This window comes from Rhinichthys klamathensis, unplaced genomic scaffold (assembly GCF_029890125.1).
Source record: "Rhinichthys klamathensis goyatoka isolate OS25496 unplaced genomic scaffold, OSU_Roscu_1.1 h1tg000236l_1, whole genome shotgun sequence".
Taxonomy (NCBI): domain Eukaryota; kingdom Metazoa; phylum Chordata; class Actinopteri; order Cypriniformes; family Leuciscidae; genus Rhinichthys; species Rhinichthys klamathensis.
Window position 1 is genome coordinate 2,713,886 of NW_026606759.1, and position 72,089 is coordinate 2,785,974.

The 72,089-nt window shown below is 39.3% G+C and overlaps 3 protein-coding genes across 5 annotated transcripts; all 3 read left to right on the forward strand.

The window, feature by feature from the left end:
* The first annotated feature begins 11,352 nt into the window (after positions 1-11,352).
* LOC130099742 (uncharacterized) lies at positions 11,353-14,458 on the forward strand. Its single transcript, XM_056265541.1, has 10 exons — positions 11,353-11,534; positions 11,631-11,934; positions 12,014-12,096; positions 12,191-12,243; positions 12,393-12,444; positions 12,678-12,751; positions 12,833-12,925; positions 13,010-13,323; positions 13,819-13,991; positions 14,155-14,458. The coding sequence occupies exons 2-9, from the start codon at positions 11,646-11,648 to the stop codon at positions 13,917-13,919; spliced, it is 1,059 nt and encodes a 352-aa protein (XP_056121516.1). The 5' UTR covers positions 11,353-11,534; positions 11,631-11,645; the 3' UTR covers positions 13,920-13,991; positions 14,155-14,458.
* A 16,628-nt stretch (positions 14,459-31,086) lies between these two features.
* On the forward strand, positions 31,087-33,309 carry LOC130099789 (uncharacterized). The gene is made up of 6 exons (XM_056265596.1): positions 31,087-31,234; positions 31,459-31,530; positions 32,071-32,454; positions 32,760-32,858; positions 33,063-33,144; positions 33,225-33,309. Exons 1-6 carry the CDS (start codon positions 31,147-31,149, stop codon positions 33,307-33,309), a joined length of 810 nt encoding a protein of 269 aa, XP_056121571.1. The 5' UTR covers positions 31,087-31,146.
* Positions 33,091-40,683, forward strand: LOC130099743 (uncharacterized). 3 transcript variants are annotated; one of them, XM_056265544.1, is made up of 8 exons: positions 33,091-33,295; positions 33,390-33,497; positions 33,772-33,794; positions 33,896-34,005; positions 34,335-34,713; positions 34,988-35,050; positions 40,254-40,308; positions 40,485-40,683. In XM_056265544.1, the coding sequence occupies exons 3-8, from the start codon at positions 33,786-33,788 to the stop codon at positions 40,607-40,609; spliced, it is 741 nt and encodes a 246-aa protein (XP_056121519.1). In that variant the 5' UTR covers positions 33,091-33,295; positions 33,390-33,497; positions 33,772-33,785; the 3' UTR covers positions 40,610-40,683. The 3 variants fall into 3 exon arrangements, with proteins under 3 accessions (XP_056121519.1, XP_056121520.1, XP_056121517.1); XM_056265545.1 differs by having other exon boundaries at positions 40,489-40,683; XM_056265542.1 differs by having other exon boundaries at positions 40,254-40,346; positions 40,485-40,682.
* Positions 40,684-72,089: the final 31,406 nt, after the last annotated feature.

Genomic DNA, 72,089 nt, shown 5'->3' on the forward strand with positions numbered 1-72,089 from the left:
TTTGCTTTAGTTGGGATGCTGATGCTAAAACATTAGTGTTTATTTTGGCTGCTTGAGCTATGTTTTTGCAAGTCACACTTGTGCACACACACAGTTTGTGAATGATTGCGGTTATATGGATTATGGTGACAAAATAATCATATCTCGATTCTGATTGGCTGCAGGGTGTCCATTAAAAAGAACACTGACTGTTTACCGTTCGAAATTAATAAATAAATGTGCTGGCTACATCAACTGAGTAACCATAGCAACAGGCAGTCAGGGTTCTACGAGCTGAGTCTTTCTGCTTCCCGTAGTGACGCTTCTGCTGTGTTTGCATACTTTTCCACAGCTGAAGTGGAATAAATGCATTATTTGCCAAATACACAGATATTTTGATTCAATACATGCACTGCTTAAAGGGTTAGTTCACCCAAAAATGAAAATTATGTCATTAATGACTCATCCTCATGTCGTTCCAAGCCCGTCAGACCTCCGTTCATCTTCGGAACACAGTTTAAGATATTTTAGATTTAGTCCGAGAGTTTTCTGTCCCTCCATTGAAAATGTATACACGTTATACTGTCCTTGTCCAGAAAGGAAATAAAGACATCATCAAAGTAGTCCATGTGACATCAGTGGGTTAGTTAGAATGTTTTGAAGCATCGAAAATACATTTTGGTCCAAAAATAACAAAAACTACGACTTTATTCAGCATTGTATTGTCTTCCGGTTCTGTTGTGGATCCGCGTTCAGTGACGCTGATGACATAAGACGCTGCTGACGTGTGTCTGGTGTGTCCGTGTATTCGGGTTCAAATAAATATGGCTGGGCAAAAATATGCAAGTCTTCCTTTGTGTCGAAATAGTTAGACATGTTTGCGAAGATTGTTTTGTTTACAGCATGCGTTTCCCTTTAGACTGTAAACGAAGCTCGGGCGCACTGAGGGTGAGTCATTAATGACATAATTTTCATTTTTGGGTGAACTAACCCTTTAATACAGCGTCTGTTTGTACAAGAATAAAGTTCAACATAAGCCTAAATACCAATGAAGTGGAGTCTACATTGTATCAGTTTTATTTCGGTAAACATGACAATATAACATTGCGACTACATGAAAAGAGCTTTCACTGTTATAAAAAAAAGATTTGTGAGCATTAGTGGAACTGAAGGTGTGAGAATAAACACGTGATCGTTGTCATGCGGTGGATTCGGCCAATCGTGGATCAGTTGTGTCGTCATCAGAGCCTGTGAATCGCTCTGGAGAAACTGCTCTAGCTGAGTCCTGCTCTCGAATCGCTCTCGCCGTACTCTGATACCATGCGTCACAGTCACGGGGCGTCGCTGTCTGAAGTCGGACACAAGTTCTAACCGTCATGCACTGCTAAAGTCAGCCGCTGATCGGTCTGCACAGCGCTGTCCAACAAGCCAAAAGTAAATGGGATGAAAAGGAGGAGAGAATTTAAAGCGGATGAAGAGGGAGGAGAGAATGTAAAGAGGATGAAGAGAATGTAAAGATGATGTACAGAGGATGAAGAGAATGTAAATATAATGTAAAGGAGGAGAGAATGTAAAGATGATGTACAGAGGATGAAGAGAATGTAAAGATGATGTAAAGGAGGAGAGAATGTAAAGATTATGTAAAGAGGGAGGAGAGAATGTAAAAAGGATGTAAAGAGGGAGGAGAGAATGTAAAGGGGATGGAAAGAGGGAGGAGAGCTTTATGATTATTGAACTTGTTGGACAGCGCTGTGCAGACTGATCAGCGGCTGACTTTAGCAGTGCATGACGGTTAGAACTTGTGTCCGACTTCAGACAGCGACGCCCCGTGACTTTGACGCATGGTATCAGAGTCCGGTGAGAGCGATTCAAGAGCCAGTCCTTCCGGAAAAACGCAGAGTTTTTTTGTGATTGTTGCGGGCAAAAATCCTTGATTACGCGGCCCGTTTTCTTTAAAAATGCGATGGAATATGCGGGATATTTATGCAATTTTTTTGCAGGAACTTGCAAAAATTGCGGGAACTTGCAAAAACAGGACGAAAAAGAGAAAAAAAAGTGATTCCCCCAACACCCTGTTCTCACCAGGCTACTACCTTAATGTAAAGAGTCCTTTCTTATTACTTCCTATGGTAAGCAAGCATATATATCATAGAAAGTGCTGGAAATATTTAATTTCTCATCTTGTTTTATTTCACACTGTAACGAGTGGAAATAAGGTGTGGCCCCTTTAAGAGTTGCGCGCTCCCTGTAACTGTCTGCAGTATTATATTGTATGTGCCATGTGCCTCGAACACCCCATGTGTGCGGGTAATTTCTGTTTGATGCTACTTCTTTTATCTTATTTTGTTTATTAAGTAACGATGTGGACGGTAGAACGCATGACAGACAGTTACGAGTTCGATTTTTGGGAATAAAGTGCGAGTTGTGAGATGCCAATTGCCTCCGTGAGTCTGGCCTCTGCAATAACTTCAGCTGTGAGCTATCCCTTTTTTTCTTCCCGACACAACGCGTTACAAGACCTTAATAAACACATCAAACTCACAAAACATTGATGAGTCAAACAAGTTCTGTAGCTTTACTAGAGGAATATGCTACAACTTCTGTAAAAATGAATAAATGAAATATTAAAAAATAAAGTGTGCTCCTGTTTTACAGCTTTTCGATGATGTTCACGTCGCGTAATTACTTCACTTCATAACGTTCCCATGGCAACAGGGGGAAGTGGCTGCTCTTGTGTGAAGCAAACGCAACATTTTCCAAATTTCTGCTAAGATATATGTGACTTTTTTGCGACGAAAATGCTGGGATTATGAAATCATGCAAGCCCCGCATATTTTGCGCGGAAATCAGCAATTTATACGGCGAAATTGCGGATTATTTGAAAAAATGCGACCCCCGCATAAATATGCGGACTTTGGCTGATTATGCATTGAATTCAGCGATCGCATAATCACGTTTTTCTGGAGGGACTGAAGAGCAGGACTCAGCTAGAGCAGTTTCTCCAGAGCGATTCACAGGCTCTGATGACGACACAACTGATCCACGATTGGCCGAATCCACCGCATGACAACGATCACGTGTTTATTCTCACACCTTCAGTTCCACTAATGCTCACAAATCTTTTTTTTATAACAGTGAAAGCTCTTTTCATGTAGTCGCAATGTTATATTGTCATGTTTATCAAAATAAAACTGAGACAATGTAGCTTCGGGATGACCTGGGACAGTGTGACCTTGGCTGGAGCAGCGTAGCTGTCAGCAGAAGGGCAAGTTCTGAGCTTACTTAGGAGCCCATTGTGTTTCTTTTCAAGATGTGTGTGCAGGACTTTGACATCCTGAGTGAAAGGAATGATCTGTGGTGTGTTCCACTTGGCTTCTTTCAATGTAGTTATATCACCAGCAGAAATGTACTCATTCCACCTTGCCTGGTGTATTCTCCTGAAGTCTCGGGCACAATCAGCACGATCATGATCTCCATACATCATGGCATTGCTCTCAACAATGCTACAGATCTTGATTAAAAAATGCCCAAGTTTGAGAGCTAAAGGAATGCGATAGGAGTTTTTCTCTTCATCGTAGCCAGATACAACTTTAACAGCTGCTATGACATGTTTGAAGTTTGCTGGTATGATGAAGTCTACCATTGATCTCAGTGGGGTAATCTTCCTTGCTTCAAGAAGAAGTCTGCCCACTTCTCATCTTCTGTCTGATGTAGTCATGTTTGGTCACATCAGACCCCATCCTGTTGAACATGTGCTCCCCCAGCTGCATGATGCATCTGTCAGTATGAACTACACGTGAAAATTCATCATAGTTCATAAAGGACAGTATTTTCTTGAAACCTTTGCTCACTTCTAAGCCGACTGGTGTGTTTAAAGCACACACAGATCAAACTCATTTCCTGCCCTGGGCATCATCCTCTTTAGGTTTCAGGGGACATTTATTGATATGTTTCCAAAGGCTACGCTTGTTGTAAAGCCCTTGGCAGTAAATGCAGTGAATAAATTCGTTGGCTCTTTGTCTATTTTTTGGACGGTAGCAGGCAATCATCTCCCCATGTCCTTGTCTCACCACATCTGTGTTGTGGGCAAAGTTGCCCCTTTTTCTAAGGAGGTTTAACTGGACTTGTCTTTCTTTGGAATGTTTTGGAAATGCTACTGCCTTTACAACCCCCACTTTGTTGCGATGGACAAATTCAAGGTGTCTTGCCATTTTTTAATATGGCTTAGAGCAATAAAGGCAATACTGCTTCTTTTTGTACGCCTTGTGTTCCTCCTTTGGTGATGGCATTAACTGAATAAAAGTCTTATCACCAGACAAGGTGTTTGTCTCTTTAGATTGGCATTTCATCTTTTTTGGTGATGGTGCTGTCATAAATTGATCAGATGAACTACCTGCCTCGTTGGGAGATGTTGGATGTATGAAAGCACTTTTGACCATGTCATGTCCAGAAGCACTACCATCCGATTCATCTGAGCTGATTTTTGGTATGTAGTCAACATCGCTGTAGTCTGTGTCACAGACGGCACTGCCTGAATACTGAATGAGAGAATTTAACACTTACTCAAGGCAGTGGTTGCTGTAACATTACGTTTCATCGTATTGCGGATACTATTATGCAAGCAAAGTCATAATTATGCAAAAAAATGTAGCATATAAAGTATCACATGGCAAGTCACATACCTGTCTTTTTCTTGATGGCCTTAAAGAGGATATCTGGAAGAGGATGAATACAAACAAATATAAATAATATACAATTTCATATAATCTATTGTTAGTTCTACCAGTGCACTCCGACTATCCCAATAATTCAGCAAATTAATCTACCCACCTCCCTTAATGAGAGTGTCTCAGACACCTGTGATGACACAGCACAAGGTGAAGATAAGGGTGGAGCAGGCGAGGATAAGGATGATGAAGGCTGCGCATAAGAAGGCGATGAAGACTGCCCAGCCGAGGATGATGAAGGCTGCCTAGGCGAGAATGATGATGAAGGCTGCCCAGGCGAGAATGATGATGAAGGCTGCCCAGGCGAGGCTGAAGGTGACGTGGGTGGCGCAGGAGGTGGCGACGCTGATGAGGACAGGGCAGGGTTGAAAGTCCAGATGTGAGTTTCAGTGCAGCTTCAAGGTCTCGACACGATCCCAGCCAAGGAATAAGAGTCTTATCTAGACAAACCAGTGGCCATTTTATATATAAAAAAAACATTTATATACTTTTTAACCACAAATGCTGGTCTTGCACGAGCTGTGATGCGACACACATTACATAATCACGTTGAAAGATCACTTGGAAAGTAGGCAGAAGTACCGACCTAGTGTCTACAAAGCATACAGGCAAAGACTAAGTCAAACATCATTCAAATGTTGGAGGAGAAAACGAGAGTTTTTGTGGTGCATCGAGCAAGTGCAAAACAAGTATTTGTGGTTAAAAAGTATATAAATGTTTATTTTGTTATTAAATGGCCACTGGTTTGTCTAGATAAGACTCTTATTCCTCGGCTGGGATCGTCTCGAGACTTGAAGCTGCACTGAAACTCACATTTGGACCTTTAGACTGTTGGACCCCATTGAAGTCACTATATGGAGAAAAATCTCCTCATTTTCCTGGAATGTTTTCCTCAAAAACCTTTATTTATTTTCCACTAAAGAAAGAAAGACTACTCTTTTAACTAACAGAAGTTGGTAGTAAGGCACTACATTTACTCCATCTAATACCATAGATAAGTAATTTCTTGTTTTTATTTATTAATTGTGTAATTCTTGATGTGTCCGAGCATTATATAGTTTGTTTTTAAATAAATGACAAATTTCAGCATTAGAATAATCTCTATAGCCTATTGGTATCATCTGCAACGTTTTAAGTAATTTACATGGTTATACAAATAAAATCTAAAAAATAACCTGCAGGGAACGTTCTGGGAAGGTTATGAAAATAAAACCTAAAAATAACAGGGAACGTTCTGGCAACGTTCTCTTTAGGTTATAACCCGCAGGGAACATTCCCAGAAAACATCTTTGTTTGACCGGTTGTAAACACGTGCGGCAAACATGCCTAGAATTTGGCTTAAATAACCTCTGATGATGACGTTCTCCGTAGGTTATAAAAATAAACCCCAAAAATATTATATTTTATTATTATTATAATTTTTTTTGATAAATTGTGCAGTATTATATTGAGAGAGCACTTCTTGTTAAACAGTTTATTTTTGTGAGGAAGAAAATACTTAGGCTATAGTATGTCTACTAGTTGTGAAGTTGTGTAACAGTTTTAGCATTTTAATATGCACTACAAAGAGTATGTATATTTTTTATTATTATTTATTCATTTTTGGTACATTTCTTAAGTAGCATCATTTATTTTTAAACTAATTTGTTGGCCAGTTGTGGTCTGTGCGATATTAAGTATAAACCATCTATTATGTTTTATTGTTCTACTATAGTAATGATAATATTTAGAATAATATATTGAATTTAATAGGTGTCTCTCACATTGTCCCACAGCAACATTAAAATAGTGTAGATTAGTGTTCAATGTTTTATAATAATAATTAATTCTATTAAGTGTCCATTTCATTCATTTAACATATTTAATACTGGGGGCATCCAAGTTATTTGACATAGGCTGCGTCCGAAACCGCATACTCAATGAGTAGGTACTTAATTTCAATGAGTACTTACTTAACGAGCGCTAAAAGAGTAGGTACTTTATAGCCAAATCTCGTTGAGTATGAATGCGATCCGGACATCATCCGCCATGTTGACGTTATCATGTGACCTACGACGCGTTATCACAAGCGCAACAACTTAAAATATGAAGGACATGTTTAATTCATCTATCTGTAAATATCTTGATATTGATGAAACTTGCTCATTTTGTGGTAGTATTGTTGAAGAAACAGCTGCCAATTTATTTTGTGCATACATTTAGGGTTGATTTAAGTTGTTATATTTTAAACCCGACTAATGTGACCCACAGTTTTATCCTTATGACGATATTTTTTTCTTAAGAAACCCCAAAATCGTCATCTCTCGTTGTTAATTTCTTTATTTTATACCCAAAAAGTTTCTCCTTTAAGTTTTCCTCTTTTCTTGATGAATTTACCTCTCGTTTCATCCCTCAGACAACAACAAAACAATTTTTAATGTATTATGAAGAACTACCGTATTTAAAGATATTTAGCCTTGTTATTGTTCTTTTTTCCTGTGTATAAATATCATATTATGATGTACACAAACCAATGATCTTTATGTTTTCTGTTTTGTCATTATGATTGTTCATTGTTAGATACAATGGTATCTTTCCATGATCTTTTTCTTTATGTAATAAGTTTAAATTATATGAGTGACTGGTGCACTAACACTTCGTAACATCATCTCGACAGCACAACCTAGAACAGTTTTCCTCGGCGTTTGTAATGTCTGCACAAGGAGACGGGCCGATGCTCGAAGATCTCCTGTGGAGAAAACTGTTGATTTTATACTCGAAAAATGTAAGTATCGCTCCTTAAAAATATTAATATTAGCCTACCTCAGAATGAATTGCATTGTTAGCCCACCCCAAAACTTAAACAAAATAATATTAAATGCTGACCAATACTTAATTATATTACTTTTTTTATATACTAAAAATTATATAATTTAATAAAACAAGCAAAATGTAATTTGTTTTGTCATATGAGTTATTTGAATACACGCGAACATCTCAATTGTAAGTCAAGCAATGAATTAATTAAATAAATATATTTCATATACTGACAACAATAAGAAACATGAATAAATGAGTAAGATCAAATAAAAGTAACCATCACACAAAAAAACAAATGCATATACAATTCAACAACACATGAAACAAATCTTTATTCAAACTACAAGCATGTATTTACAGGCGCTGAGCCCCACATACTGCCATCTCAACACAGCGGTTCCCATTCTGCGGCTTTACTCTGATGAATTCACCAGAGGTGACCGTGCCTTCGTGCCGGAGCTTGTGCTACGCTTCACAGTCTGAGGCGATAAGGGCCGGTGGAGTGATGGAGGGACTCATCCATGGCACCGTTTCCAGGATTCAGCTCTGGGCTCCTCATCCTCAGTGCTCACACCAGTCTGAATAAAAACGTGTTTAGTTACTTTATAGATTTGTTTATTTACCTTATTTACAGCACATTTGTCTAATGTCAACAGTGTTGACAAAAGTGAATTAACGTTATCCTATAATAATGCCACACATACATCACTCAGATGTCTTTTTCATGTTGTGATGTGCTCATCTGCAATATGTCAATGCTTACAATATTTTCCTTTCAGATGTAAATAGACATTTTAAATAAGCATGTTTAAGATGTATATGGTTATGTAAATCCACTTTAGAGACGTTACGTGTGCTTAGAGCTCCCCTGTTAGCTAGCTATACAAAACATGTTTCTCCAGCAAAATCACAACTATACTATACTCTCTAACTACTTTACACCTTCAACAGTTAAAACGTTTACTCTGTAGTAGTTTAACACGAACCGTGTTTACTCACATTTGAAAAATCCCGCGTCGCTGATCTCCGCGATTGTTGATAATGACGTATGCTCTCGCGTGGCCTCCTGGGATAGATGAGTATCCATCGGTTGAGCACTCAAAAATCAGGGCTGAAGCAGTAAGGCATCCGGGAACTTCTCGCCTACTCTTTTATGAATACTGATGTTTCGAACATACTGCTTCCTTCACGTACTGTTTTCGCCTACTATAAAGTAGGAAAGTAGGCATATTCGAACGCACTTAACTCCGAATCTCGCGATAATTAGTACGTCACCCAGGTAATTCTTGCCTACTCTTTTATGATTCGTACATACTTTTCGCTCGCCTACTCTTTTTCCCATACTATATAGTAGGGAAGTATGCGGTTTCGGACGCAGCCATAAGTGTCATAATGTGGGTCTTGTGTCCTGTCATGTTTAGTGGTTCCCTGTCTTGTCATTAGTTTTCCCAGGTGTTTCCCATTTACCACGCCCCCTTGTTATCCTGTTAGCTCGTTGGTACTTGATTATTTAAGCCCTGTGTTTCTGCCCTGTCTTTGTGAGTTGTTATATGTTTCAGGATTAACGTGAGTGTTGGTTTCCCAGTGTAAAGATTCTTGTTCCACGTTCTGTGTCTCTGTTTGAATTATAGTTTGTTTAAATAAAGCGTGTAAACTGCGTTTGGATCCAGCCTCCTATCTGCCTTCACCGCACCACGTTACAGAACAACTCACCAAGACATGGATCCAGCAGTTGTCAGCAACCAGGCCCTCATAAGTTTCCTTGCCTCGATATTTCAGGAAGGCCAGTCCATCGAGAGGTACATGAGGGACTTTATGTCGTGCTGTCGTCTGGGGGCTTTAGACGACCTTGAGCTCATGGAACTGTTTTGGAGCGGGTTGGACGAGGACATTGCCGAGTTGATGCCGGATTACTGTACCAGCTGGACCCTGGAGGGGTTTGTCAACCTGGCCCTCTTCAGGAGCGGTTCATCATTTACTGTTGGCGTGGAGGAGAAGAAGCGGCGAGAGACCGCGCTTCACTTCAGCTCAGCCGAACCCGCGCTCCTAAAGCCCGCGCTTCACGTCTGCTCAGCCGAACCCGCGCTGCATGTCTGCTCCGCCAAACCCACTCTTCGTGTCGGACCCCTCGAGCCCGTATTCCGCACTGGTCCTGTTGATTTTGCTAATCCAGAAACCGCAGAAACCGCCAGCCGAACCGGAGTTTGAACGCGTGCCAGCCGGCGCGAACGAGTCAAGTGCCGCCGAGTCAAGTGAGTCGAGTGCCGCCGAGTCAAGTGAGTCAAGTGAGTCGAGTGCCGCCGAGTCAAGTGAGTCGAGTGCCGCCGAGTCAAGTGAGTCGAGTGCCGCCGAGTCAAGTGAGTCAAGTGCCGCCGAGTCAAGTTCCAAGTCAAGTGAGTCAAGTTCCAAGTCAAGTTCCAAGTCAAGTGAATCCAGCCAAGTGAAAGTTTCAAGCCCAGTGAAGCGCCGTCGCAGAAGGAGGAGGAGGACTCGTTTGGCTCGCCAGGCTCCGGAGGGCGTTCCCAGATGCCTCGCCCTGCCGGCCCCGCCTCTGCGCCTCGCCCTGCCTGCGCCCTTCAAGCTCCGGGTGGGCTTTCCTGAACCCGTGGATTTCCCCAAGTATTTTTTGGGGGGGGGCCAAGGGTCCGGTGAGGAGACCATGAGGGCTGCGCCGCCATGGTCGTCTGCAGGGGCTTCACCTCCATGGCCGCCATCACGTCCTGCTCCGCCCTGGCCGCCATCACGTCCTGCTCCGCCCTGGCCTTCGCCTCATCCTGCTCCGCCCTGGTCACCGGCCCAGTCTGGTCCGCCCACGCTCTGCGGCCCAGGCCCGCCTTGCCTAGTTCCTGGTCCCGTTCCCCTGCACGGGCCTGGCCCTCCATCCCTCCCCCTAGACCGCCTGTGCTTCACCGCCCTCCTGAACTTTTTTGGGGTTTTTTTTGTTTTGTTGGGCGTCAGGAGCCGCCCTTAAGGGGGTGGTTATGTCATAATGTGGGTCTTGTGTCCTGTCATGTTTAGTGGTTCCCTGTCTTGTCATTAGTTTTCCCAGGTGTTTCCCATTTACCACGCCCCCTTGTTATCCTGTTAGCTCGTTGGTACTTGATTATTTAAGCCCTGTGTTTCTGCCCTGTCTTTGTGAGTTGTTATATGTTTCAGGATTAACGTGAGTGTTGGTTTCCCAGTGTAAAGATTCTTGTTCCACGTTCTGTGTCTCTGTTTGAATTATAGTTTGTTTAAATAAAGCGTGTAAACTGTGTTTGGATCCAGCCTCCTATCTGCCTTCACGCACCACGTTACACATAGGCCTATTTGAACTTTTTTTTTTTAAAGTAACACAATAGTTACTTTCTCTGGTAATTAGTTACTTTTATAAGGATATTACGGTGGCCGAGAGGTGCAAAACAAATCACAATTATAAAAACAAAATAACAATTAAAAAAACACAACGACAATTCAGAAAACACAATAACAATTCAGAAAACACAATAACAATTCAGAAAACACAACATTTCAAAGAAAACGGAAAAGGTAGGTACATTTTGAGAATGGCAAACTTATCGCTGATTGGACGAGACACCTGTCAATCAAGCGATTACTGAAAGTACCGAGGTTAGAAAAGCAATTCGTTTTTGAACGTGTGGTGTGAATATGTATTGTCCTTACTGTGGATTAAAATATGGCGTCCTTCCAAATTTCTGCAATTCATGTGGAAAAAATCTCGAGGTTTTAAAAGAGACACGACAGAAAACGCCCATGCCAAAGAACGTGAGAGGTATGGCTAGATAGCATAGCTAGAACGTGTCTTGGTCTTGACTTGGATTTATAATACCAAGAAAGAATTTGAATATTAAGCAGTTAGTGTGTGAACAGCATTGATGTTTAGTTTCTTGCATAGATACAGGTGTAGGCTCAACACCTGCGCCCAATTTGCAACAGTTTTTGGAATACCGAAACCTGAAATCGAAGGAAAGAACGAACTTTTCCTTGGGAAAGAAAGGAGGAAGCAAACACGAGCAGAAGAAAGTACAGGTACAGTATAATTTTAAAATGGGTGTTAAGCGATTGTTTGTGAATGGCACTTTTGCTAAAGTGATACAGTTGTTTTTTGTTTTTGTTTTCTTACAGATTAATATCGGTATAATGTGTCTACAGAGTGGCTACTTAAAACCACAACGTGGGAAAACACTCCCCTTATTCATGGACCCACAAATAACTGCGAATGGTCTCCTCATGATGGCTGAAAAAAAAATGAAAGACTTCAATAAAGACATGGAGGAAGGACCCTACATACTTCTGTACCCCGATGGCTCTGAAGTCATTAATATTCCAGGGACACAAAGGCCCTTTACACTAAAATATTACAAAACAGAAATTGGAAAGCAATATTCAAGGATAAACTTGTTTATTTGCAGACAGAAAGACTTTATAGGTTAGTTAGCTAAAATTCATGCTTCAACTGTTTAAGCATAGTTAATTACCATGGTTTTGCTTTGTTCTGTGTCTTGCAGAACAGGTTCTCAGTTCAGAATCTGACTCCGAAGTTGTCATAAAAACCCGGAAAACTGATGAATCTAGCCTGGCTGACACACTGGTAAGATTAATATTCAATTGTTGAAAACTAAAAAAAACATTTTTTACGTTTTTATCAACTACATATATTGTTGTAATTATTATCATTCTTTCAGCCAATAATACCTCAGCATACAAGCACGCCACAAGACAGCATGAACAGTAAAATGTAAGATGTTTTCAATCTTGTCATGGCTCATGTTCGCTATAAAAGCAGAAGGAATTGGATATTGTGCATCTAATCTAAAGGGCTGTAAAACATCTGATTACATCTGTTCACAGTTTATATCTAATCCTTGTTGTTTGTGTGCTGTTTAGTGATTCTACCGTGGAACCGTCTCAAGGAAGTGGACAAGGACATGTAGAAGAGGTTAGTAGTAACCGTGGTTTGAACCCATTATTCAGACTAAAATTACCTGTAAATTGTTTTTCGGAGCTTATAGTTGTCTATTGTTGTGCTTTTAATAAGCCACTACACAAAAAATAATAGAAACTGCCAGCCACAATCCAATTAGAATCTGTTGTGTGATGCCTTGTATAAAATGACTCTAAGATACAGTTATATCATGATAGCTGTTGATGAAGCCTGATTTCTGTTTTAAGATAATGCTCTCAGACTCAGAGGATGACCGTCCAGGTACTTCCGCCCATGTTGCGACGCAGAACTGGTGTTACAGGTTTGTTTGGTTTATTAAATCTTTTGTCATGGAATTTGTACATTTTTACATTTGTGCATAATGATGATCTCTTATTTGTAGAAAATACATGGAGGTGTATGCGCCTGTGACTACTGAAGAAGACGATGAGCTTTTAATCACAGCACACGGTCTTGACCTCCCAGTACCAATAGAGTAAGCTAAAAAATATGTTGATTGGAGAATGTAAGTCTACAAATGCTGATTACATTGATAAAAAATACTTTTTACTCTCTTTAGGGAACAAAACAGTGTAACAGCTCCTGATATTATTTCAAATCTGGCCCTTGTTATTGATCGAAAAAGTGTCAGCAGATTCAACATAACGAGATCCAATGTGTGGGATGGGGCAGTCAGAGGATTTAAACGCGTCTCATACTCGGAATTCAATGACATGTTTGTGAAGTTCTCTGATGATGCTGGCTTGTTGGAAGAGGGTCTTGATACAGGGGGACCAAGAAGGGAACTTCTCACTTTACTAATGAGCTGCCTGCAGAATCGGCCCATTTTTGATGGACCTCCCAATAGACGCTACCTGGTATACAATTCAGTTGGTGAGTATTTAAGTTTTGTTTTGTAAAGGAGTTCAATAAAAATAATTGTGTGTGTTACAGACATTTTTCACTGTAACTGTTTTATTTAGTGTGTGATTTCGCTTTACTTTCTATGACAGCTGTTAGGGAGGATGAGTATTTCTTGGCAGGGAAAATGATTGCAGTGTCAATAGTGCATGGTGGACCAGGGCCCCATTTTCTTTCTAAAGACCTGGTAAACCACATTGTAGGCCAGCCCTCTTTCAGCGCCACTTTAGAAGATGTCACAGATGAGGGTGTAGTGAACGTGCTGCGAGAGCTATGGTAATAGACATGTTTTAGGTGATTAGTAAGGTTACTTAAATATGTATGACCCTAGAAATGATCAGTAGCAAGTGTAAAACAATTCTGCTTTTACGTATTTATTAAGTGGTGAATTATTTCACTTTCAATTCCGATGTGAAAAAAAAATCTTGGACATGAAAACCAATGTACTGTTGTTGATTTTGTTTTAAGATTCAGATTGCAACTACTTTGGAGTCACTACAAGAACTAATCTTGAAAAACAGCACGCTGCTCCAAAGTGCTGGGTGTTTTCGATGCGTGAAGAGCATTGAGGAGAAACACACAATTGTGGAAGAATACGTCAGGTGGTATGTGATAGACAGAAACCACAGTGTTATTAAAAGGTAAAATTGTAAAAAAAAAAAAAAATCATACACATTACAACATACCTATAGTCTTTCACAATGTTACTTTATTTCACTAAATTATTTACTGTTTATAGCATGAATATTACATTTTCTACAAGCCTGTGACTAAAACAGCCTAAACTCTTGACTGCTTTTATAGATTTAAAGATGGACTTGCCACACTGCTGTTTCTGACAGCACTTAAGCAGCATCCAAGTGTTTTGGCTTCTTACCTCTGCCACACTGACAAGAAGCTGACAGCGACCGATTTGGAAAGCCTCTTCAAAGCAGAACTCAGCCCAGTGGGTAGTAACCAGAGGCAAGAGGAATCCAAGATGCTTTGCTTTTGGTCAGACTATCTCCTAGACTGTAAAGGTTTGTTATTTGTAGTTTAACAAACAATGTTCTGTTTTCGGTTAATTTCAGAAATCTTTAGATCAATAGTTCACCCAAAAATAAAAATGTCAAAAAAAGTTCTCCTGCTCACTCATCTTGCAAGTTAGGGGTGGGGGAGAAATTAAATTATGAATAGTGTCTTCCAAAAATATAATAAGGGTTGTAATGAAATACGTTTATAATACTTCTGTCCCTTTTTTGAAGTTAAAGCTAGTAGATCTACTGTCGTTGTATGGACAAGAGCAAGCAATTTGTGTTCTGCTTTAGAAAGCAAGTCAAAGTAATTTTCAGGTTATTTAAAGGATTAGTTCACCTCAAAATGAAAACTTACCAATAATTTACTCACCCCAATGCCATCCAAGATATCCATGTCTGTCTTTCCTCAGTGGAAGAGAAAACAAGTTTTTTGAGGAAAACATTTCTGGATTTTTCTTAGAATAATGGACTTTAATGGCAACCAACGTTTTGAAGTCCAAATCAATGCAGTTTCAAAGATCTTTGTAGTGCTTCAGCGGCTGTGCACGATCCAGCTGAGGAGGAGGGGCTTATCTAGCGAAACGATAGGTCATTTTCTAAAAAATATATATACTTTTTAAATAAAATTGTTCGGATTGAGCTGATCTGCAACGCGCCGGGAACTACGTCATCACGTTGAAAGGTCATGCTCAAAAAAACTTCTAGGTTTTAAAAGATTTAAACACCCAGGATACGCACACAAGGACCATTTTTAGCAATAATATGACACAAAGACATAAATGTCATTCAACATTCAATACAATTTGAACTATCCTCCTTCGCACGGTCGCTTTGAAAGGAAAGAAAGACATGGATATCTTGGATAGCATTGGAGTGAGTAAATTATTAGGAAATTTTCATTGAGCTGAACTAATCCTTTAATTATGGAAAGAGTAACTTGACATTTCTTGCTTTTTTCAAAGTTCCATTTTTTTTTTTCATTTTGTCTTTGTAGAACATCAAACTGAAGTGCCACTGGAGAATGTGCTGATGTTTGCTACTGGCCTGACATCCCTTCCACCAGCTGGAATTACACCACAACCATGCATTGTGTTTCTTGCCAATTCACCGTTCCCAATGGCAAATACATGCTCAAACACACTTAAATTACCACTCTTAGACACATACAGTCATTTTCACACTCGCATGGATTTTGGAATACAGAATTCTCCAGGTTTTGGATGTTTTTAGAGGGTTAGTTCATTATGACACAAGGGACAGTTGAAACCAAAGAGTACAACCTAGGGTTAACTTATTTAAAAAGGAAACAATTCAAAACAGAATGTGACATTGCAAGAATTGTGAACTGAGAATATGGTACATGTAAATTGATCAAAGTTCACTTAAAGGGTTAATTCACCCAAACGGATATTTCTGTCATTTATTACTCGTTACATAAACGAGAACCAACCAGGAGTGAGGGAGAACACAGGGTATAAATACACTTAGAACGGATAATGAGAACAAGACACAGCTGGGGCAAATGAACTGATAATGACAGGTAGACAGGTGAAGGAACTGAGAACTAACGAGGAGCGGGAAAAGTGACACAGGATTAAACCAAATACACAGAGACGGGGGGAAACTCAGGACACACATGTAACAAATAGGTAACCAGTGCAGAGATGATAAAATCGGTGTTATATGATCATATTTTCTTGACCTAGTAAGAACTCTAGCTGCTGCATTTTGCACTAACTGTAGCTTGTTTATTGAGGATGCAGAACAACCAGCTAATAAGGCATTACAGTAATCTAGTCTCGAGGTCATGAATGCATGGACTAACTTTTCTGCATCAGAAACAGATAGCATGTTACGTAATTTAGCAATGTTTCTAAGGTGGAAAAAGGCAGTTCTTGTAACATATGAAATATGATTTTCGAAAGACAATTTGCGGTCTAGTATAACACCCAGGTCTTTTACTGTAGTCGATAAGGTAACAGGACATCCTTCTAAATTAAAGTTGTATTGTAAGAGATTTTGTGGGTAGTCTTTTGGACCAATAAGTAATACCTCCGTTTTATCTGGATTTAATAGCAGAAAATTACACGTCATCCAGCATTTTATATCTTTAAGACATTCTGTCAATTTAGATAAGTTAGTGTTTTCATCTGGTCGTGATGAAATGTATAATTGAGTGTCATCAGCATAGCAGTGGAAATTAATTCCATGTTTTCTTATAATATTACCAAGTGGCAGCATATATATTGAGAATAGCAGAGGGCCTAACACCGATCCTTGCGGCACTCCATAGTCTACTGACGTTATCTTCGATTTTTCCCCATTTAAACAGACAAAATGGTAACGGTCCGATAAGTACGATCTGAACCAGCTTAATGCCTGTCCCTGAACACCAGTGTAGTTTTGTAGTCGATCCAAGAGTATTTTATTTTCTATAGTGTCATTACATTGCCTTGCCTTATCTAGCCAAGGTGTAACCAATTGTAACAACTCGTACTGCACAAATGATTTTGTATTTTTGGTTTCACACCATTAAAGTTCTTAATGCAATGAATATTGTATTAATTTTATGTTACAAAAAGCTATTGTGTAATAAATATGAATGTGAGTATTATAATCAAATGTTTTATTAAATTCAGGTAACATCGTAAATAATGATTTTCTCGGGCTTAAAATTCATACAGATTTCCATTTATATGGCATTAAATTTCATCCTAGGTGGTAATAAAATTTAACTTGAAGAAACCTGGGGGTACCCTGCCAGATGATTTTGCCGTTTTCTCCTCTGCCTCTTTTTATTTGATTGCTTTGCCATCCTGCTGTCTTAACACTAATAAAGATTGACTGGTTAACCCTCTGGGGACCAGAAACGCGCCGGCGCGTTTTGCTGTTTTTTTTTTCACATAGCAGCAACATAGACTTAAAATACTCCGTCATTTATGGTCATATAAATAAAATCAATACATGATTATAAACTATAGAGGGTCTTCTTTTTTTGTGTACACTCACATTAACATCAAAACCGTGTGTTTTATTTTAAATAAATAAAATAAACAGGGTGCGCTTTCAGCTCACTCTGTCTCCGCAAAAATCTTTCTGAAACATGTCTGGAAAATGAACGGAAACTCCAATAATACTTATCACACAAACATGAAACATACCTCTAAAGAACGCTTTAAATTTCTACTTTTAAATAAAACAATTCACATTTAACCCTGTGGGGTCCAAGGTGTTTTTGGGGTCCTTGAGATGTTTTGACATACTCTGACATTTGTGCTTTTTTCAGTTGCTTATAAACATATTACTGGCAAAGGTGTAATTACACTCTATTTAGCACACACAGGGCTACCATAATGTGTTATCAACATGTATGTACATTTTTGTATTTTTGAGAGAATATTGTTTATGCGTGGTTATTGAAAAAACTAAAACTTAAAGTTTCTGAAATAATGCCACAAAACACATACTAAATATCTGTCCACAAGACTTTTGACTAATGGATGTTGTCGCTAGGCTTGGGAATCGGTTCCAGGTTCCGGTTTGGAACCGGTTCCAAACGTTCCGATCCATCGGAATCGTACACGTCCACACGTTAACGATTCCACTAACGATTCCGAATGTTCCGTTCCATCCATTCACGCGTCGCGGCATGACGTTACAGTATGCGACTGGATTTTTAAATCCCCCAAAAGCACGATGGCTACGAGACGATCGAGAGTGTGGCTTCATTTTAAATGCAGACCGGGGGAAGCAAATCTGGGTATCAGCTCCAATGACGGCATCAAAACAATGAAAGCATGGCGAAGCGGCTCTCCACGGCTCTGCTTTCGTCGGCGAAAAAGTTAAGAAACTCGACGCTATAAGCCCTCAGTACCGAGCCAAGCAGTTCGCATGTGACTTGTAGGCTATGCGGTGTGTTTCCCACACAAATACTCATTCGCGGCCACAAAATCAACTCCGGCTGCCACATATTGCGTTTCGTTCATTTTTTTATGCTATTTAAAACACGCAGCGTATTCTTTCCGTTGTATTTCCTTTCCCCGCTCTCCCTCCGTCTCTCTATCACTCACGCGTCTCTCTCACATACACGAGCACACACACACACACACACACCGCGCCGGACTGGACTAAGCGAAGCGAACTCCGCGAGCGACGAGAGAGAGACAGAGTGTGACTTTTATTTAAACTTATATAATATAATTTATTTTACTGGACAGTTTAAAGCTCATAACCATATGTTGTTGTTACTTGAAGAGTGCAGTGTCATGTGGCATCATGCAGTAGGCCTATTTGTCCTGAAAAGGCTACTCACTAAATGTCTGTAATTTAAGGTCATTTCTATTTTATTTGTATACATTTTAATCATTAACTTTAAAAGCACACTCTTTTTATGACTAAAATAACAGTAAAGGGTAAAAAAAAGGAAGTCCCAAAAATTAAAACGGAAAACGGAATTTGGGAAAAATAAAACGGAATTTGGGAAAAAATAAAACTGATTTCATAGGGCCCTAGATATTGCACACTTGGTTTTTCATTCTCTAAAACCACTTTAAATTAGACATTCAAAGCCAACAACTCTTAAAGCCACCCTGTAAGTGTTCAGCAAATGGTACAGGAATCGATATGGGAATCGATAAGGAATCGCATCGATAAGCAGACTCGACAATGGCATCGATATCGATAATTTCTTAACGATGCTCATCCCTAGTTGTCGCCTAGAGTTTTTTCTTCAAAATGATCTGAAAATCATCCTGCCTTATCATTCACATAAAACAATAGATTGGTTTAAATTTAAAAATGACACTTTTTGTTTGGAAAGGCAATATGCGCAGGGGTGCAATATGCGCATAATGGGGCTGCATACTAATGACCCTTTCATTCAGGTGTGTCACTGAGCCACAAGAATGCAATGACAATATATATATATATTGGAACGTAATCATCACGTTAATAGGGGCGCGGCTCATTGCAGGCGACCCGGTAGCAGGTGTTTGCGTTTGTTTGTTGTCCGTAAGCCTATATTGTTTACGTCTTTATGTTTAAACTACAACGTTTTATTTATTTATTTTTATTTTTGTTTATGTATGGGCGTTCTGCCGTGTTTATCGGGCCCTTCAATGGAGATATTTTTTTTCCTACTTCTGACAATCGTGTTGAACATCGCTCAGGGTTTGTTTGTGAAACCCGACAGGATCCAATACACAAGAGACTTTCTCCTGGGACTTAAATTAAGCAATTATGTGGTGGACCTAGATGTAACTCGACTAGTAAGTCGCAGGGAGTTTGATTGTTTCGACTTTTCAGTCGGTGACAATGCTCAGATACAAAGCTTTAGGCGTCCGGTTACACCAGGTAAACAAACCAGGAAGAGAGGGAAACGGGGCGGAGTGCGGCATCGACTAAGAAAACTACTGGAAAGGAAACGTCTACCTCTACCAACGATATTGCTGGCTAATGTCCAGTCCTTAAGGAATAAGACTGATGAACTTCAAACGTGTGTGGCCTCTTTGCGCGAGTTCAGGGACACTTGTGTGACGGCCTTCACTGAGACGTGGCTGACTGACTCTGACCTGGATTCTACCGTGAACATTGATGGTTATGGGGTTCCGATCCGTTTGGACCGTGACCCGGAGATGACGGGTAAGCGCCACGGCGGGGGTGTTTGTCTGTACATCAATCCGAAGTGGTGCAACGGTGCCACTGTGCGCGAGCGGATTTGTTTACCGGACATCGAGCTGTTGTCGGTGTCTGTTAGACCTTTTTATCTGCCTAGGCAATTCCCCCAAATATTTCTGACAGTAGTGTACATTCACCCAAGAGCAGATATAAAATCCGCTTCTGATGTCATCTTTTCAGTAGCTCAAAAACTACAATCTATTTCTCCTGATGCCCCGTGCTTCTTTCTTGGTGATTTTAATCATGTCGACTGTAAAAAGACGCTGAGCAGTTTTACGCAGTATGTCACCTGTCCCACTCGGGGGAACAGAGTATTGGATCTCTGCTACGGCTCTATCAAGGGCGCATATAAGTCTGTTGCAGGTCCTCCTTTAGGATTTTCCGACCATAACGTGGTGCATCTTTTGCCCACATACAGACCTGTGCTACATAGAGACAAAGTGCAGGTACGTGTGGTACAGGTGTGGAATGAGGAGAGTACTATGGCCCTACAGGGCTGTTTTGACTGCACCGATTGGTCTGTTTTTCAAGACTCATCCAACAACATTGATGAACTGACTGATGCAGTATGCAGTTACATCTCTTTCTGTGTGGACAGTGTGATCCCAACTAAGACAGTTGTTTCCTATCCTAATAATAAGCCCTGGATATCTAAAGAACTGAAACATCTGTTGAGGGAAAAGAGGACTGTTTTTAATAGTGGTGACAAAAGTGCATATGCTGAAATCAGGAAGGTGGTGCGAGCTGAAATAGTAAAGGCTAAACTTCAGTATAAAAAGAAAATTGAGTCTAAATTCAGTGAGTCTGATCTCAGATCTGTGTGGGATGGAATGAAATTAATGACAGGTCTGCATAAAGGCTCTAGCACTGTGTCATTAAATGGTTTTGATTCTGATGAGCAGTTAGCAAATGAATTAAATAGTTTTTATATGCGATTCTCTAATAGTGATTTTAGCGAAAATATCGGTCACATGGGTGATAATTTGGTCAGTGATTGTATTTTTGATTTTGATATTGATGTAGGTGAGGTCAAATCATTATTTAAACAAACTAATGTTAGGAAAAGTCCTGGCCCTGATAACATCAGTGGTAGAGTCCTTAAGTCTTGTGCTGGTCAGTTAAGTGAGATTTTTAAAGTAATTTTCACTCTATCGCTTCAGACGCAAAAAGTGCCTAAGATTTGGAAACACTCTACTATTATTCCTGTAGCTAAGTGTAAGAACCCCAAGGTATTAAATGACTTTCGACCTGTAGCTCTCACCTCGTTGGTGATGAAGAGCTTTGAGAAGTTGATTAAGCAGGAGTTACTGAAGCAGGTAGAGGAGCAGTTAGACCCTCTCCAGTTTGCTTACTGGGCTGGCAGAGGTGTTGAGGATGCAATACTTACATTGTTAAATTCGCTTTATCAACATCTGGAATCCTCTAAAACTCATGCGAGGCTCCTTTTTATTGACTTTTCCTCAGCATTTAATACTATCCAGCCCTTCTTGTTGGCTGAGAAACTTCAATCTCTTTTTAACTTGAATTTTAATTTAATTGGCTGGATACTGGATTTTCTGTCAAACAGGTCGCAGTGTGTTAGGGTAAATGGTGTCTTATCCTCAAAAGCCCTTACCTCCACAGGCTCTCCTCAGGGCTGTGTTCTTTCACCTTTGCTTTTTATTTTATACACTAATGACTGTAGGAGTAAGTATGAGAATAGGCACTGTGTGAAATTTGCAGATGATACTGTTATAGTGAGTCTTTTGAATAATGAGGAGGATGGGCATGGTCCTGTAGTGGATGATTTCATTGCGTGGTGTGAAAACTTTTATTTGTCTATCAACGTTTCCAAGACAAAGGATATGATCATCGATTTTCGAAGAGTACAGCACAGTGTTTCACAAACTGTTATTCAGAAGATGAATGTTGAGACTGTAGATGAATACAAATATTTAGGAACCATCATTGACAACAAACTATCCTTTGAGAGCAACACAATTGCTGCCTGTAAAAAGGCCCAACAGAGACTTTTCTTCTTGAGGAAGATGAAGTCATTCAGCGTGTGTAGGACTCTTATGATCATGTTTTATCAGTGTTTTATTCAATCAGTCTTGACATTTTGTATTGTGGTGTGGTACAATAGCCTTTCAATGATTAACAAGCAAAAGTTAGCTAGGCTGGTAAATGTTGCGTCTAAGGTGGTTGGGGTACAGCTACCACAGCTGCAACATATATATGATGATCGGGTTCGTGGTAAGGCTAACCAAATTTTAAATTGCTTTGATCACCCACTTTATGGGGAGTTTAATTTGCTCCCCTCAGGTCGCCATTTTAGGCTACCCATGTTACGAACCAGGCGTGCCAGGGATTCCTTTATTCCTGTGGCTATTAGGAACCTGAACTCACTTAGGTGATATCTTATGATTTTTATTTATTTATTTATTTATGTCGTTATTCATTATGATATACTGATCTGTGTATTGCATTGCTTTTTTTGTCATTGGTTCGAGGAAGGAGTGTCTCCATTGACTGATGTGTTGGTGTGTGTTTTGTGTATTATGCTGCTGGCATCTGGTGGTGCTTTTATTCTGTGTTTGTTTTTTAGATCCTGCTGCACACTAAATTTCCTTTCTAAGGATAAATAAAGTAGAACTGTAGAACTGATATATATATATATATATATATATATATATATATATATATATATATGCCTATATAATACAAAATTGGTTCACAGTTCCAATTATTTATTTATTTTTCAAATTGTGCTTGCAAATTGTATAATATCAAATGTAAAAATTTCTAGTAATTCTGCAGTTAATTATCATACTTGTCAGAGATCAGCCAGGTTCCATCACCACACAATCACAGAGATCACTATCACCTGAGTATTAATCATCACACACCTGCACGTCATCAGATCCTCTTCACAGTCTGTATATAAGCACTCGTCAACCAAAGTCACATTGTCTGGTCTCGTTTATAGATGTTCAGACTCACTTCAAGACAACCTAACCTGCTATCCAGCATTCTCTCCTTGAACTCCAGCGATCTTTCCCTGGTCTCCAGCGAGCTCTCCCTGATCTCCGGTGATCTCTCCGTTCCTTTCCTCAGGCTCCTGCTATCTCCTAACGATCCCCAGCGATCTCTCCGTCCCTCTCCTAAAGCATCAGAGATCCTTCGATTACCATCTTATCATTCATCGTCACCAGTGAGGACAGTCTATTGGTATATCCATCATCCACCTTCCAGCACTGTCATCTATTTCTCTGACAATTGTGACTTATCATCTGTTATACCAATAAACCTGTTTATCATTCATTCACCTGTTTACTCTGGAGTCTGTTCCGTAACAATACTGTTTTTACAGAAAGTTTGGGAATGTATCCCAAATGTGTCACTAATAAAACACAATACAAATAATTTTAAGAGGAGGCTTATATTGAGCTTTTAAGATTTACCTAAGATTTATTTATATGTAGCCTACATATATTTTTGCTATTTTAATAAAAAGGTTACAATTACAACAATTAAAATTTTAACTATATTTCAAATGTAATCTTTCTTTGTATTATATACTAAAGTATACATTTTATCATACATATTTCACAGTTGCGGATTAATTAGTTTGAATATAGCTTACAATCGAACAAACACTATAATAACATCTTAGCAAACAAGCTTATTTGATGTGGCAGTATTTTACAGTAAAAACGACATCTTGTCTTTCATATGTAACATACCGTTTTTATGATTAGGACATATAAATGTTAATTTGCAGTTTAATACGTTGCTTATACAAAAATATTTTATTTCAACATATTTCAGTCGATTTTTACTCATCTCAGTATTGGAATATAGTTAGGTAAAAGCTGTTCATTCATTCACACACAAAAACGCGATTCAAACAGTCTTTTTGTTTACAGACACTATTCCATATCGCGATTAGCACAAAGCACTTGAAAATAAAGAATGTACCTTCTCAGCTGGATCCGTTGCTCCTCCAAATGAAACTACCTGTAGGCTACTTCTGAGGTAATTTTTTCCAGGATTATTATTAAGATAGTACTATTATTCCTCACAGCGTCGTAAATCTGAGTCTCTTTCGGTGGTTATCCAGCTGATGTGGGCGTGGATCGCCTCAGAGCGTTTGTGTTTGAATAGAGCGCGCGCTCCGTGGGCGTGGTCAAATTAACTTTAATGAGCTGAGACGAGAACGACTATCATCTCTCTCTTTTCGTACAGATTACGTAAAATGAGAAAACATTTTTTTAATATAAATTTTCATTTAAAAGAAGATAATTCAGGCTTCATGCCTGTGTGCCTGTATACCTGTTTGACTGAGTATTTGCAGAGTTACAGTTCATTTTTCGGACGCGTTTCAGAATGGACTTCACTGACCGAGAGAACGCAGAACGCGCATCATGTTTATTTTTCTTTATTAGGCGAAAAGCACAACACTTTGTTTTTATTATGAGGTTCCACAAAAAAAATACAAACTTAACAGGGTCGAATGATGTACAACACTTATATGTAAGATCAAAATTAACAGAGTAATTTGAGTCTCTTTTGCACTGATAAGGAAAAAAGTGAACTGGTATCGCCGGCGAGACCGCCGACCCCAGAGAGTTAAAACAAATATTCTCCTGCAATGTAATCTGTCAAAAACTAAAGAGAAGTACAGTTTCTCCTGTCTCAGCTCATTATCGTTAATTTGTTCACACCCACTCGCAGAGCGCCCTATTCATAAGATAATGTGTTGAGGCCATATGCAAAATAGAAACGCCCCCAGGCAAATGCCTTAAAAGCAGCAAGTTTCATAATAAGATTCACTCACTTTCCTGCGCATTTGGAAGATGTCACGCTACACGGCGTGGAAGCTCTTCAGCTCGTCCTGGACAGTGACGAAGAGTTCACATTTTCCTCAGAAGAAGAGCGGGACTCCGACGATGAGCGTTTGTATTTTGAAGAGCGACTTGATCCAGCCATGGATACAATTTCGGATGAGTAAGTCTTTTAGTTGAACTTACATTAGTTGACAAGCTATTTTATATAAACATGTATATATTCTACTGGTTGGACTATTTCCAGACTTGCCATCCAGTAGCCTATTCAGAGTATTGAAATTTAAAATATATCTTAATAGGCAGGTTTTACTTACATTTAAATTGTCTAGCCTATAGGCTAAATGCTGTATGATATGTAAAATGATATTTAAAAAATATTATCTATGTTTAGATTATATTTTGACTGCTATAGTGTTTATGCTGCCTCATTATCATCAACTAAGCGTGTGCTTGTGTAACCGAATGAATGAGATGAGTGGTGTTGATTGACGGTTGTGAGCACCAATCAGAGAGGAGTATCCACTATTTAAGAGATGGTTGGTTATGGCCTGGGATGCGTCACGTCCGGTTCCCCCCCTTCTGTTGTTGACAGTAGCTGCCTGTAGCCGGTCTTTCCTCTCCGGCTTCCCTCGGCTTGTTGCGATGGGTGCATTCGCTGGCTGCTCGCCTTTCAGTGTCCCTGTAGTCCAGCTGAACAGCGGATTGCATGATTTTGAGTATCCGTGCCTGTGAAAGGATAAACGCATTATGTGAACGCATCATCCCCTTCCGGATTTTCCCTCTCTTACTTCCCTCTCACCTTAACAGTGATGCTCCAAGTTGCCTCTTTTTTTAAATGTGACTTATTCTGCTGCTTTAAATTAAATTTTGTATTAATAAAACTTTTGTACAATTTACTTATCCAAGTCTCTGCCTACCTTTTATTAGGGACATGAACCTGAGTGACCTAAGAATAATAATTTGAGTGTTGTCTATTTCCCGGGGCGCAATTCCCCGGGTGGCGTAGTCGAAATTCTTTACCTGTAATACCAGCGCGACGCCACAATCTGGCGTAGTCGGCAGGACCTCTATTGTGTAGTGCAGAGACGTGGGTTTTGTTGGTTTGTTTTTGGATATTTTGTTTTTCTTTTTCTTTCTTCTTTGTAGAAACCAGACAGCAGCAGTTTCTTTCGTGGGTTTATGACGTAGACCTGTGAAATTCGGATTTGTATTGGTAAGTGATGTTGCGTGATTCGTAATCATGGACGATGAATTACAATATACTGATCAGGCATTTTTTGGTTGATCATCTGGAGGGAGAAGCAGGGGAAGAGATTCGTTATCGGTCGAGGGACGAGGGGGAGTATCCGGAGAAAATTATTCAGGCATTGCGTGATCAATTCATGGGGCAGGTAGCGGACTGTGCGCTTCGTTTTCCATCAGTACTGGCAGATTCCTTTTTAATGAGAAGTGCGCAGTCACCATCTTGACAGTCGTCGGAAAAATAGTTCTCGCTGAACTGTGGGGCCACAGCTTGATTGGGGAAAGACAGGCTCGGTTGTTCTGATGGGTTCAGAGTTATGTCCCTATCTTGTCATATGGATAGGTGGATTTTAAGTACCATGTGTGGTCGACATTAGCTCTATGGTATCTACTGTTACTGAGAGCTGTATTCATAAACTTTTGAACTATGAGGGCTGGAAAGACGGCAGTCGTGTCATTGGGTGGGTCATTGTTGGAAATGTGTGCTTAGGTAATGTTCACAGGCCATTGACAATTAGCACGTTCCACATGAACACCACGGAGCTGCAACGGCCCACTCTCTTTGACGCGTGCCCCAACGTGTTCCATGTGAAGGAGAGGTTCAGTGACACCCAGGCCACCAGTGAGCCTCAAGCGTATCCTGAGGACCAGCCTATCCATGAAACCAACCACCTTGGATGCATGGTGTTCAGGCGGACCAGGGATGACAACCAGGTAGCTCCCTCCATTCAAGATACAACGTTCATGGAGATAATGGATGAAGGACTACAAAAAGACTCAAACAACAGTTGGGTGGCGCCATTACCCTTCAAGAGCCCACGCCCATGGCTCCCTGACAACAGGTCACAGGCTCTGAGGCGTCTCATGTCTCTCAAGCGTAACTTTGAGAAAGGGAGAGTAATAAATGACAGAAATATCCGTTTGGGTGAATTAACCCTTTAAGTGAACTGCGTTCTCTCTGTCAGTGAACCCTTCAGTGGATATAATGTGAAGCAATGGGGTCCACCTCCTTCAAGTCCCAAAATGTGCATACATCCTTCACAAAAGTAATCCATCCGGCTCCAGGGGGATAAACGAAGGCCTTATGAGGGTAATCCGTGCGGTTTTGTCGTAAAAATATACATATTTAAAACTTTATAAATGAAAATATCTGACTTCCGGCAACGATCGACGCGCGTTCACGGGTGATGGAAGTCGGCGTACGAGGTAGGACGTCGCGTAGGAACCGTCGTGACGTAGAACGAACGTGCCTGGGCAGCCAGAGAGCAGAGCAAAACAAAACTCCACTAAGTTCACCCGTGAACGCGCGTCGATCGTTGCCGGAAGTCAGATATTTTCATTTATAAAGTTTTAAATATGTATATTTTTACGACAAAACCGCACGGATTACCCTCAGAAGGCCTTCGTTTATCCCCCTGGAGCCGGATGGATTACTTTTGTGAAGGATGTATGCACATTTTGGGACTTGAAGGAGGTGGACCCCATTGCTTCACATTATATCCACTGAAGGGTCTAAGACATTTTCTAAAATAACTGAAAATGTGTTCGTCTGAAACAAGATTGACATATGCATCTCGAACGGCTTGAGGGTGAGTAATGCATGTGTTAAATATCATTTTTGGCCGAACTATCCCTTTAACTCGCTGTCATCAACTACAAAGCCACAGTCCCTTGATCCATACCTGAAAGTTAAATTTTTTGTAAATGTATTTAGTATACACTTTATACAATGTGATTTTTGTAATGGTGTATTTTAAACAAGCTTATTAAATCACTGTTATAAAATGCAATTTGTATAGATTTTTGATTTGCTGACCTGTGTGGTAGATGATACAGTTAATTTGGTACCCCTCCAGGGCACATTGCAAGTCTAGAGGGCCTAATCCTGTGCTTATTCCAAAGTTTTACACATTCATCCAAGTCCGCCTGCAGAACATTTTGGAAGCAGAACTGAAGCAGGAACTGGTGTTCGTTGCTGCCATTGAAGTGTCCTTCATTTCTAAGGTCCCCAAAGAGTTCTATCCAGAACTGAGCCCTAGAACACAAAAAGTCCAGATACATCAATGACATCAAATTTGTTCTAAAATCATTTTGCGTGTTATTGTGATTTATTTTTAATTGAAATTTTACTATGTACTAGTTGCAATAGTATAACTAACGCATCACTTTACTGACGTTTCATCAATGCTCAAGAATATGAAACAACAACCTGATCTCACAGAATTCCGTGAAATGAACACGGACCCTTAACTCAAAATCCGTGGCAGTTTCACGGAATTGCCGAAAATTCCGTGATTTGCCCACGGAAATGATGCCTATGTAAGTCAATGACAGGCAGCATCCGTGGTCCACACACGGACAGTTACAACACACGCGCTCCCCCAAATTGACGTCGTTTTATAATTTGGAAAGGTATCGCTTTAAATATTCTGAGTTTACCTAAAGTACTTTACTTTAAATATTTAGTTTTAAGGTGATTTTAACTTGATATTGCATTGTTCTGTCGTCGTTTGATCGGATAACGTCTGGTCACCCTGAATTCCGTGACCGTAGGCTACCACGGAATATTCAGTGGTCGCCACAGATTGTTTTCACCTTCACTGCTCGAGATTGCCTATTGCTGATTTTGACACTTTCAGTAGGCTATTCAAGTTGTCTGTGTTTGTGATGCATGTAGCCTAATTAAACTGTGAACCTCTTATCTCCCCTGACCAGTTTCTATAGCCTTTTGCTTATTGACAAATTCTGTGATGGCACCACGGATTCTTCCGTGACGGGACCACGGAATATTCAGTGGTCGCCACAGATTGTTTCACCTTCACTGGACTGGACGATATAGCCTATTGCTGATTTTGACACTTTAGGCTATTCAAGCTGTCTGTGTTTGCAATGAAATGTAGCCTCATTAAACTGTGAACATATTATCTCCCCCGATCAGTTTGTAACAGTTTTTACTTATTGTCAAATTCTGTGATGGCACCACGGATTCTTCCGTGACGGGACCACGGAATATTCAGTCGTTCGCCCACAGATTGTTTCACCTTCACTGGACGATATAGCCTATTGCTGATTTTGACACTTTAGGCTATTAAGTTGTCTGTGTTTGCGATGTAGCCTCATTAAACTGTGAACATATTATCTCCCCCGATCAGTTTGTAACAGTTTTCCTTTTTGTCAAATTCTGTGATGGCACCACGGATTCTTCCGTGACGGGACCACGGAATATTCAGTCGTTCGCCCACAGATTGTTTTCACCTTCACTGCTCGAGATTGCCTATTGCTGATTTTGACACTTTCAGTAGGCTATTCAAGTTGTCTTGTGTTTGTGATGCATGTAGCCTAATTAAACTGTGAACATATTATCTCCCCTGACCAGTTTCTATAGCCTTTTGCTTATTGACAAATTCTGTGATGGCACCACGGATTCTTCCGTGACGGGACACACGGATAACCGGATATAACTAGAGGCAGGCTTGATCAATCAAACTCCCCATCCATCATCTTGTGTAAATAATATTTGGACTAGTTTACAATTTTTTTTATGTTTACTCAATTGACAGATATAGGCATATACAGACAACGAAAAAAAAATGATAAAGACTAATTATAAATTAATGTTAAATCGGACGAGTCTGTTGCCATGACGGCGACCCCACTTTCGCGGTTTTTCCGTCATTGCGAGGATCCCCTCTACAAATCGGTATGTATCTCAGACCTGCTACTTATTTACTATCTATAAATGTTGAATTATAAGTTTTAATGCGTTTTAGATGGCTTGTATTGTTGATTGCTAAATAGTTGACATGATATCGTGTCTGTAGTTGTTTTTCTCTAAAAAAAGTATGCGTTTTTACATTACAAATATTTAATGTTTTCTCAAAATGAGTTTATATTTCTTCATCCATCCAGTAACGTTACCAACATCTCATCCTATGTAGCACCATCATGTACACCAAAAAAATATAGAGGAAATCGATTTTTTTCTCCAGTATTATAAGTAGGCTAATGAAAGCATATAACGTTAGGCCCTATCCTGAAATCCGTCTGATATTCTTTTTCCATCTTGTGTGTAAACAAAATAAAAAAATAATTTTGCACCTGGCTTTATCATATGCATATGTTCAGATTTATGTTACCGAAAATATATATGCAAAATTGCGCATATTTAATGAGATAATGCCTACTTTGCATAATTAAACATACACATTTCAAAAACTTATAATGCACTGTTTTTATATACTTAATTGTGTAATTAATCAACTGAGGAAGTTTCATGGTGATATCTATTATTTTAAAAGTTTACCCTATTCACCTGTAGTGTCTCGCATTAATGTAGACATTATATTTTTTTCTCAGAGATACTGTATATCTAATTATGCTTTCTTGTCTGTTCTACAGATTATTTGCTGTTTTACATATTATCTCCATTGCTCTCTCTATCGTTTAAAAAAACAAAGGCACTTTTAAAAGCCACTCTTTTAATCTCTCTCTCTCTCTCTCTCTCTCTCTCTCTCTCTCTCTCTCTCTCTCTCTCTCTCTCTCTCTCTCTCTCTCTCTCTCTCTCTCTCTCTCTCTCTCTCTCTCGCTCGCGCGCGCGCACACACACACACACACACTCATCTTCATATCTGTATTGTGTGTCTATTGTCTGTATTTTTGTATTGTATCTGTGCGTATACCATGTCAGAAAACCACCCAGGAGTCTTTGAAGATCCCAATGAGGTCAGGGGCCATATGGCTGCTGAAATTAGCAAGGCTCTTCTCCGTGAGGCCAGGGTGAGAAGTTTTGATAAACTTACACCCATGTCTCTGAAAATCACTATTTACATATTGTTTGATTGTTGTAGTTGCTGTTGAGGTATGATGTTCTAGACATTTAATGGACATTGGAGTAGTGTAGCATTTTATATCTTGTAGTTTTAGTTTTGTGTTTTTTATTGTTAGTTACTTTGGAAAAAAGCGTCCATCAAACATAACCATAAGTCTGATATTCTATCAGAAAACATTAATATTTTATTTTCATATAGGCTGCAATGGCAATGGGAAGCCATGTCCCTCAAAAAAGAAAGAGGACTAAGAGAGGGAAAGCAGTCACAAGCGCAGCGGCCACAAGTAACAGACGTAAGAAACGTCAAAAAGCAGAACGTCGTGCATTAGGTTCGTTGTTTATAGCACTGTTATAGTTTAATAATGATAATTATCTAAATGTTGGTGAGTGAAAAGATGGTTTGAGCTCACTGAGCCAGATGTATGATGTAATATTGTGAATTTTCTGGACTAAAATATATGATGCTTTACAGTAAGACCCTGATAGAATAGATAACCTATTGTATTGGCCTTTGCAGCTTCTGAAGTTCAAGTGATCACAGTGTCTGAGGAAGTCCCTCAGATCGAAGAAGAGATGACTGCAAGTCTTGGTGAGTATGTCTGTATAATCCCTATAACTACATTTCCTATTCCTCCATATCAACAACTTTTCTAATGACCCTGTAAACTTTTCCTCGATTCATTGTTGTTGATGTCTCACACTTCTTCTCCACGCAACTACATTAAGTGTTTGTATTTTGTTGTTGTAGACAGAACATGTGCATTATATTCTAATTTTTTACAATTCTGCACTCATTGCTTTTGCATAGCTGGCTTTTAGAAATTCTTGCCTATTTTGGGAAGTGATAGACACTCCAACTCTTCATTTCAAAGTGGTCTATTATCGGAAGCATATTACACGGTTTGTGAGACCATTGTGATACAATGGTTCGTGATACCATGATCAAGTCCATATACAGTACATTAAACCAACATTGAATGGACACTGTCGTGTATGGCTTGGTCAAAGTCAGATTTTAAGTCATAATTATTGTCGTACCATTCAGTATTAAGTAATTTTTTATCTATTGTGCCTTCACTCAATCGAAGGGTTGTTTAACAGTTATTTATTTATTTTCATTTATTTTCAGAAACGTGTCTTCAACAGCTGAGGGACACTCTTGACTCAGTTGAGGTTAATGTGGCAGCTGAAAAAACAGCATGGGCACAGCGGCAGCTACACGCTGATACAAGGGCAAAAGCAGCAAGGCCAGTGCTGCTCGATGCTAAACTGTCCGCTGAAAGAGACTTCTACCAAAAATGTCACAGGTGCGGTGCCGTAGAGGCAGTAATTAGGTGCCTGGATTGTGTGCCACTGGACATGGAGTATCTATGTGGAGGATGCGACATGGAGGCTCACAAAAAGAATATGTTCCATGGCAGGGAGGCACTTTTCCATGGCTACCTGGAGCCTATTCCCCCCACAAAGGCTGTGGTGATGGGTGAAAACGGCCAGCCTCACTTTTGTGAGCAGAGTATGTTATGTTATTTATTAACAATTTATGTTGACTAGTAAAGGGTAATTACTAATTTCACAAATATTCTTTGTTGATATACTTTGTCAATGGAAAAGGTTTAAAAACTCTTAATTTGAATCACTCTTTGATTGAAGAAATTGTTTTTGTTTGGCTTTGACTATGAAACGTGCTATTAGTAAGCAAACAGTGATAATGACATGGTAGAGTTGTCTAATTTGTAGATGTTGGTTTTGAATCACTGATATGACAAGTGATATACCTTCTCGATTGAGGAAAAATGTAACAACCTCTTTGCATTGCAGTATGTCAGTTGCCATTGCCCGCACATAGGACACTATGTGAGTGCACCTATGAGATTGAGGTCACCTCTGGCAAGCATATTTCTGTGGTCACCATGAATGGTAAGTTTGGAAAGTCCTGCTTTTTGTTTCGTTGTACCGCAGAAGTTAACAATTGCAATCAAGGCAAAGCTTTTCTCTTGAGAAATATACCAATTGCCAAATGTTAATGCTATATCAAATACTACAGTGAATTAATAAGGGACAGTTGAGTTGGAAAAAGTTGATTCTGTGAAACACATGTTTAATGTGTCTCTTTTTTCACAGGGCGATATGATGTCTGTTTGCCCCGTAAAGTTTGTCCTACCTGCCTTGTGGAATGGACCCCAGGGGTGAAAGAGCTCCTCAGGTACCGTTACTGGCCAAGCACAACAAACTGCCAGACACTATATAGTTTTGATGTCTTTGAAGCTTTTGCTCACATCAAAGTATCGGCTCCTTCGATGTCAAGGCATGCCTTTCTAAAGCTACTGGAGCACCGTTCTGTTCAGGCTGGAAGGGTAAATCGGCTTGAATCATTGTTACACACAATCATATTACTGTAATATTGTAAAATTTCTTTTCTGTAAACACAATTTTTTTTTTATGTCATAGCCGGGGAATGTCTGTGCAGATACGTTCCAGAAAAGCTTTTTCGAATATTGTTTTTGCAAGCATACAGAAGAGGTGATGTGTGAAGTAAATGACTTTTATTGTCCAGCATGTCACCCAGACATGTTGGCAGTGTGTTGCGATGGCAATCGCAAACATTATCGCTCCAAAAAATCAAGGGGGTATGTTCATATTACACAGGCATTAATCTCAATATCAAAACCACAGCATTGTCATAGAAATAGTTGCATGTAGAGTCATGTTTGGTCAGTTAAAAGAGGATTTTTTTTGTGATCAATTTTAATGGACAGGAATGAGGAACCCTCTCTGTACAAGGGGTTATTTCTTGCCAAAGATGAGGAGGTATCAGCCTTTCTCAACAATGTCAGAGGCAGCAGCATGACAAGAGTATGTCTAATATTGCATATTAAGACAGTATATCTACTGCTTATGTTTGAGTGTCTTTTCTGTTTTCTATTTGTTAAGACGAGTGATATCTGACTTTACAGGCAGATAACAGTGGAACATGTGGCGTTTCAAGATTCAGGGCGAGTAAGGAGACGTCAAAAAAATCATCGTCCAAAATAGATGAAGAGGGGATACAAGTGGCAGCCTGCAGGTATGTGGGTAGATCAGAAGTGTGCAATTGTACAGATGCCATTTGTTACACGCTGTGGAAACTCATTTGTGGATAAATGTATCAGAGTCATGTTTAATTTCCTTATGGGAAGTAAAGTAAATCCCCTTAACAGATTTTTTTTCCCTAGAAGATTGTTTTAAAGCTCAGTTAGTCACATATGTAGAGATTGATGGGGAAATGTGTGTGTGTGTGTGTGTGTGAGAGAGAGAGACTGAGAGGCTTTGAATAGAGGGTTTTGATTAGCTTTGTTTTCCACAGGTCTCATTGTGTAAATTGATCATTAACCATATTGTCCTCTTGTGTATCAGACACGGGATATTGCTGCGAGGACTGAACCACTACCGTGGCGAGGTCTTCGCCTACCCAATGTTTTTACAGAGGGAATTGTCAGAGGGCCAATGTCACTTTCTTCTGCATGGATGTTGTCTGCAGGTAATTTTTCTCTGTCATATTGAAACTCGGTCAACCTACTGTACATTAAGTGTCAAGTGCCTGTTTTTTTTTCAGTCGTTTTATATTGATGGCCAGGCAAAGTGTTGGTTAATGCCTACTAATGCTGTGCTTCTTTTTAGGTACTGGCCATACCTAAGCAAAGTGACTGAAGAATCATCAGATCTTCAACCGCTGATGGAAATGATGCCATTTCTCAGTGTGATGCATGCCAAAGCTCATACAGCAAAATGCGAGGTACCTCAAATTACTGAAATTCAGATGCAACAGTAGCCAGCAGGCAGCTAATGCGAAAAGCCGAGCAATGATTGTTTTTTATTATTTTAATCAGGTATTAGTGGCAATATACTAAATTGTAAGTCTTTGATTATGATATCTTGTGTAGTATATTATGCAGATAAAATATGACACCTTTAATGTGAAAGTGATTTTAATGTGCACATAATCCATGATTGCATAACATTAGATTTTTAAAGTTATGGTATGAAATTAATCCAACACTATGTTGCAGGTGAGATGGGGCGGCAGGAATCAGGATGGAGCAGGGAACACTGTTGGAGAGGAAGTTGAGCAAGTATGTTATCACCGACATTATTGTAACTAATGATGTTTTATTAACAAAGTTCGGGAGGAGCACGTTCAGATAATTAAACCTAATTAAACACACGTGGAGCACATTCAGATAATCAAACCTAATTAGACACGAGTGGTGCTTAATCAACGAGTTAAGCGCTGTGTATATATACAGCAAACTTACCTCCGTTCATTGACAGTTTAACAGCATTTGGCCCCGCAGTACCTTCCTAACATGCCCGAATCGAGCGCTTCCCGTTTGATGAAGAATCTTTCGTCCTTCAGGATTAGGAATCTTTGCCACAATCCTCTGGTATTATCTCGTGGGCGTCAGGCCAAACAAATGGGTCCTCGCCACCGCGGGCGAAACATCAGCAATCTACTTCCGCGTATTTCTTTAAACTGTCCCATTCAATAATTCCTGCCATAGAGAAATGGTCATAAGGCAATGCCGCCCTCTTAATTCGAAGGAACGGGTCTTCCTCCAGCGTCAGGCCGCCCCAGCAGGCCCTAAGTAAGCCGCGCTGCAGATTCAGTCCCGGTCAGTCCACACTCAACATCTGCCGGGTCAACTCTGTGAGTGCTCAGCTCAAAACCTTTTCGTTTTCTGTCCCTAATTGAACTTCGTATCACTTCAGTGGTTGAATCACGAGCAAGTTATGCTATCTGGATACTAATTTTGATCGGGGGAACGCGCGTTTTAAATAGTTTCCGTACAATGATTTGCCGTTCATTAACGCGATGCTTCCTTTTGGTAAACTCACACGTAAACAATAGGTCGCACATTACGTGCAGATTGCACACAGACAGAATCATTAAGAACCTTTCGTTAACACTGTCCTGCAATTTATTTACAAAAATCGCTTAGAAACTCAAGGTTATAGCATAAATGCATTTTTATTTTTATTTTATTTCTTTTTTTAAGTAGGTAGGCTAGTTTAAAGCCACAGTTTCACTATTGGTTTTTCTGATTCAGAACGAACAAATCGGCAGGTAATATGACCCATAGAAATGATCAAAATAAACGAAATAAACGGAGAAAATAAGAACATTTTCGTACGTTTAATAATCGATCTCTCAGCCCCGCACAGTTTCTGCTGAGCTCGGGATTCCAATTGCACAGGTTAAAACCATGGGTTCAGCCTCGTCCATTTGAATTCTGGGCATTAACTTGGATACAGTTGTTTTCCAGGCCTCACTGCACAAGAAAAAATCGATAGGATATTTTGATCTCGCCCACCTTCCCACTGTTCTAAAACGCGAACTGCTATCTTTGCTCGGCCACTTAAACTTCAGATGCGCATAATCCTGCAAGGATTTAATCTCTCACCACCTCTTCGCGTTTTTGATTAACGCGCAAGAAGACGAGCATCGGCCCACCAGGCCCCAACCTACTCCTCCCTTTGCTCAGCCTCACACCAGAGGAACTCAATTTGTCCAGGTAAATTTCTCCACTGCCGCAGCAGTGATGTCTTCTCCGCTCCCGCAGGAGCTCATTTCTCCAGGTAAGTTTTCTGCTCCCGCAGGAGCTCTGTTTCTCTGGACACAGTTTGACCCATGCTTTTTGCTTAAAGTTGAAGACCCAACTTTGTGTATGTTTTGTAAAATTCCCTTATCTGTCAAACATGTTTTATTAGATTGTTCTGCCCTTCATGCAAGCAGAATGCTCTTTTATGAAGTTTCTTCATTGAAGGACATATTTAATGAGATTATGCCTGAAAAGGTTTTAGATTTTTTATCATGTTAATTTAAATATAAATATTATATAATATGACTTGTTGTTTATATTTGCTTTGTTTTTATTGTATTTATATGATATTTGTATTTTTGTGATTGAATTTTTGCCATGAAAATAGCTCTGGATGCCGACATGGCATTAAATAAAATAATCTGATCTGTTTCTCTGGCTGTCTCCTCTGCTCCCGCAGGAGCTCTTTTTTTCTCCAGGTAAGTTTCTCCACTACCACAGTAGTGACGTCTCCTCTGCTCCCGCAGGAGCTCTGTTTCCCTGGCTATTTTCTCCACTGCCGCAGCAGTGATGTCTCCTCTGCTCCCGCAGGAGCTCTGTTTCCCTGGCTATTTTCTCCACTGCCACAGTAGTGACGTCTCCTCTGCTCCCGCAGGAGCTCTGTTTCCCTGGCTATTTTCTCCACTGCCGCAGCAGTGATGTCTCCTCTGCTCCCGCAGGAGCTCTGTTTCCCTGGCTATTTTCTCCACTGCCGCAGCAGTGATGTCTCTGCTCCCGCAGGAGCTCTGTTTCCCTGGCTATTTTCTCCACTGCCGCAGCAGTGATGTCTCTGCTCCCGCAGGAGCTCTATTTCCCTGGCTATTTTCTCCACTGCCACAGTAGTGACGTCTCCTCTGCTCCCGCAGGAGCTCTGTTTCCCTGGCTATTTTCTCCACTGCCGCAGCAGTGATGTCTCCTCTGCTCCCGCAGGAGCTCTTTTTTTCTCCAGGTAAGTTTCTCCACTGCCACAGTAGTGACGTCTCCTCTGCTCCCGCAGGAGCTCTGTTTCCCTGGCTATTTTCTCCACTGCCGCAGCAGTGATGTCTCCTCTGCTCCCGCAGGAGCTCTGTTTCTCTGGCTATTTTTCCACTGCCGCAGCAGTGATGTCTCCTCTCCAGTACCTCACTATTCAGAATTAATATTCCTGTTAAAACCCCTACGTGATGCCTCTTTCTCTGTCCAGCGAGCATTGGTCTCCCAGCGGACGTTGCATGCATCTATGTTTCCTCTTTCTCTGTCCAGCGAGCATTGGTCTCCCAGCGGACGTTGCATGCATCTATGTTTCCTCTTTCTCTGTCCAGCGAGCATTGGTCTCCCAGCGGACGTTGCATGCATCTATGTTTCCTCTTTCTCTGTCCAGCGAGCATTGGTCTCCCAGCGGACGTCGCATGCATCTATGTTTCCTCTTCCTCTGTCCAGCGAGCATTGGTCTCCCAGCGGACATTGCAAGCATCTATGTTTTCTCCTTTTTCTGTCCAGCGAGCATTGGTCTCCCAGCGGACATTGCAAAGCATCTATGTTTTCTCCTTTTTCTGTCCAGCGAGCATTGGTCTCCCAGCGGACATTGCAAGCATCTATGTTTCCTCTTTTCTGTCCAGCGAGCATTGGTCTCCCAGCGGACATTGCATAATTCTGTCCAGCGAGCATTGGTCTCCCAGCGGACATTGCATAATTCTGTCCAGCGAGCATTGGTCTCCCAGCGGACATTGCAAGCATCTATGTTTCCTCTTTTTCTGTCCAGCGAGCATTGGTCTCCCAGCGGACTTTGCATGCATCTATGTTTTCTCTTTCCCATCCAACAGGTATCGATTTCCCAGCGGACAGCAAGAAATCTCCAGTCCGGGCTTCCAAAAAACGCGCCACTCCACCGTCAGCCGGTAGGGCCCATCAGCCCGACGCTGTGAGCTGCTCCCGTCGGAAGCTACATGGGCCCTCCTGGTTGGGCATTCCCAAATCTTGTCAACCAGTAGGGCCCGTCCGCCCAGCGCAGTGAGCTGCTCCCGCCAGAGGCAACACGGGCCCTCCTGGTCAGGCGGCATAAATCACGCTGTTCATCGGCCGGTAGAGCTCGCCTGTCTGACGCTGTGAGCTGCTCCCGTCGAGAAACGGTGCGAGCCCTCCCGACTGTTGTTCCAAATTACGACTGCTTCCCGTTCGTGAGCCAGCAGGCCCTCCTGCTCAAGCAACCAGGCTCATTCTCAAAACGCCAGCCCGCCAAATTCTCTGCGTTTTGGGGGGTCTTAAGTCTGGCGGCTGTCCTTTGCTCTTTTTGCCTTTTGGGGGAGTACTCTGGGTTCGGGCAAAATTCCGAGCTCGGAGCCCTCCCCCCGGACAGCACGCCAAATACGCATAATCTTTACTCTGTTTAATTGATGTAAGTGTGAACTCGTGAAATGATGTTTTATTAACAAAGTTCGGGAGGAGCACGTTCAGATAATTAAACCTAATTAAACACACGTGGAGCACATTCAGATAATCAAACCTAATTAGACACGAGTGGTGCTTAATCAACGAGTTAAGCGCTGTGTATATATACAGCAAACTTACCTCCGTTCATTGACAGTTTAACAGCATCCCTCCACCACCCCATCTCCTCACTCATAGTCCTAATACTCTTACAACAACGGGGGGAGTACTCTGGGTTCGGGCAAAATTCCGAGCTCGGAGCCCTCCCCCCGGACAGCACGCCAAATACGCATAATCTTTACTCTGTTTAATTGATGTAAGTGTGAACTCGTGAATGTAGATGTAGGAGACTTCACTAATACATTTATGTGTGAGACAAGCAGAGTGTGAAGGATAAAGTACATCAGGGTATCAAACAAAGATCTATGCTTGCTCGAATGACCATCAGAGCACAACACACATTGTCACAAGTGCAACACACATTATGTCTCCTCTGGGTAAAAAGTGAGTAGTGGTGGTGTCTGCATGATACATCACTATTTCAAGTTATGTTCCCTCTGAGCTGCACTATTTAATTATATACACTCTTTTGATCCTGTTAGGGAAATTCAGTCTCTGCATTTAACCTATCCGTGAATTAGAGACGCACATACACAGCACACAGTGAGGTCACACACACTAACTCCTAACCACTAGAGCAGTGGGCAGTCAGCTGATGCGGCGCCCGGGGAGCAATGAAGGGTTTGGGGCCTTGCTCAAGGGCACCTTAGCCGTGGATGTGGACAGGACAGCGATGTTCAACAACTTTCCCCACCCACTTTCACTTTCCACACAGCCACTTTCCTCCTGGTCGGCATTCGAACGAGACACACGCCCAAGGCCCTAACCAGTAGGCCATGGTAGACTTTTTCCAACCTACCAGTAGGACCCCATTTGACACACCAGCCTGGTGACAGTGCAAAATCATCAAATTTCATGGGATTCTATGAAAATGCCGATTGTCACAGCTCTGGCATGTCATTGTGAGGTTTTAAAATGTAGACCCAATTGGCAAGACCCAACTTTGAAAAATTGGGCTTGATCTTTCCTATTTTGCTGTCTATGGCTATGGCTGAAAGGGCGTGGTCGCTTTAGTTTCCATGGCATTTTAAGATGGAGAGCTAGTTGACGATAAGATATTAGTTCAACAATAAGCATGGCTACATGTTCATACAGTATGTTTTTGTTTATTTGTTGTTGTTTTTTGGTAATGTAAAATAGGAATACATTAATTTCTGTATTGTTTATCTAGGTAAACAGCTTTCTCTCCAGGGCAGCTCTTGTCACAAAGTACATGACAAAGGCAGGTTGGTATGACACATTACAAACCATACTCTGTGATGAGGTATTTCTGACTTCTAAAATGTAATTTTCCTGTTCTCCTTGCACTAAAGTATTTGTTGTGTTAGGTTGTGTCTAACTGCAATGGTCTTTCCCATGTAAATTGATCCAATCACGCATGCAGATTTATTTTTTTAATCAGGGAGAGAGAATATGCTCACTCAACAGGCCATGGGGTGGAACAGAAAGAAGACAGAGAACCTTCACAAAGTCTTGGCCCGCAGATACATCAAAGTAAGGACATTTCCCAATGGTCCTCTTGCCTGACACAACATACATTTTAACAACAAACAGCAGAGCTGGAGTCCATCCATCTGTAATAAGCTCATTCATTCATTCATTTATAAACTGTAGATGAAGGAATTTCTTGATCCCGTGATTGGCTGAAAGCTTGCATGACATTTTTTTTATTTTTGTGTGATTTAAAGATCTCCGAGAGGGCAAAGCTGGAAGCTGCTAGCTTCAGTGATTTCTGCCAGAAGAATGACATCACTGAACAAACAGCACAGCAGTGGGTGGGTGATGTTCAGCAGTGGGCAGTCACAGGTAAATCATGCGTAGCGCTCAGATTTTTCACAAATACAACTGTTAATTACTTTGTTCAAATATGAACTACTGTACATAAGGTGATCAGACATTTTTAAATGAAACAACCGTTTAATTGTGTTACCTATTTAGAGCCAGTTAGCACAACAGAACAGGGAGCAACAGAGGATCTCAGGGCTGAGATAGAGAGCATCATAGTGGCCCTGCTACGCAAGAAGCATGACCTCTATCGTCAGAATGGTTGGTTGACTAATATTCAAATGGCACATTGTAAATGCAAACAAACAAAAACTGTTTTCCTGATAGTTTTCTTATTTCACTTTGCTGATAGCAATCAAACAAGACAAAGAAAAAGAAGAAAAATAAGAGAATTAAAAAAAAAACTGAAACAAAAGATCCTGCTGTACAATGCAATTGCAGAGGATACAATTGACGAGGAGTTGGCCTCCAATTTGACAGAGGACTACATCCTGCCTTGGGAGAGACGTGAGGATGGTATGGTAGTCCTGACATGTTCTCTAAAATGTATGCCTGTCTTTTTATTTTTTTTTTATAAAAAAAAAAAGTATTTTATTGCAATCAAAATCTCTCTCTCTCTCTCTCTCTCTCTCTCTCTCTCTCTCTCTCTCTCTCTCTCTCTCTCTCTCTCTCTCTCTCGTATGTTTGGGTTTATAACTTAACCTGTTAACCGTCACCAGTGCGTGGGCGCTCTGAAGCGTTTTTTTTTTAAATAGTTCAAAGTTACTATCATATTTAATGTGATTAACTTGACAAACTATACATCATTAAAACGATATAAGACTCAAGTTTCAGTATTTGACCACTATTGTATTCTGTGAAACTTATAGTGACAGTTATGTCTTAATTTGTGTCAGGAGTTATGAAATAAAAAAATGAGTCGTTACCTTTAATATGAATTATGAGCGTCAGCTGCTCTCATTCAGAAAAAAACTCCCGTGCGATCGTCATGACAGCGATTCACAAAACAACGTCCCTCAGGGCTTTTAGCTCAAACATGTGCAGATTTGGAGAAATATTGATAGATTCTCATAGGTTTACATCAGACTTCTATAGACAGGAATAATATTTATTGAATTTATACCCAAATGCGTCGATGTAATCATTTTGAGCGCTGTTTACTCTGATTTACTGTGTTATCCATTCATACTGAAGTCTGGGGCGCTGTTGCACAGTAAAGTCCATATATGGATCACATGAAGAAGAGCCATAATCATGTGACATTCAGGAAGTCCTGACACATAAACAAAGCTATCCGAGATCGCTGTAAAGTGCAGATAAAGATGTTTTGAAGACAATAAACATGATTGCAATGATATTTGATTTACCTGTGTTCTTCGAGTCATGTCAGGTATTTTCATAATAATAGATTATATGTATAATGTAATGCTAATCGAGATAGACTTTCAAATTGTGCAGAATACAATAAAATAATATATTTTCTATCTGATTTTTTTATCTGAAGCCAAATCAGATTACAGAAAGTTATTTAAAACACTCGACTTGCGCTATAAAGTAAGTTGGAGCACAAACATAGTTTTATTCTCATAAATTGTCGTGTATTGAGGGTGTGCTAAGCTAACATGCTAGCTAGTACTGAGCACCTGCTACCTAACTTCGATGTAATTTTTATGATTTTTTTTCTAAATAAGAATGCTTACTGAAATGTTTCGTTTTTCAAAAAGGGCATTTGATACAGTTTCACTGTGAAGTGAGAACTTTTATAAAATAAATGAGGGATTGAAACAGTGTGAATTGCTAGTCGTTAGTGATTATAATGCAGACAAAAGAAAAGCATATTTAGAGCAATAAACAGGCTGGAGAGGTGTGAATATGTGCAGGGGAGCCTGAGACTGAATGGGACTCGTTTTTGCATCACAAAACAATAGAGGCAATAGACTGAATAGATGCTTATAAGATGACAATAAACACCAGTCTAACCAAAATAAAGTCATATGACATGATCTTGAAAAACATTGAACTAAATACAGAGTTTTAGACTTATCATCTTCAGATTTTAAATATAACATGGTTAGACATGTGGCTTTAGCTGCAGTGCATTTCTAGATTGCTACAATGCCAACTTCAATTTTATTTTCATGAAGATGTTTCATAAAAATAAATGTATAATAACTTTACAAAACTTTGAAGCTATTTATAACTATTTTTTTTCATTATGACAATAATTAATTCTACATTTACAATAAACTTCCAGGTGTCAGCTTTCAAATGAGATCTTACTTGTGCTTTTAGTACAAAGGGTTCATGAACTGTATCTGTTTCAGTTTGGGAATGCCATATCTGGGGATTTTTCAAAAATGGGCTTGAAGCTTAACAGGTTAATCATCATAAATACTAAATCACTTTTTCCATCAATTCCCTCTACTTAAAGGTCGCTCCTTCAGGTTAAAACGGTCTCTTTTTGACCAAATGATGCTAGTTAGACGCCTTGAGGAGGAGCAGAGTATCCTGGTGAAGGAGATGTCTCAGCACATCACGTCTCTTCGTAAGGAGATAAAGGGAGTGGAGAAGCTGAAAGAGAACATCAGAATGGGGTGTAAGTCAAATTTGGAGTTTTTTTTCTCACTAACATATGTATAGTCAGGGGTGCACATAACTTTTTCAGTGAGTTACTCAGGTGAGTACCAGGAGATGGTGTTTGGTACTCACCCCATATGTAGCGTGGTCTTAATAAGTGCAGTCCTCCTCAGTGTAGAACCTGTCAATCACAGCTGTCAATCATGACATCACATTCCCATTTTTATAGCATCAAATAACTAACTAAAGACCGAACTTATTTTAAAAAACGAACACTTAAATTTACATCAGCGCGAAAAAAAACTACCTAAAATGACAGAAAACATCTTTGGAAAAAACTAATTTGAAGTGTAATTTGATTGTTTAGTTCATTAGACTTCATGGTGAGGATTTTGAACAACTCACTATAGCTGTGTCAGCCGGTATTTTGTCAGTCAAAAATAGTCGATCTCCGAATGCAACTTAACAGGGAGGAGAGTAAAGATGGAAAGCTCCTAAAGCTTAGTTCCATATAAATTTACGGATAATTTGTTGTTTTCTCGTAAGTGAAAAACAATATTGACCTCGTATTTGAAAAAGGATATAAGAAACAATACTAAAATTCAGAGTCAGTTCAGTTCGCATTCGGAGATCGACTATTTTTGACTGACAAAATGCGGGTGTTACTGTTCCGGCGGACACAGCTACAGTGAGTTGTTCACTATCTTTCTTTTTAGAAAACTCTGTGTACACAAACAATGTTCTCAATGCTCGAGTTCATGTGTAGAGCCCCAGGTGATACTTCCAGCAAAGTTTCATGTTGTGTCGAGCCTTCTTAGTGTTTTAAAAATAGCGATTTTTGATGCTATCATATACGTGCCCCTAGCTCTCCCATTCAATAGGCAATTTGACCGAAAACGAAAATACGGTCAAACTTAAAAGTGGCGTTTCCATTCTAATTATGCTTTTAAATGAAAGTTTGCCTCGGGTAGATTAACAAAAAGACCCTAGGTTGCATTTTGGCGACAGTTACCCTTTAAGTACGCAAAGGCGCGTAATAACACAAGTGGCATTACGCATTTCTGATTTATGTCGCGCATGCGTACCTGCGTACCAGTTATGTGCACCCCTGTGTATAGTCCCTTTTCTACTGAATGGTACCAGTTCAACTCACCTCAACATGACTCTACATCGGGGCTCATTTCCAGGTGAGCCTTAGTGTTATTTATCAGTAGAGACATTTTTCAAAGATTTTCTTCCAGTCGTTCAAGTTGCATAGTTCGCCGGTGCTAGGCTAGCGCGAGTCAACGGTATCTGCTAGCCTGCCATTAAAAACAGTTTTACCCACTCCACAGTTTACCTAAAGCAAATAAATTATAACGCCAGACTGTCGATGTAAATGTCTGTTGAGAGAATAATGTTAGAAATTAAACTACTCTTGCATCTCAATGATCGCAATACATTTACAGGAACTAGTTTCTCAGCAGCGGCGGGATTTTACTTTGCTCCGGTTAGTAGTACTGCACCGAAAAGTAAACACAGAACAGAAGCGGACTACAGTCGGGACGTCTAGCTAGCTAGTAGTAGTCTCGGTTGCCTAGGTAACTGAATATCACTCCGCCGCTGCTGTAGACTGTGCTAATAAATACAAGGAACAAAATAACTATTGCAATGCAATGAAAGGGTAATTTGATTTCTAACATTATTCTCTCAACAGACATTTACATCGATAGTCTGGCGTTATAATTTATTTGCTTTTGGTGAACTGTGAAATGGGTAAAACTGTTTTTAATGGCAGGCTAGCAGATACCGTTGACTCGCGCTAGCCTAGCACCGGCGAACTATGCAACTTGAATGACTGGATAAAATTTTTTGAAAACTGATAAATAACAATAAGGCTCACCTGGAAATGAGCCCCGATGTCCAAAATTCCGAACCACCCCTTTAAAATCTGTGAACTTTCCATTATCTCTCACCCTTCCTGAATAATAACAACAACCCAGAACATTGCTTGTTCATTCTTCACACATCAGGCAAAAGATACAGAGGCATTACTAGAAGGAACATTATTGGTTGATGATTAATGATTAAGGGATAGTACTTACCCCAGGTTGCCTGGACACGCCTTCCTATGCACTTCCGCTCGATTATCATCTCCCTACAGTGCTAGTTTGGATTTGATTCCATTGAGCTGGTTGTCTCCGGTGGCAAGGAGTTGTGAACGCTGAGCTAGAATACTATCAGCCAAGACAAGCTATCAGTCAAGGGCTGATCCTATCTTTTTAAACTTCAACAAGCTCCAGCAAGCAATAATTTATTGCTACCGAATGGCCAGACTCAGGCTAACTTTTATTACCAGGCTAACCCCCAAGCTTTCAGACACGTAAATATGCACTAACCCTATGATAATTCAGTTATCAACATTAGGTGTTGTTAAATGTGAAATTATTTTGCACTGCAACTTCATATACTACAATCATGAGTGTACATTAATATCAATGCAATATACTAAATGGATTGGCCCTCTGCATGGACTGTTGGACATGGACTGTTTTATGCATTCTGGACTGTGACATTTCAACTTTAGCACTTAAAGGACAATATGGAGCTCATTTATGCTCTATTGAATTTTCTTGTGTGTCGGATGTGTGTTGTGGTACATGTGAGCACACAAAGATAGATTTCTTCAACTGTGGAAATGGCTACAATAAACTTGAATGTGAATTTGAAAATGTTGTAAATTATTTGTGATTGTAATTGAAGTGCATAAAGTACATAATTGCCTAGTAGTCTTCATTGAAAATCTACATTTTACAGTATACTGTCACAATATAAAAACTCTTCAGGATGCTGAAGTAGCACTGGTGATATCAAAAGTCAATAATTGTCCACTTTGGCAGTACTTAACATGCTGTGTTGACTTGACAGGTTAGAGCTTTGATAAAAAGCCATGAATCTTGTTTTTCATATATTCAAAACCAATGTATTTAAGCAGGATAGTATTTAAATTAATATGAAAAAAAGTGATCATTTCAGTAAGGGTGGTGATAGGTTCAGAGTTGGAAACGGGACAACAAGATCGTAGCCAGTGTCTGAAAGTATAATTAAGCTGCATGCCAGATGTCCACCAGCACTGTTGTTTTACAGCCTCATATCTCTCATCCCTGGACATTGCTCAATTTACGAGTCGACCAACTCCTCATCGAGTAGGCCTATACCTGCCAGACACCCTCTTTTTTTCAGAAAATGGAAAGTAGAATGTGTCTTTAAAAGCTATGATAAGCTTCAACTCCAAGTTGATTATGATTTTACTTGATTTGGATACAAAAAAATTGATTGACTTGATTGGTCTGCATTCAGGCTACACACCATTGTATCATCACTCATGGATCCCTATCAGTTTGCTTACCAGGCTGTGGGAAATGCCATCAACCTGGCTGTTTACTCTGCTACATTTGGAGTCAATTAACACCTATGCGTGCATAGCTTAGCATAAAACATGATAGATCCTCTCAATCTGTTCTCCAGCCTGCAAGTCATGAACAGCAATATAGCTGTGTCACTTGATACTTTCATATAATTAATTTGGTCAATTTTAATAATATGGAAACATGCCCTCAATACGGATAGGCCACCACAAGGCTGTAGAGAGGTAGTAGGAGCAAAAACTGTATTCTACTGTCGCTGGTGGCTCGTGCTACTCGCCTACTGTCCTGTACACTGTCCTGCGCCACTCACTTATTGTCCTGTGCCACTGGTCTATGGTCCCGCACCACTGTCCCGTGAGACTTATAAATTGTTAAAAACCTAAACCTAATCCTAAACCTAACCCATGGACAGTGACAAATGACTAGGGACAGTAGGCACATCAGATGGGATATTGAGTGAGTGCCATGTGAGAGTAGGCAAGTGTCACAAAACAGTATGAGTTGTGCAGGACAGTGCATGGGACAGCAAGTCAGTGGCACAGTGCACAGGACAGGTGGCACAAGACTGGCGCATGATGGGTGGCGCAGGACAGGTCACGAGACAGTGGATCAGTAGTGCAAACCACCAGCAACAGTACAGTACAGTTATCGCTCCTACTGCTGGAGGAGAAACAACCAAGATCAAGTTTGCAGGTGATACCCCCATCATCAGTCCTATCAGATACAGTATGAGTCTCAGTGCTCCATGGAGGTGAATTGGGATGTAGAATGGAGTACCAACAGCAAATTTCATCCTGAGAAGGAGGCCAAAGTCCCAGTTATTATAGTTGAGCCCTGATACTCTTACATTTATGGCGTCTCACATCAGACATAATTAATTGAATTGAAATGGGATATTAACATCCCACCTTATGAACAGGCACAAAAAACACATTAATCAGACATGATCTGGACATGTTATGTGTAAACAAACTCTTCTATAATGCCATATATCTTATTCATCACTACCTGGTATGGAAGGTCTGACAGACAGTCGCACTGGATGGAAATTAGAGAGGACTGACACAAAAGTCTCTGTTTATTTAGAAATAATTAATATATGCATAATTTCCAGTGAATAAAATTAAATAAAAAAAGGATATTTAAAGGTCTTCTTGTTGTAATCACCCTTCCCCCTAATTAAGTCTTATTTCATTGTATATTATTTTGACCCAGCCCTCCCCTGGATACACATCAGCTTAACCATGCAAGGACAAATTCAATATTTTTTCAGCATTTACACTACCCATGTTAAAGTGTAGATTAAGTCTAGTTTGTGATATAAAGATGGTCTGCTGAACATCAAGAGGAAAAAGGACATACCTGTGACTTAGCAATAGACTGGCCAGTTATAACTACCACTATGATGAGGAAACTGATGGGACAGGACAGTGAGGACACTGTAGGAAGGATGAATAAGAACCTGTAGAAGATACACTATTGCCCATAAGGCAGATTCTGTCCATTATGGCTGGCATTAGCAAACATCCCTATTTAGCAAATGAATGGAGGACAGAATCCATATTAATCACATCTAGAGTGCATTCACCTCTAGCAACTACTGTAGTGTATTATAGTTAGAAATTAATATGAAGATTCATTGTATACAACAGCCTGCTTTGTCTTAGTAGATTACTGTATGACATTTCATCACATGACCTGGAGCATTTTGCTTTGTTGTTTAAAGTCATCGCAATCCAGCAATGACTGACTGTTATTGAGCTGATCCCCATTTCATCCATAACTTGAACCATGTTTGAGAGACAATGGGGCCTATTATAACATCTGAAACATCAAACGCGAAACGCAAGTAACTTTGTGGGCGGATCTTGGGCGCTGTTATAGCCTACCAGCGAGATTCTTGGGCGCGACGCAAATCTAAAATGAAGTAGCTACATTACTCATAGGTGTGGTTTGGGCCTAACATGAAATAAACCAATCAGAGTGACATCTCACATTCCCTTTAAGAGCAGGTGCACTTGTTCCATTGATTATAATGGAGGATTTGCCGCTTCACCACCGAGGAGAGCAACGTTCTCGTCAGGGCCGGATAAAGACATGACATTGTATGGGGCCCATCTCCCATAGAAACACACCCAAATTAGCTTTGTTCAAACAGGCGTTTAAAAATTTGTATAAATGTGTAAGCTATTTATGCCTATTTTTTTTACATTTTCATGGACACAACAATGATTCCCTCGTATGTGAATATCTTCCCTTGTAAAAATGTACATGGTTTTCTAAAAATGAGAACTGCTGCATCTGTGTGTAGATGAGAAAAGCAAAGTGCATGCGCGTTGTGCACACGCATTGATTATGGCCAAGCAAGCGCCCTTAAAATAGCATAACATGCGCAACGCGCCACTGACTTTAGACTGGGTTTTTCCTGGTCAGTGGCGTGATTGTTTTCTAAACCTGCAAAATAGCACCAGGGAACGTTTGCGTCTGTGGAGGGAAAAGTCCGCTGTGTGCGGGTGCAAAATAGGAATGATACATGCACCGAGGTACAAAGTCAATTGCGCTGGGTACAAGATAGTGCCCCAAGTGTTACTGTCTGTCAACTGCCCACAGTCTGGTTGCAGTGTCCTTTTTTTACCTGGCAACAGAACCGGACCCCAAGATCCCATTTTAGAGACTAAAGTAAACGTTTGTTACTTAACAGCCCAAACTCTTCTGCAATGTAACCATTGGTACCACAATGAAGACTGGTGCGCGACTTGAACGGGACTTTATATAGTGTGTACCAGTCTTTGACAGCAAGAGGAAGGAATGAAATGAAAAGGAGTTCCAGTACTCCTGACAAACTGATAAGTTGTACAAACTGTCAACATACAAGAGATTATAAAATAAACTGTCATGTGTAATACAAATGTCCCCAGTCCTTCATACCAACAAGCCCAAATGCTGTTAGTATGATGCCTACTAAAGGAAAAGCTTAGTATATTTATTCAAATCTTCATGTACATCCTATTATTAAAATTACTACACAATGATCTCTGCTAGGTCACTTACATGAGTGTGAGTGATGTCTGTTAGACATGACATGGAAAAGCTTAGTAAATACAAATCTTTATTAAAACAATACAAACCAACCAAAAATGAACAAATAACATAAAAAACAAACTAGACAAGGATCAAATTGCATTGTGTAGGTTTTATGACAGACAAATAAAACTGGAGTGAATATCAAGCCGTCTGCCAGGTTGGAGGCCAGGTTTTCCCGCTAAAAAAGACAAGAGAAAGGTGGTTAGTGAAAAAGGTATGAATAATGACTTAACATTCAATGCTGTAACGTCTACACTACACTATTACACAATATTAGAGTACAGTAATTAAGATGTAAGACAAGGTATTCAATAGGAGTGATGTTAAGATTAACCATAGGCCTAAAAATGAAAATAGCATCTAGAGATTTTAATAAACAAAGAAAAATTTCTAGACAACACATTTTACAACTGGTAACTGTTAACTCATAACCTAATAAAATTAAGATAGTAGTACATAGAGTATACAGTAGTATAAAGTAGATTGCAAAGACTTAAAAACAGAATTTTGATAATGCAATCTTGTCTGGCCTCGCTTAAAGCCAATGTAGCACTCAGTGAGAGTAGGGTTGGTAATGAATAGTCAAGGGTGTGGTAAACACAACTTTAGGTATATCCATTACAACTATCATGATCACAAGCTACGGCTATAAGTCAATAGTTCTTATTCAGCAGTTCCCCTTGAATCTAAATGTCAAAATACACCTGAGACATGTTTATTTTCCTTTTTTTGTTTTTTGGCTCAATGTCATCTGTCAAACACAGTAGTTCTAACCAACTGGTTTAGTTGCTTGCCATGCAACGTGTTGTCTTTGAAGTTGCTGGAAGGTTTGTGTTGTGCATTGCAATGTAAAAAATGTGGTATACTAAGGCTACGTTCACACTGCAGGCTGAAACGACCCAATTACGAGGCCACTTGGGTATGTGGTCCAAATCCGATACGTATCCGATCTTTTGAACTTTGCGACTTCAGTCTGAACGGCCAGGTCACAATTATCCGACCCGCACGTCATTGATACGCGACAAACGTCATAATTCTGCGTTTAATTAGGCGGGAATGAGAAGATAAACAACAACTATGGTGGACGATGCTGAGACCAGTCAATGGAAGGGAAGCGAGGTTTCTGATTTAATTAATGGTAAATGGACTGCATTTATATAGCGCTTTCACAGACCCAATGGCCACCAAAGCGCTTTACATATTGCCTCACATTCACCCATTCACTCTCTCATTCATACACTGACGGCGGTGTAAGCCATACAAGGCGCCATCCAGCTCGCCGGGAGCAGCTGGGGTTAGGTGTCTTGCTCATGGACACCTCGACACTTGGTCAGGTGGAACCGAGGATTGAACCACCAACCTTCCGGCAAACTCTATTCAGGCCAAACTCGAGGGCTCCTATTTGGAACTTCCGCAAACAACAAGTGACGTTGTTGACCGTTGAGTACTCTTCTGCGCATGCGGGTCACTTCTGGGTCATTTCACGTTCACACAGGAGATCACAAAAGGTCGCATTTAATTGGAAATGTAAACGGCCTTGCTAAATTTTTTTTTTTTTTTTTTTTTTTTTTTTTATCGGAATTGAGCATTAAGCCCCTGAAGTGTGAACGCAGCCTAAGGGTGAATTGTCCAAGCAAGGGTACCATACCATAGATCGCAGGGCATCCAGTCGTACAGGAGTTCGGTCTTCCCCTGTGGAAGGCAAAAAAAGACATGGAAACATGTTACATGAAATATTGCATACAGAATTACAATGCAAACTTAAATTGAATGATTTGGAGTGACGTTAGTTGATCAGTTTTCAAATAATTTCAGTAATTATTGTAAGAGGAAAACCCCTTGAGATGTGACATCTAGTTTTCGAGGGGGCCTCTAATGCATGATTGTTTTAGAGAATGCACCAATAAAAAATTGTTTCCCTCCCTACACAAACAATTTCTCTCTCAATTAAGTGTGCTTTTCAATAATTGATCTAAAAAAACCTTTGCCTATCTTCCTTTGTGTGCCAATTTTCTCCAAACTTCTAAAAACCTTATTACATTTTGTTTTACTTATTTGGAAGAGACATTTGTACCAGTCACTCTGAGACATTTTAAATGATACTAAACATAATACTCAATGATAATCATTCACATTAAACCATATGTATTCTTGAGAGAGAATGAAATGTAGATTAGGTGAGACTGTATGAGGGGGAGGTCAAATGTTCATTTCCAGCAAGGTCCTTTGTCTTACTGAGCAGTGGTCGTTCTTTAACCAGTTTTTCCAGTCTTGCACGATTACCGGTAAAGATAATAGGAACGATAATATATCCCAGAACAACAATCAGGTCCATATTCTGATTACTTGCAAGCAATAGTCTGTCAGGATAGCAAACATCATGTAGTTAACGGGGAAGAGGGTTCCCACCCTTTCTCCGCATCAAATACTGTATAAGGACCTTTAAATAATATTTCTAGGCATTTAAAAATAAATGTTTAGAGATATGGATCAAGGGCAAATTTTATCGATGTGACAACAAAGAATTCCCTGGTGATACAATTGGTACTAAATTTCACTATGGACATGCATTCGAAATTTAGCAATAGGACACACTCCACTGTGACTACAGGAGATACTATCACAGTGTGGGTTCTGTCATGTTTCCTGTCTGTGTTCCCCTGTCTTTTTTCATGTTTAGCAGTTCCCGTTATGTCTATTATTATAAAGGCAAACAAGCTAAACAAGATAATGAGGGGAGTGGCTAATCAGAGACACCTAGGAAGACTAGAGCTGCGTCCCAATGTGCATACTATGCCCTAAATAGTATTTAAAATTACTAATGTCACATACTATTTAGGATGCACATTGGGACGCAGCTTAGGTGTCTCTGATTTAGCTTGTAAACATTATCTTGTTTACAAGCTAAACAAGATAATGAGGGGAGTGGCTAATCAGAGACACTGTCTCTGATTAGCCACTCCCCTCATTATCTTGTTTAGCTTGTTTGCCTGAGTTGGCTAGGGATGCTAGGTTGTTCGGGAGGTGGCGGTGGATCAGACCGGGCCAATAGGCTGGAACTACGTAGAGAGAGAGAACGAACGGTGTTCGGGAAACATAGTAGGAACGTACTTTTTGTTTGGCGGATCTGCATAAACTGCACTGTGAATGTAACATCATGTCAAATAGTTCAGATGGGGATGAGATGGAGTGGACGTTGCCCAGATCTGTGAAATTGAAAAGGGATTTGAGAGAAAGAGATAGAAGGAAAAGCTGGTCGGATCATAGCGAGACCGGCGAGGGAAGTAATAGCAAGAAACTGAGAGCAAGTCAGTGCGAGAAACAGAAGCTTGAGAATATAGACAAAGCGCAAGGAAACGAATGGAAAGTTATAATTGAATTCAACCAGGATGGTGGACACTATCACCCAATTAAAATTACCAAGGCGATTGAGAAGGAGATTGGCAAAATTAAATTTGCAAAATTCTTGAACAATAAACGAATACTGATACATGCAAGCAGCAAACAGCAACAAGAAAAGATTCTTAGTAAGCCCACTCTTCAAGGGGAAAGAATGAAGGCACATATCCCAGGAGCAATGACAAAGGTTAGGGGAGTTATCTCGGGAGTCCCACTGAATATGTCAATGGAAGATGTTAAAAATGAAATTCAGGGAGGCAAAGTAGTTGAAGCTACTAGATTAAAAAGTAAACGTGATGGATCATTAAAAGACACATTATCTGTGCTTGTGCAATTTGAGAGAACCCTTCCTAAGGCAGTTCAGATGGGATACTTGAATTACAGTGTGAGAGAATACATCCCTCCCCCTATCAGATGTTTCAAATGTCAAAGAATGGGCCACACAGCTCAGCAGTGCAAAGGAAAGCTAAGGTGTGCTAGATGTGGGGGCCAGCACGAATATGGAAAATGTGAAAAGGATGCAAAGATTAAATGTTGTAACTGTGGAGGAGAGCATAGTGCTGCATTTGGTGGATGTGAAGTACAAAGAGAAGCTAGAGAAGCCCAAAAGGTGAAAGTGTTAAACAAAGTATCATATGCTGAAGCTCTAAAGAAAGTAAGAGAAACAGGATCAAATAACAAAATAACCAGTGGTACTATCCAAACAAGCATGACATCAGTTAATCAGACACAAAATCAGGTCCCAGCTCCCACACAGAATAGTTGTGAGCATAAATGCAAAATTGACGATGATACTTTGATAGTGAAAAAAGTGAATTTTGTGGGTTTCATTTGTCATACCATCAACGTTGCATCCCAGTTGAAAAAGAAAAGTGACAGAATTAAGTCTATTGTAGAAGCAGCAGGAAAATTCCTTGAGATGAAAGATATCAAAGCAGATCAAATACATGAGCTGTTGAACATAACTGAAAATGGAAATACACAAACTGAGGATTAGGACACTTATAATGGTTCTTCACATATTACAGTGGAACGCAAGAAGTCTCATAGCTAATGGCCAAGAATTCAAAAAATACATCCATGAATTAGATGTTGTTCCAGATGTAATATGTGTACAAGAAACATGGCTACAAGACAGATTAGATTTTGTGATACCAGGATTTAGCTCTATAAGGTATGATAGACCTAACAACCAAACTGGTGGAGGGTGCATCACCTTTATTAAGGATGGGTTGGCCTATAGGGAGGTCCCTTGCTCAGAAGGTTTAGAATGTATATTAGTTGAAATCTATAGTCCAAGGAAAGAGGGAAATATTAAATTGATTAATTTCTATAATCCATGCAAAAAATTGGATTTTAACAAACTTAATGAAATGGCAGGGACTATATACAGGAAAGAAATATGGTGTGGGGATTTTAATGCACATAACAGTTTATGGGGCAGTAAGCATACAGATAATAATGGGAATATAATTGAAGAAATGATGGAAGAAAGATTGCTGGTATGCATTAATAATGGACAGGGAACACGAGTAGATTTGAGAAGGGGTAATACATCATGTTTAGATATTACACTGGTATCAGATAACTTGGTAAATGCATGCCAATGGTCTGTTATGAATGATTCTACCATAGGAAGTGACCATTTTCCAGTTCTCATAATAATCAACATGAATGTATGTTTTCAAGAAGGAAGTATCATTAACAGATGGTGCTTTGAGAAAGCAGAATGGGAAAATTTTAAGATATGTTGTATGAAGTCAGCAAACCATGTGACATTAGAAGGTGATATAGAGGAATGCACAAAGCAAATTACAAAACACATTATAAGTGCAGCGAATTTAAGTATTCCAAAAAGATCAACAAAGGGCAGGAAGAAAGTGGTCCCCTGGTGGAATGAGGAATGTAGCAGAGCCGTAAAAGAAAGAAACAAAGCTTTTAAAACATTAAAGAATAATTTGTCACAAGAGAATGTTTTGGATTTTCAAAGGAAAAGGGCAGTGGCTCGTAGGACAATTAAGATAACCAAAAAGGAAAATTGGAGAGAGTTTTGTTCCACCATAGGTAGAGGAGTAGAGTTAGGGGATATTTGGTCTATGTTCAAAAGAATGAGTGGGAAAAGGAAAGTGACTAAAATCCCAGCTTTGATTGATGGAGGAAAGACGGTAGTGACGGACAAAGAAAAGGCAGAGATGTTGGGGCGGGCTTTTGTGGCTGTGCATAGTGGTGATCACCTTATGGATATTCATAAACAACAGAAAGAATTGGCACTCAGAGAAAATAAGGACGTGAAGCTGAAGAGGGAGGATGGTACATCAACGTTAGATGTGGATTTTACAATATCAGAACTCAATATAGCTCTGCTAGGCACGGGATATACAGCCCCAGGAAAAGATCAGCTATGTTATGCCATGTTCCGACAGCTACCAGTGGAGTCAATTAAGCTAGTGCTAAGACTGTTTAATAAAATATGGAAGGAAGGAATAATACCGAGAAGTTGGAAAAGTGCAGTTATATTACCATTTAGCAAACCTGGTAAAGACCCAACCAATCCTGGTAATTATAGACCCATAGCTCTGACATCTCACTTATGTAAATGGATGGAGAGGATAATAGTTCGTAGGCTGTCACATGTAATGGAACAAAGAGGCCTACTGAGCAATATTCAAAATGGATTTAGGAAAGGACGCTCCACAACAGATGCTCTAGTTAGAGTAAGTAATGAGATAGAAAAAGCATTGAAAATGAAAGAGCTGATGATAATAGTGTATTTTGACATTGAGAAGGCATATGATACTATGTGGAGGGAAGGATTACTTCTTAAACTAAATAGAATGGGCTTTAGAGGAAGGATTTATAACTGGATATTAGATTTTCTAACTGACAGAAAAATTTGAGTAAAGGTTGGATCAGAAGTTTCTACAGAGTTTAAGGTAAATAATGGTATTCCCCAGGGGAGCGCAATTAGTCCTATATTATTCAACATCATGATTAATGACATATTTTCAGATTTAGATGGACACATCAAATCAGCGTTATATGCAGATGATGGGGCCATATGGATGAGAGGAAGAAATGAGACATATGTGATAGAGAATATTAGGAAAGCAATAGGGAAAGTAGAGAAGTGGTCATTTAAGTGGGGTTTTAAAATATCAACAAGCAAATCCTGTTATATGGTGTTCACAAACAAGCGTAAGTGTTGTGTAGAAAAGCTTTTATTATATCAGCAGCCAATGGAAAAACTAAATGAATTTAAGTATTTAGGATTATGGTTTGATAGTAAGTACACATGGAAAACACATATAAAGCAATTGGAAACTAAGTGCAAAAAAGTTATTAATTTACTGAGAGCAGTGGCTGGGTGTGACTGGGGTGCTGATAAACAGTCACTAATTGATATATATAGAGCATGCATGAGGTCTTCAATTGACTACGGTTGCATAGTATATGAGGCAGCAGCAAAAACATCATTGGAAAAAATAAATAAATTACAATACAGAGCTTTACGGATATGCATTGGAGCTATTAAGACAACCCCCATTAACACACTACTTATAGAAGCTGGAGAGACACCACTAGAATTAAGAAGAGAAAAACTAGCGTTAGCATATTGGGTCAAACTGAGAGGAAGTGGGAAAGAAAACCCTGCAAAGAAGATTACAGAGGATTGTTGGGAGTATTTCAAGTTTCAGGGGCGTGGGTTTGGATGGACAGGGGAAAAGAAAGTAAGGAAATATGGAATGGAAGCAATAGATTTCACCACACTCAATACAGTCAGTAATATTCCACCTTGGCTTTATCCAGAAGTTAAAACAGATTTTAGTATACTGGAAAAGAAAAGAGGATGGGAAATGGAGGAAGTAGGAATACGGACAGGCAGCTATCTGAGAAACAGTTACTATAATTATCTAAAAATATATACAGATGGATCTAAAAATAAACAGGAATGTGTGGGAATCGGAATACATATACCAGAATTCAAAATAAATATCTCAAAACGATTATCAGATAGGCTATCCGTATATACAGCAGAAATAGTGGCAATCATCATAGCATTACAGTGGGTTGAAGAGGTCAGACCGGATAGGGTGATTTTATGCACAGACTCATTAGCAGCTATTAAAAGTATTCAGTCAATGACATCTGTTAGAGAAGACCTGTTGATTGAAATGTTTCACAGCTTATTTAGGTTACATCGGGGAGGGGTGGATGTTCAGTTTTGTTGGGTGCCAGCTCATGAGGGAGTAAATGGAAATGAGATTGCAGACAAACTAGCAAAAGAGGCATTAAAAAAGGAAATAACAGTACAAATACCACTAGGAAAAGGAGAAGGAAAAGCACTCATTAAGAAGAAAGGCATTGAAATATGGCAGAAATGGTGGGAGGAAGACAGGAAAGGAAGGAGTTATTATAAAATACAAAAGTCAGTCAGTAATAAAAATTATAGGGAAAGGAACAGGCGGGAGGAAATAATAATGACAAGAATGAGAGTAGATCATACAGGTCTGAATAGCACCTTGTTTTTATTGGGGAAAAGGAATAGTGAAACGTGTGAAAACTGCGGGATTAAAGAAAATGTTGAACATGTAATTTTGCATTGTATATTGTTTGAGTTGGAAAGACAGATATTTCATGATAGGGTACAAGAGGCAGGGCGAGAATGGAATCTGATGGGGTTATTGGGAACAGATGGAGAAGAAAAAGGGATAAGAATCACCAGGAAGGCATTATTTAAATTTCTTAAAGACACTGGGTTGGTGAACAGAATATGAGAGTATCTTAATATGATACCTAAAAGGGTTTATAGTTGAGTGATATGATGTTACACACTCCAGTACAGTAGGTGGCGGTATGCACTTTAAGTTGTTTGCAATCCGCCATTAACTAAGAGAAGAAGAAGAAGCTTGTTTGCCTTTGTATTTAAGCCCTGTGTCTAGCTCAGTCTTTGTGAGTTCTTGATGTTGTTCTGTTGCATGTTGTCGGGTCTGTTCTGGAGTCTTAGCCTTTGTCATAGTTCAAGTTTATTCTTAGTCTTTGTCATTGTTCTAGGTTATTTAATAAAAAAACTGCTGCATCTGGATCATAACAGATAAAGTGGTTAGCTTTGCTGACATCTAAGCAGATGATGCGGGTCTCACCTATTATGGTACACTTTAGTTTAATTTATGATGCTAAGTAACTTGAACATGTCATGGTTCAGTGGCATGCCACTGGGGTACCTGAGCCTTGAGTAGTGTGCCCAAGAAGGAGCACTAGCACTCAGTTACTCACACCCTGTGATGCAGGACAACTTCTAAATTGGCACTGCAAGAGCCTTAAGGTTTTTTTTTTTGCTAAGATTTTTTTAAAATCAAATATCTTTTCAGTTTTATATGATGTTAGTTGTAGTTTAAACCTTGCAGAAATATTATGCTGGTTGCTGGATGGTCTAAGCTAGAGTGGGCTGAAAGAGAAAATGGTGCGTTCCAGCATGTAACATACGACCAAGTAGCGATTGGTTGAAGCAGAAAGTATCTGCCCACCAGGAAGCAAATATCCCAATGGATAGGTTCCTGGGGCCTCATTTATAAAACTGTGCGTAGGATCCTTACTAAAAGTGTACGTGCGCCCGAAAGCCAGACTTATAAAACCGTTCGTACGCCAGAATCTGCGCAGAATTCACTTTATAAATCCCAGTCAGCGGAAGATTGTGCGCACATGCGTCTCCTCCCCGAAATAACCATAAATGAGCTTACAACGCCTAGTTTTACTATGCATATCCTCATCTGCATATCATTTGCATATGATTATTCATCCACGTGATAACATGTTTAACGGTACAAGACATTAGGAAAATATGAAATACGGATGTGCCGTCACATTACATTAATAAAAACCATTTAGTAGCCTATCCTTGCCTTGTTTTTGAATAAATAAATAAAATAGTGTAACATTAAAAGATAGCATGCCAGAGGAAAACTTTTCAAAAGCATTACATCCACGACAAATATTTATATTTATTGAATATAAAAAATGTTTGAACTCCTCAGTAAATTTCATGTAGTTTATGTGTTTAAATCCATTAATGAGAATGGCATATTTAATCAAAATGTTTGTATCAGAAGCAAAACATAGTTTAAATCATTTTATTTAAAATGTTATTGTGAACATGCACTGTATGATTGGGGCTCATAATGAAGATTTACGGTTTTACTTCATCCGCCGTTAGATAAGCGTCAGTTTAACTAAACGGCCCAACGCGTTCGCTGGCGCTCATTTAAGGTGTGGATATTTGCTTCAAGTGACAGGCTTTGTGAGTAAAATTATATTTGTATTATATGTATAATTTTCTTTAGATTTTCTCTCTAAAATTAACAAAAAAATATAACTCCATCTCACCATCGGTGTCGCCAAACTGCTCCGTCTCCAAAACGTTTGTACGCATGGGTCAGAGTTTGCGTGCAGGTGCGCACATTTTCCCATCAAGTTTGTTTTTATAAATCACAATTTATGCATCGGAAGTGGCGTACGCCTCTTTCAGGGCCTGTTTTGTATGTACACAACGGTTATAAATGAGGCCCCAGGTGCTTTTCACAAAGTGAAATAATGTGAAAGCGTTTGGTGTGTCAGGCTAAGAATGGACATCATAAGATGGTCAAACCAACTTAACCATCAAATCTCATGCAAAAACATGAACTGGTAAAAAAAAATGGCTGATCAAACCAGTTTCAAAACATGCTTAGGCTAGCCAAGATGTATTTTCTGTAGGGAAGACATCATATCAGATAACACAATCTAACTACCTCTCCAATCCTACCTTTCTCTGCCTTGTCCGTATTATCCCACGGTATGGGTGCACATCCCGATTGTTGTGGGGGCAATCTTTTGTTCTCACTGTACAACATAAGAACATAGAGTAGTGAATGATAGATGATAATCCAAATGCAAATGTAGCCTTTGAAAATACTTAATACTTGAAAACTTGCGTATCTACAGTATGAACACTATGCATACAATTCATATGGAAATTAATTAAACCAATAATATCAGGAAGACCTGCACAACAATTCAATTAATACTTTTGTGTTGATAATGTAAAAGATGACAGAATATCAGATGTCAGATTTCAGACCTCTCTTCCTCTGATTTCGTCTTTTCCCTATATAAACAAATAGACTTGGTTCAGTACAGTATAGATATTTGAAGCTTAAGCATATTCTTTTAAAGATAAAGACCAGAAATAAAGCAGAGAAGTTTAAGACCTTGTCCAGTAGCAGGTTGATCACCCACAGCCACAGTCCCAGCCCCCTGGTCCACAGATACTGCGGCTACTGAATCTAAAATGAGTGAGGAGATAGCATTGTCTATCATAATATACAATTAGGTCATAACAGAGACCTGAAAAAAAGAGCTTAAAGCAATACTACAGAGTACATCCAACCATAGCACTGTTTTAAAGATATAATTAAAGCTGAGAAGTTTAAGACCTTGTCCAGTAGCAGGTTGATCACCCACAGCCACAGTCCCAGCCCCCTGGTCCACAGATACTGCGGCTACTGAATCTAAAATGAGTGAAGAGATAGCATTGTCTATCATAATATACAATTAGGTCATAACAGAGACCTGAAAAAAAAGGAGCTTAAAGCGATACTACAGAGTACATCCAACCATAGCACTGTTGTTTGAGCTTCCCAAGTGCTGTTGGTAGGAAGAAGAACAAGAGAATTTGGTACAGCATAGACTACATAGCAAACCATCTGAGACCATGAGCTCACTTTCAGTTTATGGTACCATTCAGCATAAAGTTCCTGTTCTCTGTTTGGTCTATGTTGTACCAAATTCTCTCGTTCTTGTTCCCACTGACAGCATACAGTGAGCTCAAATAACAGGGCTATGGTTGGAAGTACTCAGGACACTGTAAAACCTTGTACTGTAGGAGGAGGGCTAAGCAACCATTCTGGACCATCCTCAGTCCCAGCCCCCTGGTCCAAACTCATGGCGCTAGTCAAATCTGAGGATGAGAATGAGTGGAAAGAAGATGTTGTCTCTCTAAAGTGTATACACAGATTACATAATATACAGTACAATTAGGGTCTGTATTCACAAAGAATCTTAGGGATGAAAGTATCTCAACATTTTAGGAGAAAAAAAATTGCGCTAAGCCCTAATGAGAAAATTTTAACATCATTTAGGAATTATTTTGTGCTAAAATGACATTCTTTGTGAATTTTGTGAAAGAACATAAATAAACCTGAAGAGCTTAAGACCTTGTCCAGTAGGAGGTTTGTTAAAATCAGCCACAGTCCCAGCCCCCTGGTCCACGGATATTGTGGCTACTGAATCTGAGGATGAGCGGAGAGATGGTGACATTGTGTCTTATAAAAGTTTAAATAGGTGTAGTGAAAAGACATCTGCTGCTAAAGCATATTTTCACAAAAATCTCAGAGAACACAATAAAGTGAAGGCACCAAATCTGGGCCAAACGCACCTTGTTCTCTTAATGGGGTTATCTCAAAATTTATAGTGACAGTAGCCTCCTCAGGCTCATGGCTACTGTCTGTTGCCTGTTCTGTATTCACTAGAAGAATACAAACACAAAATATAGCTGCGAGCAGCGATTACGGGCCCAAGCCGGTGGCACCGCAACCCCGGTGCCTTTAGTTACCTAAAGGCACCGGGGTGGCGGTACCACCGGCTTTGGCCCTTCATCGCTGCTCGCAGCTATATTTATATATATATATATATATATATATATATAAAGCCGGTGGCACCGCCACCCTGGTGCCTTTAGGGTTATTGTGCACGACGTGCAAAAACGTAACCCTGCTTTGACTGTCGAAAAGAAGTGTGCTGTAGAGCTTGTATCAGTGTGGGCTCTGCAAAAGTGTGCATTGAGGGCACATATCAACCACAAAGTATGCGAGAGCAACCTTCTGAAAGGTCAGGTCTACATCCAGGTCTACATCTGCCGTGTGTTTACATCATAGTAGTGAAGTTTGAAGCAATCAGGTGATTTCAAAGCTTTTTGAAAGTGACAGACTTCCTGCTCCAGTTGGTGGCGCTATAACCGGGGTGGCGGTGCCGCCGGCTTTGGCCCCTTCATCGCTGCTCGCAGCTATATTTATATATATATATACACAAACACACACACACACACACATATATATATATATACATAAATATATATATATTGTTTTTTTAAGAGACAAGACAGAATATTACTTGCCTGATATGATTAGAAAAATAGTGTTTGTGTGTGTGTGTGTGTGTGTGTGTGTGGCGTAATTGAACAATGTAGACATAAAGACATACTCCGTCCTTTTGTTCATACAGGACATTATTCAAACTGCAAAGTGTTTACTTATATTTGTGTACACTCGCAATAAAACACAACATTGTGCTTTTGTCAAACTATAAACTCTTGTCAAACTGTAAACTACAACTGTCACCCAACCAAAATCTCTTACACACACACACACACACACACACACACACACACACACAGTTTAAAAGCAAAAAATATCAAACAATCCTATTTAAAAACAGTCTGTGGGAGCCATCTTTTGGACATTCATCATATCGCATTGGTTTTCATTTCTTGTCATCAAACAGAGCCCTAATCTGTTTATTTTTTCAGTTACACATTCTACATTGATTAAAAAAGAAAAATCAAAGGTGTTTTTATTTTATACAGAAATAAATAATCTATCATTCAGATGAGAATAAAGTTAGTGTTAGTTCAAATTTTAAGGAAAACAAATATATGATCTGAAATGTAGCACATTCATTTATAATTCATTCAGGTTCGATTACCAAACATACAATCTTAATGTAATTTAAAGCAAACAATACATTTAAAATATATGGGTTGTATGACTATTTTTTAATATAAAAAGATATATATCCAAAAAGACAAGGCCTAAAGTTTAACAAGGGTTAAACTCTTATCACTGTAACAGACACAATCACACACACAATCACACACACACACACAAGTCAAATCACTTACATTTTAGATGCAATATTGACTTTTTTTCTGTTTCAGCAGCGAAAATAGTTAAACAAAGATCACAGCAGAACCATTGCGCATCTCACAGCCACGCGTTCTCATTACTGAATGATTCAGCATTTTGAACGAATCGGTTGACTCAAAGATTCAATGACCAATCAATCCATAAACATCTATCTCATTCATGAATGACTCAGTCGTTCAAACGAATGAATCAATGACTCGCTCATTAAGACGGTCGCCTGGCGACACCTAATGACGGTTTAGTGTTATGTTTAAAAGTATCATTCTTTCCAACGATTGTTAATTAACTCATATTTGAAACATAAGCTATATTTATATATATACATACATATACACACACATACACAAAAATAAAATAAAAACACATTTGAAACGTGTTTGCTTACTAAATTGTGAGCTGAACGAAAGTTGCAGCAAATATCAGCAACAGGAGTCAAATTTCATTAATCACGAGAGTGAAGAGCTGACTGAAAAGATGATGACGGAATAGGCTATTTTATGTAAAAACGCCTATTTAAGCGAATCTGTCATTGTACTCTTTTATTGTTGTGTTTTCCGTGAAAAATAATAGACTATTGAACTCACAATTCAAGCAATCGGCCCCCGAAATTGCACTAATTTTAGTGACACTAAAAAGTATGCGGCTGCACTGGGATTCATAACGGTGCGCGTCCATGGCGACGAGCGAGCAGAACAGAGCGAACGTTTAGTTAATTTCTACTTCCATAGGAATTCATTCGAGCGCCACCATTTCAATGTCCGTGCGGACGTCCATATTATACTTTCGCTTTCAAGTTAGTGTTTTTAAACCCCCCAGCGGGAGGTTTACACAATTGGTTTACACAATCACACGTTGATTAACCGGTGGGAAAATATTCCCATAGTAACATCCCTAATATATAAATATATATAAATTCAATAGGCCTACCTGATTTTGAACACAAGAGGGCAGTATAGCACTATATATGATTTGGATTATTATTATTTTTGACTAAACAACCATTCTGGCTGTTTTTAAACTTAAAAATAATTCTTAAATTGAAAAAAAAGGAATAAAATGGGTTTAGTTCTAATATTTGTATAATTTTATATAAAAATAAATGGTGTATAATTACATTTTAGAAAGATATGAGACATGCCCTGATTCTTTTTTTGACATTACTTGAATCCCTCAACCATAGCAAAACCGTTTGAGATATTCAATATCTGTTCACAATTTAGCATCTTCAATGTATTTTCATCATGTTGAAAAAGTTTGGCATGAATAAAATAAACTACTTAGGAGGAGTAGCTAAAAACTCAGAATCTGAAATCCACATTCAAACCAAAATATCTGACTTCCTCTTGGTCGTAGCTAATTACGGTAAATTAGAAAGTTGTCCGGCTCGAAGAGTACAATATACATATCGAGTTTTGTTACTGTAGATAAAACTAACCCCCCCACTTTTGTCAAAAGCATTTAGAAAGTGACACACTTCCTGCTGCCAGTTGGTGGCGCTATAACTTTGACTCACAATAGTCACATCCATGTGATCGGCCTCTTACAGCGAACACACTGCTGAAGTTTCATCAAGATCAGTTAATGTATGCAGAAGTTATAACACACTTCCTGTTTCCATTATTCGCCATAAATTCGTTTCCTCGTCACGGCCAAACCGTTCGAGATATCAGAAATCCCCTGGCAATTTTTCATCCTCAATGTCTTGACATCATGCGGACCGAGTTTCGTTGCGATTGGTTGAATTCTCTAGGAGGAGTATATCAAATTCCAGGGGCATACGCTTCCAAACAAACCATAATAGCCGACTTCCTGTTGGGCTGGGGTAAAAAGTAAAAGTACAAAGGATATATGAACCGATGAGATCTATATGTGTACCGAGTTTCATATTATTACATGGAAGCGTGTTTGATTTATGGACCAAGTTTTCGGACCCCGTTCCAGGGGGCGCTGTCGAGCCCCCCTGCCACGCCCGGGTACCAGCTTCAGCCCGGCCCTGATGGCCGCGGGTTCTGAGCAGAGTGCAAAGTTTCAAGAGTTTTCGTGCACGTAAGAGCCCCAAAAGTGCCCGAATAGTCGATAAAATAATAATAATAATAATAATAATAATAATAAATATAGCTGCGAGCAGCGATTACGGGCCCAAGCCGGTGGCACCGCAACCCCGGTGCCTTTAGTTACCTAAAGGCACCAGGGTGGCGGTGCCGCCGGCTTGGGCCCGTAATCGCTGCTCGCAGCTATATTTATATATATATATATATATATATATATATTTATATATATATATATATATATATATATATATATATATATATATATATATATATATATATATATATATATAAAGCCGGTGGCACCGCCACCCTGGTGCCTTTAGGGTTATTGTGCACGACGTGACACAAAATATCTGCTTGCTATCTGCCGAACGGCTCTGGTAGTTTCGCTTCAGCACTGATGATGTTGTAGAAATAGTGCGCTCTGGTTGGTCTGGATTATTCGGGATTTTTTATTTTATACAGAAATAAATTCTTTATAATTCAGATGAGAATAAAGTTAGTGTTGATTAAAATGAAGGAAAACAAATATATTGATCTGAAATATAGCACATTAATTTAAAATTTATTTAGGTTCAATTACCAAACATACAATCTTAATTTAATTTAAAGCAAACAATACATTTAAAATATATGGGTTGTATGCACATTTTTTTTAATAAAAAAAATATATATCCAAAAAGACAAGGCCTTAAAGGGTTAAACTCTTGTCACTGTAACAGACACATCTCTCTCTCTCACACACACACACACACGTCAAGTCACTTACATTTTTAGATGCAATATTGAATAAGCAGAAAAATCGGATTTTCTGCTCTGAAAATATAAATAAGCAAAAAAATTGAATAAGCACTTTGAATATTCTAAACAGAATAAGCACTCGTCGCTAATGAATAAGTACTAGTACTTAATGGAATAGATACTAGTATCTAAAAAATAAGTACTAGTAGCATGAAAATAGAGACTAGTAGGTTAAACTGATTAAATGTTAAAACGGCTTGCCATATTGGCTTAGAGAGAGAGAAAGAGAAAATGACCTTTTAGATACTAGTACCTATTAATAGATACTAGTATTTATTTAATAAATACTAGTACTAAGTCATTAGATACTAGTACCTATTAAATAGATACCAGTACTTATTCATTAGCTACTAATACGTATTCAAAAGAATATCTAAAGAATAAGCACTAGTATCTAAAGAATAGGCACTAGTACTAAAGAATAAGCACTAGTCGCTAATGAATAAGTACCAGTACTTAATGGAATAGATACTAGTATCTAAAAATAAGTACTAGTAGCATGAAAATAGAGACTAGTAGGTTAAAATGATTAAATGTTAAAGCGGCTTGCCATATTGGCTCAGAGAGAGAGAGAGAGAGAAAATGACCCTATTCAAACCACAATATCTGACTTTCTGAGGGTCGGAGCTAATTACTTTAAATTAGAAAGTTGTTTGGCTTGAGGAGAAGAATATACAAGCTGAGTTTTGTAACTGTAGATAAAACTAACCCCCCCACTTTTGTCAAAAGCATTTAGAAAGTGACACACTTCCTGCTGCCAGTTGGTGGCGCTATAACTTTGACTCACAATAGTCACATCCATGTGATCGGCCTCTTACAGCGAACATACTGTTGAAGTTTCATCAAGATCAGTTAATGTATGCAGAAGTTATAACACACTTCCTGTTTCCATTATTCGCCATAAATTTGTTTCCTCGCCACGGCCAAACCGTTCGAGATATGAAAAATCCCCTGGCAATTTTTCATCCTCAATGTCTTGACATCATGCTGACCGAGTTTCCTTGCGATTGGTTGAATTCTCTAGGAGGAGTATATCGAATTCCAGGGGCATACGCTTCCAAACAAACCATAATAGCCGACTTCCTGTTGGGCTGGGGTAAAAAGTAAAAGTACAAAGGATATATGAACCGATGAGATCTATATGTGTACCGAGTTTCATATTATTACATGGAAGCGTGTTTGATTTATGGACCAAGTTTTCGGACCCCGTTCCAGGGGGCGCTGTCGAGCCCCCCTGCCACGCCCGGGTACCAGCTTCAGCCCGGCCCTGATGGCCGCGGGTTCTGACCAGTGTGCAAAGTTTCAAGAGTTTTCGTGCACGTTAAGAGCCCCAAAAGTGCCCGAATAGTCGATAAAATAATAATAATAATAATAAATATAGCTGCGAGCAGCGATTACGGGCCCAAGCCGGTGGCACCGCAACCCCGGTGCCTTTAGTTACCTAAAGGCACCGGGGTGGCGGTACCACCGGCTTTGGCCCTTCATCGCTGCTCGCAGCTATATTTATATATATATATATATATATATATATATATATATATATATATATATATATATATATATATATATAAAGCCGGTGGCACCGCCACCCTGGTGCCTTTAGGGTTATTGTGCACGACGTGCAAAAACGTAACCCTGCTTTGACTGTCGAAAAGAAGTGTGCTGTAGAGCTTGTATCAGTGTGGGCTCTGCAAAAGTGTGCATTGAGGGCACATATCAACCACAAAGTATGCGAGAGCAACCTTCTGAAAGGTCAGGTCTACATCCAGGTCTACATCTGCCGTGTGTTTACATCATAGTAGTGAAGTTTGAAGCAATCAGGTGATTTCAAAGCTTTTTGAAAGTGACAGACTTCCTGCTGCCAGTTGGTGGCGCTATAACCGGGGTGGCGGTGCCGCCGGCTTTGGCCCTTTCATCGCTGCTCGCAGCTATATTTATATATATACACACACAAACACACACACACACACACACATATATATATATATATATATACATAAATATATATATATTGTTTTTTTAAGAGACAAGACAGAATATTACTTGCCTGATCTGATTAGAAAAATAGTGTTTGTGTGTGTGTGTGTGTGTGTGTGTGTGTGTGTGTGTGTGTGTGTGTGTGTGTGTGTGTGTGTGTGTGTGTGTGTGTTTGTGTGTGTGTGGCGTAATTGAACAATGTAGACATAAAAACTAGGGGTGGGAATCTCTAGGCACCTCACGATTCGATTCGATTACGATTCAGAGGGCTGCGATTCGATGCTAAATCGATTATCAGAATCTTTTTTGTGTGTGTGTGACTATAAATACTTTGCTTTAAAAGTACAAAGTAATGACCCATAAAGAATTAACGTACAATATATTTTATTAACATTGCAAAGAACCAACAGGAAAATACATGTGTGTCTGAACTAGCAGCAGCATATTTGTAGTAAATTAATAATATAACAACGACCGGTAACGTTACAGCCGAGTGTTTTTCCTCCTCTGGCTGGAAACGTGTCATTTGGCTTCATGTGTCTTGTTTCCGAAATATTTTAGTTTTACTCTACAAAGCTTACAACTAGTGTGGCTCTTGTCCAGCTCCTTTCCCCCTTCAACTTCAGAAGCCAAAATATTTCCACACGTCAGCTTTTAACGAGGAGGGTGTTTGGATTTGGCGCTCAGCCATCGCGTCCGCGTCTGTTATGTGCACGCCACAGACGGACCGGCCACTGCACTTCCGCGCTTCAGAGTTCCGTCTTTCGCGTTCCGTCAATATTACGTTATTATAAATATATATCTAAAAAATTTTTTTTTTTTTTTTGAAAATCGATTTTTGACAATTGTGAATCGATTCAGAATCGTCCACGTCCGCATCGCGATGCATCTAAGAATCGATTTTTTCCCCCACCCCTAATAAAAACATACTCCGTCCTTTTGTTCATTCAGGACATTATTCAAACTGCAAAGTGTTTACTTATATTTGTGTACACTTGCAATAAAACACAACATTGTGCTTTTGTCAAGCTATAAACTCTTGTCAAACTGTAAACTACAACTGTCACCCAACCAAAATCTCTTACACACACACACACACACAGTTTAAAAGCAAAAAATATCAAACAATCCTATTTAAAAACAGTCTGTGGGAGCCATCTTTTGGACATTCATCATATCGCATTGGTTTTCATTTCTTGTCATCAAACAGAGCCCTAATCTGTTTATTTTTTCAGTTACACATTCTACATTGATTAAAAAAGAAAAATCAAATGTGTTTTTATTTTATACAGAAATAAATAATCTATCATTCAGATGAGAATAAAGTTAGTGTTAGTTCAAATTTTAAGGAAAACAAATATATGATCTGAAATATAGCACATTCATTTAAAATTCATTCAGGTTAAATTACCAAACATACAATCTTAATGTAATTTAAAGCAAACAATACATTTAAAATATATGGGTTGTATGACTATTTTTTAATATAAAAAGATATATATCCAAAAAGACAAGGCCTAAAGTTTAACAAGGGTTAAACTCTTGTCACTGTAACAGACACAATCACACACACAATCACACACACACACACACAAGTCAAATCACTTACATTTTACATGCAATATTGACTTTTTTTCTGTTTCAGCAGCGAAAATAGTTAAACAAAGATCACAGCAGAACCATCGCGCATCTCACAGCAACGCGTTCTCATTACTGAATGATTCAGCATTTTGAACGAATCGGTTGACTCAAAGATTCAATGACCAATCAATCCATAAACATCTATCTCATTCATGAATGACTCAGTCGTTCAAACGAATGAATCAATGACTCGCTCATTAAGACGGTCGCCTGGCGACACCTAATGACGGTTTAGTGTTATGTTTAAAAGTATCATTCTTTCCAACGATTGTTAATTAACTCATATTTGAAACATAAGCTATATTTATATATATACATACATATACACACACATACACAAAAATAAAATAAAAACACATTTGAAACGTGTTTGCTTACTAAATTGTGAGCTGAACGAAAGTTGCAGCAAATATCAGCAACAGGAGTCAAATTTCATTAATCACGAGAGTGAAGAGCTGACTGAAAAGATGATGACGGAATAGGCTATTTTATGTAAAAACGCCTATTTAAGCGAATCTGTCATTGTACTCTTTTATTGTTGTGTTTTCCGTGAAAAATAATAGACTATTGAACTCACAATTCAAGCAATCGGCCCCCGAAATTGCACTAATTTTAGTGACACTAAAAAGTATGCGGCTGCACTGGCATTCATAATGGTGTGCGTCCATGGCGACGAGCGAGCAGAACAGAGCGAACGTTTAGTTAATTTCTACTTCCATAGGAATTCATTCGAGCGCCACCATTTCAATGTCCGTGCGGACGTCCATATTATACTTTCGCTTTCAAGTTAGTGTTTTTAAACCCCCCAGCGGGAGGTTTACACAATTGGTTTACACAATCACACGTTGATTAACCGGTGGGAAAATATTCCCATAGTAACATCCCTAATATATAAATTAAATATATATAAATTCAATAGGCCTACCTGATTTTGAACACAAGAGGGCAGTATAGCACTATATATGATTTGGATTATTATTATTTTTGACTAAACAACCATTCTGGCTGTTTTTAAACTTAAAAATAATTCTTAAATTGAAAAAAAAGGAATAAAATGGGTTTAGTTCTAATATTTGTATAATTTTATATAAAAATAAATGGTGTATAATTACATTTTAGAAAGATATGAGACATGCCCTGATTCTTTTTTTGACATTATTGTCCTCGATCAGAGCCCTAATCTGTTTATTTTTTCAGTTACACATTCTACATTGATTAAAAAAGAAAAATCAAATGTGTTTTTATTTTATACAGAAATAAATAATCTATCATTCAGATGAGAATAAAGTTAGTGTTAGTTCAAATTTTAAGGAAAACAAATATATGATCTGAAATATAGCACATTCATTTATAATTCATTCAGGTTCAATTACCAAACATACAAATCTCAATGTAATTTAAAGCAAACAATACATTTAAAATACATGGGTTGTATGCTATTTTTTTTATATAAAAAGATATATATCCAAAAAGACAAGGCCTAAACTTTAACAAGGGTTAAACAATCACTGTAACAGACACAATCACACACACACACACACACACACACACACACGTCAAATCACTTACATTTTAGATGCAATATTGACTTTTTTTTCTGTTTCAGCAGCGAAAATAGTTAAACAAAGATCACAGCAGAACCATCGAGCATCTCACAGCAACGCGTTCTCATTACTGAATGATTCAGCATTTTGAACGAATCGGTTGACTCAAAGATTCAACGACCAATCCATAATCTGTCTCATTCATGAATGACTCAGCCGTTCGAACGAATCGTTTGAACGAATGAATCAATGACTCGCTCATTAAGACGGTCGCCTGGCGACACCTAATGACGGTTTAGTGATATTAAAAGTATCATTCTTTCCAACGATTGTTAATTAACTCATATTTGAAACATAAGCTATATATATATATATATATATATATACACACATATATATAGGCTCTAGATCCACTCCGAAAGTCACTTCGTGATCATTTAACCGCTTCATTTGAGAAAAACTATCATTATGACATAAACAAACAAACTCAAAATGTCTTCACGGCAACCCGTCAAAATAAAAGTTCGGTTTAACTTGACAGAAATATATTACCGGTGTACAGTAGAATTTAGATATGTCCCAATGTAATAATACTAACACTAATCCAAATAAATTATCATCAAAACTGAATTTAAGGAATAATCCATGTTTTAATTTTAACAGTAAAGCTCATTGTGCAGCACGTTATTTGACAAAAAGTTTATTTAATTTCATATGATTAAAAT

Bases quoted from the DNA above. Each gene is read 5' to 3' on its own strand.
- LOC130099742 (XM_056265541.1), top strand. From the start codon at position 11,646: ATGTGTCTACAGAGTGGCTACTTAAAACCACAACGTGGGAAAACACTC. The intron at 12,097-12,190 runs GTAAGATTAATA...TCATTCTTTCAG, and splicing joins CTAGCCTGGCTGACACACTG to CCAATAATACCTCAGCATAC. The intron at 12,926-13,009 runs GTAAGCTAAAAA...TACTCTCTTTAG, and splicing joins GACCTCCCAGTACCAATAGA to GGAACAAAACAGTGTAACAG.
- LOC130099743 (XM_056265542.1), top strand. The intron at 35,051-40,253 runs GTATGTTATCAC...TTGTTTATCTAG, and splicing joins TTGGAGAGGAAGTTGAGCAA to GTAAACAGCTTTCTCTCCAG. The intron at 40,347-40,484 runs GTATTTCTGACT...TTTTTTAATCAG, and splicing joins AAACCATACTCTGTGATGAG to GGAGAGAGAATATGCTCACT.
- LOC130099789 (XM_056265596.1), top strand. From the start codon at position 31,147: ATGGCAATGGGAAGCCATGTCCCTCAAAAAAGAAAGAGGACTAAGAGA. The intron at 32,859-33,062 runs GTAAGTTTGGAA...CTTTTTTCACAG, and splicing joins TTCTGTGGTCACCATGAATG to GGCGATATGATGTCTGTTTG. The intron at 33,145-33,224 runs GTACCGTTACTG...CTCACATCAAAG, and splicing joins GGGGTGAAAGAGCTCCTCAG to TATCGGCTCCTTCGATGTCA.